Raw genomic sequence first — 72,089 nt, forward strand, 5'->3', positions numbered from 1 at the left:
ATATACTGCACCTCAAACAAGTGGGACTGCTTCAACTCGTTAAAACACGCAAAAACATGCATCAAATTGCACCATTTTGCAACATCAATATGCAAAAAGTTCTCACCGTGGGAGGGGGGACACCCCCCTCCCACACCCTCCCCCTCCCCCGTCGCTCGCTCCGCTCGCTCGGGTTCAGTCGCTTTCATGATATTCAGTGAAAAGAATTAATACAAGAAGATTATTCAAAATGATACCATTTTATATGCAAATTGTTCAATAATAATCTACATCAAAATATACTGCTACCTTACAGTAATGTTACTGTTTCACGTCGATAAAACGCGCAAAAACATGCATCAAATTGCATCATTTGCAACATCAAAATGCAAAAAGTTCACACCCTCCCCTCTCCCTTCGCTCGCTCCGCTTGCTCGGGTTCAGTCGCGTTCATGATATTCAGTGAAAAGAATTGATACAAGAAGTGTATTTAAATCATACCATATTATAGGCAAATTGTTTAATGATAATCTACATCAAAATATACTGCAACCTTAAACAAGTGGGACTGTTACAACTCGTTAAAACACGCAAAAACATGCATCAAGTTGCACCATTTGCAACATCAAAATACAAAAAGTTCTCACCGTGGGAGGGGGTACACCCCCTCCCACTCCCTCCCCCTCCTCCTTCGCTCGCTCCGCTCGCTCGGGTTCAGTCGCGTTCATGATATTCAGTGAAAAGAATTAATACAAGAAGATTATTTTAATGATACCATTTTTAAGGCAAATTGTTCAATAATAATCTACATCAAAATATACTGCTACCTTACACTAATGTTACTGTTTCACGTCGATGAAACGCGCAAAAACATGCATGAAATTGCACCATTTGCAACATCAAAATGCAAAAAGTTCTCACCATGGGAGGGGGGACACCCCCTCCCACACCCTCCCCTCCCCCTCGCTCGCTCCGCTTGCTCGGGTTCAGTCGCGTTCATGATATTCAGTGAGAAGAATTAATACAAGAAGTGTATTTAAATTATACCATTTTATAGGCAAATTGTTCAATAATAATCTACATCAAAATAAACTGCTACCTTAAACAAGTGGGACTGTTTCACGTCGATAAAACGCGCAAAAGCATGCACCAAATTGCACCATTTACAACATCAAAATGCAAAAAGTTCTTACCGTGGGAGGGGGGACACCCCCCTCCCACACCCTCCCCCCCCCCCCCTCGCTCGCTCCGCTCGCTCGGGCTCGGTCGCTTCGCTCCCTCGCAGACTAACCGCCCCCCCTAGGATGAAATCCTGGCTACGCCGTTGCTCCTCTATAGTAACATACCTTGAAGTTTTTTTTTCTTCTATCGTGATTCCCGTAGGTACAGTAATTCTATACTCACATCAACGATCCGTAAAGTCATATATTATATTTATTCATATCTGTGTGTGTCTTTCCTACAAGTGTATTTCTGTTGCTTGTGAATGTTATCATTACAACTCATCTATAAAAAAGGAGATCAGCGATATTTAGAAAATTGGAGACCAATTACACTGTTGAACTGCGACTACAACATAATTGCCGCAGTTTTAGCCACATGCTTGCAATCAGTGATTAGTGAAATTGTAAATGAAGATCAAACTGGTTATATAAAAAATCGATTATCCGCTTTTGATATACGAATGACAATCGATATTATTGAATATATGAAAAGAAAAGGAATAGATGGTGCAATAATGATGGCAGATTTTTCAAAAGCTTTTGATGTAATTGATTTTGATTTTGTGTTGTTGTGTTTAAACAAGTTTAATTTTGGTAATATTTTTCAGACATGGATAAAAATACTGTATACAGATATTCGCAGCTCAGTGTTAGTAAATGGCTGGATATCTGAGTCTTTCTTAATACAAAGAGGCATTAGACAAGGATGTCCACCTTCAACTTTACTCTTTGTGCTTGCAGCAGAATTTATGTCGACCCGAATAAGAAATAACAAGTGTATAAATGGTATTTATGTTTTACAAATGGAAGAAAATTTTGAAGTAAAATTACTACAATATGCAGACGACACTTTTTTTGTTTCAGATAAACAATCATTAGAAAAAGTAAGTAAAGAGTTGGAGTTATTTGGAAATGTAGCAGGACCAAAACTGAATAAAAGTAAAACATCTGTTATGTGGCTGGGAGCTGCCAAGTGAAAATGGTCACTCGATGATCTTGATTTAGTGTGGACAGACACACCCACAAAGTACTTAGGGTTTTATGTTTCACCTGATATGAATAAAGCACGAGCATTGAAGTAAGTAATTATGCGGAATCATGTATAAAGTTTCATAATAGTTTATTGGAAATTCCTAAAATAAGAATAGGAAAAAGAGAGCAGAAAAGAAGCATTCAAGATGTTTCAACCAAACAGATTTACAAACTATTGTGTACACAATGTCCCGATAGTAACAGACGTTATACTGGGAAAAAATATTCGACTCATCATTTGATTGGATGAACATAGTCAAAAGAAACTTGTGTTATTGTAAAGAAAACAAATTGAAAGAATTTAATTCTAAGATTTTGTATAATCTACTACCAGTAAAGAAGAATTTGTACAGATGGCAAATCAAAAGAGATGGAAAATGTGAGCATTGCGGTGTAGATGAAGATAATCTACATGCGTTTATTGAGTGTAAATTGAATAAGTCTTTCTTTTCGTATCTAACAGTTATAATTAAAATTGTTGATTTTAAGATAACAGGAATGCATCTGTTAAAAGCCCATAAAGAGACTGAATTAGATTTGTTTTTGACAATTGCCTTTTGGTGTATTTATAAATATATACTGTTAAGAAATAAAACCGGAAAAGAATGTCGTGAAACTAATTTGCAACATTTGTTTGGAAGAGAAATTTGTAAAAGAATAGAGGAAGATCTGAATAGTAAGAAAACATATCATAATTTACCAAAGCAAATGAAGTATATTGTGTAAATAGTTTGTGGTTTCCTTTTAATCTCAGGAACCCCTTTTGAAGCTCATTGTATTTTTTTCCCATTTCTTGTATAATGTGATATAAAATGTTGAATTATGGAGGCAATAAATACCCTGTTGGGGTAAAAAAAAAAATCATTACATTGTATAATCATCACTGAGACGGTACTGTCATCATCGCCACTATATTTATTGTCATTTATGATATCTATGAAATCATTGCGGAATAATATCGTAGTCTTATGATAATTGTACCATTACCGCTGATACCCGTACTACTTATACTTCTACTGCTGCTGCTGCTGCAATATACTTGCTGATTGTAATGAAGATACATGTGATAACATCAATGATTTAATGATATAAATAATGACATCATATTCATCTTTATTTTAGGAACTGGATCGGAATTATACATGCAGCATATGGAGCAAGCGGTTTGATACTTCGAACGAAGTGATCCAGGATTATATGGAGGCTTGTAGCGAAAGTAAGGACGAAGATAACTTTTTAAAGCAAAGCTGTTCAGGCGATGTCAATTCTTTTTTCTTCGAACATCTGTTTTGTCTGTCCTACATTTAAATCTATTCCTCGTACACTCTTAATTTAACATATTGTATACACACTGTTCGCTGAAATCCTCTTTGTCAGCGTTTTCCATAATATGTTCTAATCAAGGTTCATGATCTTGATTATGTTGAAGTGTCTTTCCAGGCACCCTTTGGATTACAATCCTTGATTTGGTCCTCCAATTGTTTTCTGGAGCGACCCAATTTCGCAAGATGATTATCTTCATTCAGTTCTTGCTAAATCCTGGAAAAAAGTTTGCAGTTAAGTATTACATGTAATACAAAACTGCATATTGAATGAACTGATGTGAGACCCTGAAAGTATTCTTCTGACTGCCCAGTGTGAATAGCAAATAATTATACTTATATAGTAACTTCTACCGTGTGTAATATCTGCTATATTCATAAATGTCATTTTAATTTTTATTCAATTTAATTTTTATTTATTTATTTTTGCTCAAATAGTCTATATTGGATCACACTTAAAAGTTGTATTTTAGTTTTTGGTATAGCTTCTGCGTCTACATCAACTATATACATGTATTTATTCTATAACGTTTTGTCTGGAATTGCCTTTACTATAGCCTCAATGTTTCCAATGCCTTTCTTTCTATTTCTTCTCGTTTGGTATAGTGTCAAAAAACTTCAAGTCAAAGATTGGAGTTCGAGCGCAACTAGATGTACGATATGGGCCAAGAGATCGGCAAAAAATGGACATATTTTCACCAAAGGATGTCAAAGAAGGTATACACATCGCGTCATGTATTTTGATTATTGAGCTGGGTTCTATAATATTTTGTTTCTGCTGTTCTATGTTGAGTGTTGTTGTAGAAAATTATGATCTAAAATGCCTTTAGTATATCTTTTGTTCTATAAAGTCCCACGACTAACGTAGAATTGCACACCCTGTGTACGGTAATTTTTGTAAATACTATATACCAATGGTGTGATTTTAATTGTATAAAAATTACCTTCCCATTATACAGAAAAATAGATTTGAAATGTGTGTGTATATATGTCCGTCTCTGTGTGTTAATAGCAATGGAACAATGTACAATTGAATATTGGAGACTTTTATTTGAAAATAACCAAGTGACTCATGTTGGATACCTTAGAGGAGCAATATGGCGGCGGGTAGAGCGACACGTGCTGTGACAGTGCTCTGAGGAAATTTCATATCATGCCCTGATTTACGCCATTTCAAGTAATTAACATATAATCATATAGTCAGACTATCATTTAGGATCCTCTTGGTTCAAACATGGACTCTGGTTCAGTCTCCAACAGCCCAGTGAAGAAAAAGTTGAAAACTGACAGTGGAAATATGGTCGGCGTGGCCGAAGGTACGGAAATCGACAATGACGCTCCCCGGTGGTTTAAGGCGTACGAGGCTAGGCAAATCGCCCGTTTTGAGCAACTTACTGCTCAGTGCGCGGATACTCATGGCGTGCTGCAACACAACATTGACGAAGTAAGTGCCAAAGTTGATAGTCTGTCGGTGGCTTTAGCCAAGGCTGAGGACCGAATTGACGATCTAGAAAATAGATCTAGGAGAAATAACATTGTGATTTACAACCTACCCGAAGGGGATAAGGAGGAGAATAACACCACGCAAGTAGTGAAGCAGTTTCTTCAGATCGCCAAAGTTGATGTCGACATTGATAGATGCACTTCAAGAGTACACCGAACGCCCACCTATCGTAGCAACAGGCATGATGCACATCAGAGACCCAGGCCAGTGCATGTTGGATTCAACCACTACAGGGATAAAGAAAGAGTGAAAAGGGAGTTGATCCGCTTCGTGTCGAGCAAAGAAGAAAGGGAGAGGAAGATCTTCATCAGTGATGATCTGTCAAAGCGTGTTTTGGAGCGAAGAAAAGCTCAGATGTCATCCTTCAAAGCGCTCAGGGAAAAGGGTCTGAAACCCTTTTTCATTTTTCCCGCTATACTGAAAGCCAAGGACTCTAGTGGACGGATCATAACACCATCAGACCCACCAGCTGTTGCAGATCAGAAGCAATCAAAATAAGATACCAACAAGAATCCTCGTTGGATTTCAAATAGCGGTGAAGAATCAAGAGTACATCATGGTTTTATTTTGTGTCCGTGATAGTGATTTTTAACAGATCATTGGATATAAATGTAAAGAAATCTGTCATCCAAATATGAACGGGATCAAACAAGAGGATCATATTGTCACAGCTTTGTACAATATTTTGGATCGTGTCATAAAATGTTATGACTATTCCATGTTTGCTTTTAAGTTTGTTTGTTTTCATAAGTATGTTTGTTTTTAAATATGCTTGTTTTAATGTCTGACTATAGTAACTGGATAAAGGGCATGAAAAAGATGTTGCCCACAAACACCAAGCCAGAGAAGTGTGCATTGTGCAGGTCCGTGGTTTGATTTGAGGCCTGCATTTTTCATCTTGCACCACATTTTGCTCAGTTTGTTCTTTCATGATTACACCAATGCTCGGTTTTAGTTCTTTTTTCTTTTATTGTTTTTTACTTAATTTTTTCTTTTTGTTTGGCAGACATTGCATAATCTATTTTCAAGGCAACCTAGGAATGTATTATATATTATATATATTTTGTTTGGCTTTGAGTATTGTACTCTTTCCTTCATGGGCTCGGCCCTTTTGTTTTGCCATATATGTTTCAATGGTATTATTAATAGATGTTTTTTAATGTATATAAAACTACATTCGTTCAATTGTCGAGGGTTGCAGGATTATGTGAAAAGGAGAAAGATTTTTCATTACTTTCGCTCTCTTAATTGTGATATTTTGTTTCTCCAAGAAACGCATTGCAGTAGAGAGGATGAAAAATTGTGGCACTCTCAATGGGGTGAACATGCCTTTTTTGCTTCATTTACCTCCAATAGCCGTGGGGTAGCAATCCTTATTAGGAATTCAATAAATCTTAAGGTGAAATCCATTTTTAGAGATCCCAATGGTAGATTTTTAATTTTGAACTCCACTCTTAATGAATTCCCCCTAACTCTTGTAAATGTATATGCTCCTAACAATGACGATTCTGAGTTTTTACTTCATTTGTTTGCTGAAATTAATAAATTTGATGTTTTTTCCCTGTTAGTAGCTGGTGATTTTAATACTGTTCTTGGCCCTCTTGATTACCAAGGTTCTAGGAATAAACATTCTAATATAAAAGCAAGTGAAATGCTTTCTGCATTGATGGACGAATTTGGTTTGTGTGATATCTGGAGACTTTTTAATCCTAATTTGAAAAAATATACAAGACACCAAAAAACACCTCAAGTCTTATCTAGGTTGGATTTTATTTTAGTCTCAGATAACTTTGTAAATAACTGTAAAGAAACTAAAATTTTGCCTGGAATTAATTCTGATCATTCAACTGTTTCTGTTTGTTTCAATGATAATCAGCCTCCCAGAGGCAGAGGATATTGGAAACTGAATACGTATTATTTATATCATGATACAGATTTTATTAATTTAATAAAGGAAAAAATTAAGGATTTTAAGATCATTCATAAAGACTCCCAATGTGATTCTAATATATTGTGGGATTCTTTAAAATGTTTCATCACTGGGGTCGCTATTGAATATTCTGCACGAAAAAAAAGGGATAGAAATAAAGAGAAAAATGAATTATTAGAAAGCATTGACAAGATTAAATCAAAACTGTCAAACAACTCTGTTTTACCTGACGACCCTTTGTACTCACAACTTGAAGAATTGGAAGATAAATTGGATAAAATTTTTGATTTTGAAACAAAAGGACTAATAATAAGATCAAGGGTGAGATGGTTAGAAGAAGGTGAAAAAAGTAACAAGTATTTTTGTAACTTGGAAAATAGATCTTGGCAAAAGAAAAATATAAATAAATTGAAAGATAATGATAATAATGTGATTACAGATTCCAAAGATATTCTGAATAATATTTATGAATTTTACAGTAAGTTATATTCAGTTCCTAATACTGATTTTGATAATGAAGCATGTGAAACATATTTGAATAATATTTCCATACCTCTCTTACATGAGGATGACAAACAGTTATTGGAGGCTCCCCTTACCAAAAATGAAATATTTAATGTGGTCAAGTCCATGAAAAAGAATAAAACCCCGGGGTTAGATGGATTGCCTATTGAGTTTTACATTGTTTTTTGGAGTGATATTGGTGATATGCTTGTAAATTCCTTTAATTTCTCTCTGCAAAATGGTTTAATGTCAGCCTCCCAAAGGAATGGTATAATAACCCTTCTTCCCAAAAAAGATAAAGACCCCCTGTTAGTAAAAAATTACAGACCTATTACTCTTTTGACCACTGATTATAAAATTCTAGCCAAATGCATAGCCAACCGATTGAAACGTTGTCTGGATTATCTCATTCATGTGGACCAATCTGGTTTCTTGCAAGGGAGAAATATTGGGCACAACATCCGTTTTATTTTAGATATTATTGAATATGCTGAAGCTTATGACATTCCTGGTTCAATTATTTTGCTTGATATTGAGAAGGCATTTGATAGTGTTTCTCATGATTTCTTATTTAAAATCCTTGAAAAATTTAATTTTGGTCATAAATTTATTGATTCTATTAAAACCTTGTATTCAGCTCGTCAAAGTTATGTAATAAATAATGGGTTTTTATCCAGTCGTATTTTTATGAAGAGAGGAATTTTTCAAGGGTGCCCAATTTCACCTTATCTCTTTCTTTTCGTAATTGAGATTATGGCATTGTCCGTACGACAAAATGACCTAATAAGAGGTATCTCATTTGTAGATGAAGAAGCCAAAATTTCTCTTTTTGCAGATGACTCTGTCTGTTTTATTGATGGGTCTAATATTTCTTTTTCTCAGTTATTTGAAACTCTATCCAATTTTGGCCAGTACTCTGGATGTAAACTTAATTTTAGTAAAACGGAGGCTATATGGATTGGCGCAAAAAAAGGATGTTTGGATTTCCCATTCACCAGTCATGGTGTATCCTGGCAAAAGTCAGAATTTAATTGTTTGGGTGTTAGATTTTCTTTGAATGTTCACCGTATGTTTGATTTAAATTTTAATAGTAAATTGAATAGAATTGAGCAAACATTAAACTGTTGGCGAATGAGGAATCTTTCTCTAATAGGTAAAGTGTGTGTTGTTAAAACTTTGGTATTACCACAATTGATATTTCTATTTTCTGTGCTTTGTATTAGAATCCCTCGTTCCTTTTTCCAAAAGTTAAATTCAATCTTTTTTAGATTCATCTGGAATGGAGGCAAGGACAGAGTCCAGAGACAGATTGTGTGTAATAATTATGCTGAAGGTGGTTTAAAAATGATCGATTCTTTATCTTTTGCCAATGCCCAAAAGTTGGTTTGGGTAAAACACCTCCTTGATGTAAATTTTGTTGCCCCTTGGAAATCTATTGAATTATCCTTTTTGCAAAAATTTAATGCTGAAATTTCATTTTTGTGGAATTCCTTTGCTCCAGAAAATATTCTTAATTCACTTGGCAGTACACAACTTGCAGAATCTCTCCGTGCATGGTATATATATCGAGAAGTAGCTACTGTAGAGTTTTATGGCCATAAATTTTCAGATTTAAGTGCATGTCAGTGTCTTTGGTTTAACCGGCTTATTCGTTCAAAATCTAAATCGTGTTTATTTTATGAATCCTGGTTCGATAATAATATTCTTACCATGTCGGATTTATTCAACCCTCCTTTAACAGGTCATAAATTATTCGAAGAATTAGTTTTAGATTTTGGTATTCCTTTGAGTGATAGAAGAAAATTTAATTTCTTGATAAAAAATATACCTGAAAAATGGATTAGGAATTTTGACAAAGATAGTTTTGGAGTTCATGAAACTATAGTTCAAAAGCTTTTAAGCACAAAGAAAGTTCCAAAGAATGCATATGATATTTTAATAGGCTCCCATGTTCCAGATAAGAGATATCAGTATTGGGTGATAAAATACCCGTGCCTGTTAACTTAGACTGGGAGAAAATACATATTTCTAATTATTTTTGTACCATTGACACAAAATTGAGATCATTTTATTTTAAAATCTTCCATAAGGCAATTGCTTTGAATCAATTTCTTTATAAAATTAATAGAAGAGATTCTCCAAAATGTTCATTGTGTGATACTGGGGACGAAACAATGATTCATTTATTTTGTGAATGTGATAAAGTCATTTTAATCTGGCAAGGGGTTTTGGATGTAATCTCACAGAAATGTGAGAATGTTTGCAATGTAACCAATTTTGAAAAATTATTTGGCATTTGTAGTGATAAATTTGTTACGTATTTGTTTTTGCTTGTAAAATACTACATTTATACTTGCAAGTTTAATAACAGTCTCCCCAATTTTACTGCATTTAAATGCTTTGTTAGGAAACAGAAAGAAGTTGAATATTTTTCTGCTAAAAAAAGAAACAAATTGCCCGTGCACTTTAAGAAATGGCGATTTGATTTATAATTTTCCCTCACTTTTTCTTTCTTTCTATCTCATCAAATTTGTATATGCGAGCCATATTTATTTTGGATGATGGGTTTTGATATATTTTACTTTGTTGTTTATTTTGAGTGATGCGATGTACATGTATGCATTACACTTTATATTGTAGTTCAATGCCTGCTCCTTTTGCTCATTTATATTCATCCCTACACTTGTACTAAATGATTTATTGCCTGTGCTGATATACTTCTGCAACCCTCGACAAAAGTGGTGCACACTGCCACTCTTCCTTTATTTTTTTCCTTGTTAAGATCTTGTTTATGCTATGTACCTGTAATACCATAATTATAAAGTATAAGTATAATGCTCAGTGTTATACTGCATATTCACATACTATAGTACCTTTAATTCATTTATACTTCCAAGGGCGAGCTCCCCGATTAATTAAGACATCTTGACTCACAAGGCCTTTGCGAGCAAATAACAATCTGCTTTTAAAATGTCCTTTGAATTCTTAACCTTCCAATGGAATAATACATCTATATACGATTGTACATGTACGTATTTTGGGATATTTGGATGGGGGAGATCGGGTGGCGGAGCGATTCCCTTTATAACAGTGATTTCGAGTGTTGTTTCGGGATGCAATGGAGGTTGAATATACATGTATGTTAAATGTGCATGGGGGTGAGAGAGAGAGGAGGGGAGAGAGAAGGGGAAGGGGGAGAGAGTTTGTTTCAGGTGGCTGCGTTAGCTAAGAAAAGTTGATCTGGTGGTGTAAACTCTATTATGTAGATCGCTCCGCTAGTCGACCTTCAGACTCCAATCGCCTTCAGTACATCAAAGGAATGCCAGCTGGTTGCGCACATCAAAGGATGTTTTGTAATTTATTGGGGTCAAATGAAGTGCAGGGCCAAAATACCAAACTGGAAGTTAAACATAAGACATAATGTGAATACCTTAGCTTCTCTTCCTGTGTTTCGGAGCTCAGCTCTTGAATAATACATGCATTTTATCTTTGTTCTGCCCTTTATTATTATTATTATTGTTATTATTTCTTCTTTTATTTTTGTGATTTGTATGCTAATCTTGTAAAATCATTTGTAAATGTGATTTTTCATTGATTTTTTGAATAAAAACAAAATTATAAAAAAAAAAAAAATGTTGGATACCTTAAGCGCGTCATGACTGAAATAGGCCTTCTGTGCTGATACGGTATATTTGTATAAAAGAAAATATTTCAACATTTTTCGGCAACTCTTCGTAAGAAAGAAGTAATCGCATTTTTTCCAGTTAGCAGCACATTCAGCAAAGCGTAATCTAAGTTTTCAACGTATGCTAAAAGGAAAAAAAAAAAGGTTTGATGCACAGTTAAAACGCTCAATGAACACACATGAAAAAGATATTTCTGTTCCTTTACACCTTTCCATCTGTAGATTGATTTGTGAAATTCACGAGAACAAAATGTACTTACAATACGACTGATACCGACAAGGAGAATGCTGTGTGTTGAAATGAAAAGACATAGTTACAGTCATAATACGCCGAGACTGACAGTTTGTCCCTGTAAAAGTTGATTTAACAGTGTGTCATGCTCCTACAGGTGGACAAAGTTGAGCACTCTTATTGCATGAAAGCTTGATTTGTGTGTGATTGCAACGTGGATCAAACTCAAGTTTACTTTTTTTATTTTTTTTTTGAATAGAAGTGTCATCTTAAGTTTGATTTTGAGAGTTGCAATCAATCTAACATTACCTTTTTTTTTCATGTAACAGACCCAAGCAAAATGATTATTCTTTCCCATTTTATTTGGTTTTTTTATATTTAAGGACGATCAAACTTTTGTGTGGGTATTAAACGCCAAAATTATGCTTTTCATCCCTTAATAAAATTGTAAGTTGTTTTTTTCTCATCACCTTGTGGGATGGGAGATGAATGATAAAGTTTGAATTGTCTTTATCATGATTTTGATTAAATCACTTTCTCTTGATGATGTCACTGACTTTTTATTCTATCAAACTTACATGAATATCTGACCAGTCACTTTCCGCATTGTTTACTGTTCTGTTAAAAAAAAAGTGTAGCACAATTACGTAGGGGCCTGCACAATGATCTTTTTCTTTGTTTTTCTTTTTTTTGTGCCCTCAGTTATAGTTAGGCAAATTAATTGCTTGATTTCTTGTTTGCTATCCCATTACGATGTCACAGACGCTCCGGTATTGCTCTTCATGCATGGTGGCTATTGGCAAGAGGAGGCTGTGACGTAAGATTTTTGTTACCCTATTTCAGCAAATAAACAGCGAACAGACAGGACAACACGATGTGTACATATTTATCGCTCATGCAAACAATTTATATAGGTGAGAATTGGATTTCGTCTTGCTGCAACTACTTGTGAAACTATACCCCATGACCCTTTTCAGACACTTATCAATTAAAAAAAAAAATGAATTGAATTTGAAAGGTCATTGGCTCCAAGTAATCTTTGCCTCCCTAAATAAAGTCTGCAGGGTAAGGGTAAGGCACTCTCCAACGTGTATTTTCCCATTGCTTCGTCATTCGGGAGGGGTTAAAAAATGTTGTATCTCTAGTGTAAAGTGAAGCTGTAACTGCTGCGACTATATCATATGCCTAAAATTTATTGATATATTTCCTCTATTAATCTTATAGGAACAAGCTACTCCACCCATAATATGGAAAAAAAAATGCTGGTAATGCTGTTTGCATGCTGTAGGTTGTGGCTATATCAGGCAAGCTGTGGAAAATCCTCGAGCAAGTTTCTAGTTGGTCAGGCGTAATGTTTGTTATACAGTCATTTTTATGAAATTCGAATAAATATGTTTATTTAGCGGTCTATTTTTGTTCTTCGCCTTGACAGCAAAGACATCCACGCCCATATTGCAGCCCCTCTTAACGAACACGGAGCGATAACTGTCACCGTGGGATACACGATGTCGCCCACTTGTGAGTTAATCCTTTCCGCAAATCTGAGAATACGTGGTATAGATGTTCTTGACTGCAATACTGGAAAAACAAGATCGGATGAATACAATAATATGAAGAGTTTAAAGAATACAAGAATTGCAAGAACAGTACAATCTGGGGCCCGTTTCATAAAACTTGTCATTAGTGACAACTGCCACATTTCTATGACAAATTTGCTCTCGGCCAATCAGATGCAAGGATTTCAGTAGCTTGTCACATCGGTTTGACAACTTGTCACTGATGACAAGTTTTATGAAACGGACCCCTGTTGGGGTGGGGGGGGGGGGGGGGGAGAGGGTGTGACCGGAATCTCGCGAAGTTATTTCCTATATAGTTGTTTGAAGATGCTGCGTGTTTTTTTTTTCATTCACTAATGTTTCTACGTGCAAGATAAGATATAAGTATAAGTTGTTTGATAATCATACAATATGCTTTGAGCACCCTGAAGAGAATATTGCATGACCCATTTCCCTTACAAAAACGCAATGAAGATCAATTTATCAGATTGATTAATCAGACATAGCCTATGAATGCACTTACTTCGATTTTTGGCAGGTTTTATACTTGGCGCCATGAAAACATCTCCCTCCAAAACTGCCAGTCATAATACTCTCGTCATTGTTGAAAACAACAACAACAGACAAGCAAACAAACAAACAAACAACAACAGCAAAATATACCGTCGATTACACATTTAAAACAAGCAAACGAAATTTGTTTTATTATTGTTAGGTCTATATAGTTTATCTCGTTCTGACCAATGTGATCATAAATGAATTAACGAGGAAAAAGTATAAAGCTAGTAAGTGTTCTTCTATTTTCTAGATTTGTACCAGTAGACCACATGACGTCCTTATCGCCAATGGCAGTTTATTTGTTCGTATTCCGGATCCCTCTGACAACGCACTTTTCCTCATGCGGTACCTTTATTTCTGTTGTACTTGTGAAACTTTTACGATATTTCAGCTAATATCTGTGATATTTTCTGATAGAGAACATATTCAGAGAAAGAAAACCCAAATGGGACAGAAATACAACATACTTTTAATTCTTCGTCTATTTTCTTCTTTTTTAGGTTCACTTTTTGACATAGTAAAGGAAATCAGGCAGGCGATTGTGTTTGTTTCGAACAGATTTCCCGACAGCAGGTAAGCTTGTTCTTTGATGTTATCCTTTTCTTTTTCTCTCAAGTTAGAAAATTCGATCGTTACGCAAGCAGAAGATGGAATCTAAATTGTGCTTGTAAACTGATTTGTTGTTCGTTATATAAACGATATCGCCAAGACAATGAGCAGAAAATCTGTAGGAATTTGATTCTCGTTTTTCAGACAACGGTATACATGTAGGTGCACACTGCTCTTTGTTTTTGTGTTTGCATGTTAGTTTCAAAGGCAGGTCGAGGGTGAAAAGGATTGCAAAGTAAATTTACAGTGCTTTGTTCTTAAAATGGGAGTGTGATGGAAAACTTAATTGAAAGTGTGATTTATAGAAATGATACGAATGGAGTCTCACGCGGTCACGTGGTTTACATTCATAATCCCAGGGGAATATACGTATCTGGCCACTGTGCCGGAGGTCATCTTTCGGTTATGATGCTTTCCACTGATTGGTCAAGTATCCTGCCGGTGAAGCCTGACGTCATTAAAGGTGAATTAATGCATGATGAAACCTCTCACTTTATTTGTATCTATACTTATACCCCTTTCCCGCTGCCCGTCTCGGTGAACCACCGAGAGGTTCCCCGGTGAATTCACCGGGGAACCTCTCGGTGAAAGTTTGAGTGCCGTCGTTTCACACTGCTCTCGGTGAAACTTTCCCCTAGACGGGTTTTCTGCTCGCAACGTGGGTGATCTTAAATGTACTTGAGTTTGTTGTGCATCTGCGATTTGGTTTTTTCGATCCCATGTTCAGCAAGTTTTCGGAGGAGGGACTCGTACGCGGCAGCGTCAGCCGACGTCCCGCTCAGTTCTTCGTTCACTGCTGCCTCGCTACGTAATTGAAGTAACAGTCTCTCTTCGCCTTTGGTCCACGCTCCAGCCATTTGCAAAATTCCCTCAAATTTCGACAGCACAAAACGCCAACGGATTTCTCCTGCACACTGTAAACCCACCACTTGACGAGAAAAGCACAAAATACGAAAAAATCAAGCAAGAGGCGCACTGATCAGACTTTACTGGAAGAGTTAAGAGCTAGACACTAGAAGAAGATGAAGAAGGAGGAAGCATCAAATCGATCAAGTACATATATGTACACTGTAAACCTATATCAGCTTTGTATACAGTACACGTCGTGCTAATTACTAGTAAACAATACAATGCACAGCACGATGCAAAACAATGCCGTCGCACTGTGAACGCCACATTGCACACGAAACGACATACTAGTACATGTACTATGTAGTGTCGTGTGTATGTTTACAAACACGAATTACTAGTACAGTACCCTGTACGTGTGGATTTGGGAGGTCGAGTGCGCGCTAGCTAGCTGAAAACGTGTGCATGACCAGAAACAAAACATGACCTTTGACATAATCTGCATATTTTCCCCGGTGTTTCACCGAGACAACCTTTCACGCTGGGCGCTCTCGGTGAACCACCGGGTGATCTCCCGTTGAACTATCGGTGTTCACCCAGGACGCTTCTCGGGTAAAAATTGCCCAAAATTTCATCGGTGTTTCACCTAGGCTTCCCCTAGGTTTCAACCGAGTGACCTTTCACACTGCGGGGTTCCCCGGGTGCCCCCAGGTGCCCCCGGGGAAGATTTTCTTCAGCGGGAAAGGGGTATTAGAGCTGTATATTTTCGTGACTTATACCCTTGCTTCAAAAGCAAAATAGAACTCGATTTTTGTTGATGTACTATCGCAGGAATCGTCGGGGAAAAATGTGATCAGAAAGGTACGATACTTAGAATAAAGGGCATGACAACAACAACAACAACAACAACAACACAAGAAGAATGGGAAACATGCATATCCGCACTGAAAGCTTGCAGTTTGACGTGATAACATTTTAGATCACCAGCCAAACTTTCGTGTGCTATTTAATCCCGTAATCTTCACGGATTGATAAATTGTGAGCCGTCTTTGCTTTTTTTTTTGCTTTTTTTTTAACAAGGGGCCTATATTTCAATTGACGATAATTTCAAATGTTTCTTTGCATGACAGTCCCAAAATTTCTTTCTTTCTTTATTTCAGATTGGATTTAACTGCTTCTCTTAGTCACGTCCTGCAATCCATTCATTTTTGCTATTGTAGATAAAATTGGAATATGTAGTTACTGTTTTCAAAATGGCTTCAGCATTTTCAATGACATATTATAACGGCTGGGAACAATTCTCTGTTCAGGTATATGTGCAATATCTGGCATATTTGACCTTCAACCTTTGGTGCGGACACACATCAACGACAAACTTTTGTTCACAACGTGAGTACGAAAATACCTTGTCTGTCCAATTGTTCAATATAAGGCTGAACATGTGTAATATCGTGTATTTTGTCGTGGTACATAACTGAGATTTAAATACAATCGAGTCGTTCAAGAGACTACGTTGCAAAATTCATTTTGTGAGTTGAATATTAGATCAGATCATCTAAAACTGATACTTTTATAATGTTCTGTTGCACACGTCAGAGGCTACTATCTTGTTTTCAAAATTTCATTCATGCTGCCACCTCCCTCGTCGTCACAAGGACGGATGGCCGAAATCGTGCAACTTTAGTGAATTATTCATATTGGTCAATAACCATGGCACTTTGCATGTTTAAAAAGATACTTGTAACTTTGACCACATCGGTGAATGTCCAAACTTATACAGGATTGCAAACAAAGATCCATTTGCTGTTATCATTATCATTATTATCATTATTATTATTGTCAGCTCTAAGATCTGTATTTATCTACGACTGACAATAAGTCTGGTTCTGCTATGAGATACACTGTAAATAATACGCTTCAACACTCCGTGAGTTTACTGAAAAAAAAATGCCGCTCTTATGCTATGTATTTTTCCAACAAAAATCCAATCACCAAAACTATATGTTTACAATAATTTCCCCCCAAAACCTAATACAATTTCGTTCATATTTACACCCAAAATATTGACATATTCAGAAGCAGTTCAATGAAATAATAACGTTCAGGAGCAAATCAATAAGATACTAGTAAATCCTAGGCTCATATAAACACCTCCTAGACTAATCTTATAAACACATCCTAGACCCGGGTTGAATCAAGTACTTGTGGTTCAATACTGTACTTTACTGTGCGCACGTGTGGTTTTACTTTATATTATCCAACGGGGATGGGGTGAAGCAGGTGGTGAAATAGTCCGTACGGTAATGCAGACGTTGCTAAGATAATCGCGATATCGAGGATGTCGTCCGGCTGGCGAGAATTGTCGTCGTGTCGACCGAGATGCCACCACGTGCACCGGAGGACTACCAAGGTACGGGAATTCTGTCCGGGTAGCGGGAATTGCCCTCACGCTAACCGAGATGCCGTTGAGATAACGGTGATGTCGTCTAGATAATGGTGATTCCGTCGAGCCCAGCTCGTCGTTGTCGATCTGTATGGGGATATCATAACCACCTCTCATAACATTGTATATTCACAGGGTAATATCAATCATGAACCGCAGTTCAATACTTCCTTATACTTAACCAATAATGCTCCTGTATAACACCATCACCACAAACCTATATCTACATACTACAGGAATAAACCATCGCCATGTATATAATCATAACTCACTTAATATATAAACATGACAGATCATCTCATATAAACTATCTCACAATCAAAAACCAGCTAAACTGTATTCTCTTGACATATTTTCCATTTCTCAATTATAACTGTAACATTTAAATCATTCAACAACCTTATCTCCCTTCTACTTATCATTTACCAAAATTCTAACTTCATTCACTTTAACTATGAACAACAGAACCTGGATTGTATTTTCCTGATACAACCATAGAAAACCAAAATACACTGTATCCACAAATATTGCAGTAAATTTAACCATTCCACCTGTAACATTCACCTGCTGACTTGGCCTGTCTTTGTGCCAAACTAAAACAAAATTCTATTTTACTCTTATACAACATGTCCAATCTGACATACATTATAATTTATACCCTCACATAATTAATCCACATTATCGTGAACCAGCGAACATAACATAAATCTCTATATACAATGTACAAGAAAAATATCACAATAATGACAAACTCAGAATATTACAAAAACACATTAATACAGCTACATAACTACTTACGTCTGATTTGGTGTTCAGACCCTGAAGTAATGGTGAGGAGGAGACTTCAGCTGTTGTCAGTGCCTGCAGCATGTCTTGCGCGTGCCCTGCCCTTATGCGTGGGGCTGCTGTGCCATGACTCTCCTGCCTGAAATGCAGCGCTGCGTTGTAGGCCGATCAGCTATCTCTCTACTCCTATCACCAGTGAGTTAAAAGAGCATGTCTTGCTCTGACAGATGTTCAGATCCAACTCCAAATTTACTTTCCTTGTCGCCTCTAATATAACTCCACCCTCTACTGTGCTTAAACTGGTTCCAACTAGCTCTCCCCTTTTTATTACATGTCCCTTTTCTTTCCAAATACTTCTCCCTTTTTGCTTTAAACCTATCTAGCCCAACTATCTCCCCCTAGCAAAATACCTATTCTTTCCTACCAACTCTCCCTTTCTAAATTTGCCATTCTACCCTGACTCCACTGAGCCTCCCTCTTTCTTCCACACTGTCCTTTCTCCCTAACCACTTCTCTCCACCTGGCTTGCCCGATTCTGAATTTCTATGCTGTTTACGCCTGCTGTCCCCATTTCCCACCTGATTGCTTGCCTGAACAAAGGAGTCTCACACATTCCACACTCGCACTCTCAGTCACATCGTGACAATTGTTATTATTATTATTATTATTTTTATCATTATTGTCATTATTATTACTGTTATCATTATTGTTTTAATCATCATGACATATTGCTAAAGCGATCATTACATTGTATTACTATTCATTTTCATATGCAGAGCGCCACGTGCGATAAAACAAAATGAAGACAGTTCGCTCAGTTTTCCTTCAAAGAAAAGTACGTCGGCATCGATTGCATTGCATTGCGCTGAGGGTAAAAAAAAAAAACCCAAAAAATTCTAAATACTTTAATAACGCACACTTCCCTTCAGAACAAGCACACGATCATTGTTGTAGTGTTCTCGTTTTACATGAACCAAAATCAAAATACCCGTCCAATTCTACTAGTTATGATTTATTCATATGTCATATGTACACTTACTGATATATTTTGAGTGTGCATATTTTTCATTTTCTTCAATTCCATAATATCGTATATGCATAGCTATTGATATCTCGCCTTTGTGTGTGTATCTTTTATATTCGCAATGAATACTCACGTTATAGCCATTCTTATTTTCTGCATAATGCTTCTCTAAACCCTATACTCGAAAGATCGTCTGCCTTCGCGTTAAGCCCGATGTTCATGGTGGATGCCATACCTGAAGCCAACCTCCGCATCAAAGTTCATCTCACAGTGGCTGAGTTTGATCCACCGGTATTCAACAAGCAGACAGAGGACTATTGCAAGGTGCTTATCATTATCCTGTCAGGCTGATAAATAAATGAAACGGTCAAGTTGGACATTAAAGTTGAAAAGGTTACGGTATTTTAGATAGCAAGAAAAAAATATTATTGTAACTGATTGATAAATTGCCCTAGGTATTGACGTAAATGTATGTCGATGAAGGGCAATTAATTATGTACGTCGATGTAGAGCAACGTGACAAACAGTTGCAATAAAACAACTAGGCGGAAAATTTCATGAATTTGAAAAAAAGTATTAGTTAGAAATATCGATCCTGTGAGTAAACATGGTAAAGGGTGAAAAGTGAAAATGTTCCACTAGAAAAGAGAAATATGAAATAGGAGATGAAAGTACGTACACACTTCTGGAGAAAACAGTGTTGAGAGGTATTGTCACGGAAAAGCTGTGACGTTCTGGTTATGAAAACGAGCTGCTGAATGGGAACCCAACTCACAAGCCTTGGCTGTTATGGTTTTAATACTAGTAGTCCAGCGTGCTTCTTGTCTCGTTTTCTATTATTTACCAGGAGCCTGCTCCACTAAGCTCTCAAATTCATTCCCATTTGCAATTGAATTGATCTTGAGGACAATTTTGGGATCAGTCAGTCAACAGAAGTTAGGAACTGTTTCGCTAAGTCATTTGGGAACAATATCTTGCATCCACCTTGCCACAGTCTAGAATACATCTCGATGTCAACGTATCCTTCCCAACTAGATCTTATATACCTGGATGTGTCCCAACTTTGGATTTATTGTTTGGCTCGATATAGTTCGTTTGTTTGTGAAACAGAGTTCTGTACTAGTTCGATTCTTTTTTCTTCAAGTGTAACACATTACGTTACATTAATATTTTCTTATTTTGATTTTCATTGTGCGTTTTGATTCGTATCCATTGTAAAGTGTGGAAGCAATACATCGCTTACGGTTAAATGTAATCACGTGAATCAAGCTTATAGGCCTACTTTGACAACAGCATAACCGTAATAACCGTGGCTTCGTACCGGGTCCCTGTGGCATTAAAGGCAAATTTTAACCGAACCCAATCATCATTTAAGAGTCACTGTGTCGATGCATGACAAATTCAAACATTGCCCCTGTGAAGGACAATTGTGAAGAACGCTACGCAACTCCATCATTGCTTTTGTTTTGTTTTAAAGTAAAGAAATTGTATCTTTGCAAATATCTATATTGGTCTAAGGGCATTATGATTATACATTACAGAATACATAAAATTACTCCACGTATATTTCAGCAGCAAATTTATTAAGACAGCAGCAGCAAATTTCAGCAGCAAATTTATTAAGACAGACAAGGCAGACCGGCAGACCAGTACAATTCTCATATTCAAAGAATTACTGGAGAAACGTGCTTATGAAATGTCAAATGAATCACAATGAGACCTAAAGATAAATGGTACAGAATCATGCCCCACTGAAATATACGGAATCTTATACACAGGATATAAGTGTAATACGGAGAAGACGAGATTATTCCTCGATTCCCGATGTTTTCAGATTCAAGAAAGCGAGAAGGCGAGATTCGAGATTTTGTCTTCTCGACTTTTCGGGTCCAAGAAGGCAGAAAAGCGAGATGTGAGATCTCTCCTCTTCTCGACCTCTTGGTGTCCGAGAAGGCGAGATCTTGTCATCTCGACCACTCGAAAGCGAGGCATGACTATCAGATCCCGCCTTTTCGTTCCAACAATAAATCTTAATACATGTATATATGTGTGTGTGTGTATATATATATATGTGGGCCGTGACGCGAGAAAAGGGCCCTTAGGGCATTAAATACCGAAAATGAGGTTTTACCTCCACATTGTAGAAGAAACTCTGACGCATTTAGATATGCAAACCTTTTTCTGAAATTCCAATCCTAAATGACCCCATTACGACATTAAAAAAAGCATTTTTTGCCCAAATCCTGTCACTTTTTGATACGTCTATGCGTGTGCGCGTAGTTATAGCCAGTTGATCTTTTTTGCGCGTATTGCTTTGTCAAACTTCCGCGCGGTTTTCTGGCGTTTGCGCGCAGCGGTGCTATCGCGTCATGGCCCATATATATATATATATATATATATATATATATATGTAAATATATATGTATCAAACGTTTAAGTGTGACGCATGTGATTAAGTTATATATTTTCGGATTGAAGGATTCGTTGAAATGTGGGATAATTAAAAACTAGAAGTATTTGATACGTAGTACACGTCGTTTGTTGCGGATGAAATGTGTTCTATCGACTTTGAAATCTGCGTTTCTCGTCAGTTACTGACTGCCAGGGGGATAGATGCAGTGGCAACCTTTCTTCCCAACAGAGATCACTTCGACAAGATCAAGGAGATGCACGAGGCAGATTGCCCAGTCCAACAGGTGAGTTGCATTCATACCGTGCTTTTATTCTGGGTATCTTATTCTTTTATGGCAAAGTTTTAACTTCCAGGGAGTTAGATTGTGGATTACACTTTGTCCTTCACTTTGTTTGTGGATGTGTCATTTTGGGGGCTGGGTTCTCATCTCAGATGCGTTTGAGATTTCGATCTTCTACGGCTCGCTGGAGGTACCTTTGTTTCCTTTTTGATTTGAATATTTTGAAAAACAAAGTCAGAACGGTAATTAAACCAACAAATGTCGCTGTTGGATATTCCTACAGGAGTCTACTTCATGCTTGTGCTAATTGAAGTCAACACTTGGTTTTTAAACCAGACCAAGGATGTATCAAGATAATTTATTATTATTTTTTCTTTACATTGGTGACTAAGATCTCATCCGTTCTCTTCTTATTTTGTTTTTGTTTTTGTTTTTGTCTTAGGTTTTGCTGAGACTGATGAACCTTCGCTAAGCCGCTTCATTTATGTCGACAGCGGGAGAATAAAGGCATCCATGCTGGAAGTCTTTTTTTAAATACTTTAAATAGGTGATTTTTCTCACCTGCGGGTCACAACAAAGTGTATAGTATATATTTACCGTTATGATACTGTACGACTCTGATAATCGAAGACAACAATACATTACAGTTTATGCAGTCCACTGGAATAAAGGTTGTGCTGGATGTTTTTAGCGTATAATAGGTATAAGGACGTTGCCCATTGTTTATACGATGCACTTCCTAACCTGACAAAGAATCGATGATCATGCGTAGAAGTGAAATATGCCATGTCAAATGATCAGATTGATCGGTCACACTAATCTGTAATGAGGCTTATTCGACAAGTTTTGTTAGAGTTGGAAAATTTCGTCGTGCGATTCGTGATTAAACTCGGTGACGGTGACATTTTTTTTTTTCTCGCATATCTTGATCCTCAGCAACATTTTCTTCGAAAGTCAATAATATATGGCTGCAACAATGTACGACGAGTTTATCGATTCAATTTGCCTCATTCAGACGTCATGTTGACTATGTTCATCTTTGTAGATTAACAATCATCATACCTAAAGATGCTTTACTCTGCGATATCAACCCTCATTATCATTTCCATTCTTATATGCTGCTTGCTTGAAGTATAACAAAGCAAATCCTCAGGTAGAATAAAACAATAATGATATCGACAATGATATGAACGCTTTGAAATTTTATATGTTCTTACTTTTGTTTTTGTTATAATGGCCGCAGCAACAAAACCAAATTATAAGAGGCTTTGATAAAATCACATAAACAAGTCGATTTTAGAGAAAACTACGATTTTGTCGTCTGGTTATATAACTCAATCTATTGAAGGAAATTCTAACATGCTTCAATTATACTTTAAAGTCCTCGACGAATAAAACGAAAACTTAATTTGTTGAAATTTGCAAGATCTGCTTGAAAGTGTGCTTGTTCGGTCCTGCTACATCTCTATCTCTTTGTTTGTACTTCCCTCATGCTGTATGCGCGTCAATATCATTTGCTGCACTTTGAGTATTTCATTAGTGGAATTGTCGCATATCAGTTCTTATGATTAATCGCTATGTATACGATTTGACGATTTGAATAACAGGTTTAGTGAGAAAAATGTGTATTAAAGGTCCAGTTTACCTTTGGGAGCAGTGATTTTAAAAATGTTCAAGACATCACATATGATGCATATGTCACAGGTCTGTTGTATCACAAAACATCCTACCATGTAAGATTTTCCCAATAAAGCCTAAAATATTAGGAGATATCAGTGTTTTCTCAATAAACCGTAACTGTAGACGGTTTAGTCTGGAAACATTTTTATCATAACTAACCGTTCACATTTTGTGCATATAACAACACTTAACATCGATTCGCGGATTCAAATTTTTACAGTGGTTGTTTCTATCCCTAACTCACATTTTAGAACTATTTTAAAGCACGAATGCTGGGTTTTTTGTTTCATCTGCAAATGGTAAATTATGCCTGTGTTTCCGAAAAGTTTTGTCAGAGTGATTTGAAAACTGTCTTAACAGTATACAGTGCACTCCCATCATATCGAACACGGCTATCACAACATTTCGGATACAACGAAGTAAAATTCAGGACCCCAGGTCACCATAGATATCTTTATGCACTTTATAATTATATTCGGAGATATATAGGCCCCTATAATTTACAAAAGAAAACTCCAGGTCCCAAAGACTTCGTTGTAACGGGAGTCGCCTGTAAGTCATAAATACAGTAGAGTGTCAGCACCAGGTGTGAATTCTATTACAGTACTGTGCAACAATATTTCATGAATCTGAGAAAGGATTTGCATGCATTTCTAAGGCAGTGGAAACGTACGTCGTGACACACACACACACAAACGTACACGTGATTTTATATCTTCATTAGACGTGTTATATCTGGGATCGTGTCTCCTTTTATCCCAAAGACTTAAAATATCGCGCATAATAGGAATACAGAAAACCTGGAAATACTCAGTTCATACCTTTATCATGTGTGTGCTTGCAATTAATTCTGATGAGGACTGTATGATTTTTCCCCTTATAGACGCATGTTCATAGCATTCATTTCATTGCGGAATGCCAGTGCAATGTGATGTCATCTTGTTTCCCATATGAACAAATTGGTAATAGATTATCATGTATCCATTACGCAAACAACAACAACAAACAAGGAAACAAAGCAAAACATAACACACACACGCTTCCCTTTTTCTTTAGAGATTTGCGTTGTTGAATTGATTCAGGTCTTATCCCATACAACATTGTGATGAATAACTATGGGCATATTGATATTATGTAGAGTTATTCGCACGATATCTAAAAACGTTCCCTTTGTGATAAGACATACATTGTACGTTGTTCAATAATAACTTTCACCCCACTACATTTTATTGTTCATAACTGCATCAAGAAATCTATCTGCTGCAAGTAGTATGATAATCATGACTATTGTCTGTTACAAGTATTGTAGTTGTTGAAAATTATACTTATGAGTATAATCTGATTTTTTTTTAAAAATTGTATGTTTGCATGAGTATCATGTGCATTAATGAGTTGTTGTGTTTTGATATTAAACGAATATACCATGAACTAAGAGGCAGTAGTTAAAATTTTATGGATTCCAAAGTGGCCGAAATGACACATTTTTTGCCACCAAGGTATCCATACTTCTATAGTGGCTCGAAACAGGCATGATATACATGTACTTGTTTGATATCCTTACAAGGAGCCTTAAAAAAAAATATCAAAATTCCGAGACATATCGTGATCGTAATATACTATCAACTATAGATCGGGTTTCATCCACATTCAGATCGATCGATAGCACTTTACAGATGCTATGGCAAAAACAAACAAACAAACAAACAAACAAACAAACAAACAAAACAAAACTCAAAACAACGACAGCAGAAGCAAGAACAAGAACAAGAACAAGAACAAGAGCAAGAGCAAGAACAGCAACAAAACTATAGATCACATACAGTACCTATACGATGACATTGATTTCAGACTATGACATGACCACATATTTTATTATTCCTCCATCGACATTTTGTTTTCGACATATCAACACCATAATCAACGTTAGCTTTGATCACATGGGGCTATGAAGATATTTAGATAGCCGATCGAGAGTAGCTTGCCAGTAAGAAATGTGCATATGTGGCAATGCATCTGTGTATGTGTGTGTAAATCAGAGAGAGAGAGAGAGAGAGAGAGAGAGAGAGAGAGAGAACGAAAGAAAAGGTTAATGCACGGTGATTGCATTAGTCTCGATTTTTGACGTGTTTATATAAGAATGGGTTAGTTAAATTGTATGACAGTTGGTTTCTGTATAGCCTAGTAATTGCACTTCTTCATGATATAGGTATTTCGGAGCCATGTTGTTTCGTTCCTTTCATTCTTATCTATACTTTGAACATTACAATGATCGATACGCCTACTACAATTTAGTATATCAACCTAAAGACGTTTAAAATTGTGGTCACAACTGTCGGAAACATAACAAAAAAAAACAGTGATAACGTTGATTCATTATTGATTTTGAACACATTGACTGCCATTATAATGCATCAATACATCCCATCCTGGTTGAATCAGTATTTTAATGACAATGTTAAGACATAACATGCAAATTGAAGTTTTCTTTTGTGTATGTATTTTTTTTTCAGCAAAGTCGATTTAACACAAAGCAGAATAGGAACGAAAAAAGAGAAGACGAATATATCGAACATTAAATAGGCTCGCAACATGGATGAGATTACAGAATCTGATAATAGAAAGCGAGGATGAAGCATAATTGTTATGTACACGGGAAACGGAAAAAGAGATAACATTCCCAAAATGGAACACACACCAGAGAGCATTCATTTTCTGTGCGAGTACACTGTCATACCTGGTACATGTAGTTTCACGTCACCTGATATGACCTGATGGATACACCGTACTCTAATTTATTCTTCTTCTTTTTTGCGTTCTGTTTGATAATAATCGAGTGCGATAGGCCCTATTACATGTTGAGGATATTGATTTACACCCTGATCATCAGCTTTATATACGTGATCAAATGCCTCTTGTAGTAAGTATTCATTAGATCTCTTCAGGTTGCTTGGGTACACACACAAACCTTCCAAACTTATTCTAACCTAAGTCTGCCAGTAACATCATCTGTCAAACATTGCGAAACGTATTTTATTAAAGGCATAATCTACCATTAGCAGATGAAACAAAAAACCCAGAATTATTGCTTCAAAATAGTTCTAAAATGTGAGCTAGGGATAGAAACAATGTAAAAACTTGAACCAGTATAATCGACGTTAATTTTTGTAAAATATACAAAATATGAACAATAGCTATAATGAAAATGTTTCCAGACTAAACCGTCTTTAATTATGGTTTAATGAAAAAAAGGATTGATATCTCCTTATATTTTATGCTTTATTGTTTATGGTAGGATGTTCTGTGATACAACTGACCTACGCATATGCATCAAAAGTGATATCTTAAACATTTTTAAAATCACTGCTCAAAAAAGGTTAACAGGACTTTTAACCAAAGACATCTTATTATAATGCATGCGCTCTCCCCTATGTTTTAGACAGAGTATATAACTTGCATGCTTCCCTGCAATGTCTTTTATACTATCATCTATACTATTTTACAATGATTGACAGATAAAGTCACCGACAGAATCTTGCATGCATGGGATAGAAGGTTTTTATGGATGTACCAGTATGGATGGGGGATCCAAGGAGTTTATGCGCTGGCAGGGGGAACGGGTTTGGATCAAAATAGGACCTCAATGGTTTTTGATGGCGAAGAGGTTTAGCCCAATAGGAGGAATGAGCCATGATAATAAGTTTGATGTGCGTGGCAGGACGGCTCGGTTCGAATGCCTCGTGTAACTGAACAATGTTTTGTGCATAAATCATATAGGCCTACCCATACCGTTCCATCTATAGCAAGAGGCAATTCGTTAAAACACGCTGTCCATCTGATAGGTCCAAGGATGAGAGTCACAACCCATGCACATCCCTCTTCACTCATTGCGAAGATCGAGCAGCACGATACATAACCCGGTGAAATGCTCTCGTATCAAATCCAACTGGACCCATGCAAGACCCAAGACCCCGGATGGAAGGGGGGGGGGGGTGTTTCATCAAGTTGGTCAGCGCTGATAAGTTGTCAGTCTCTGACAATCACCGTGGTAACAGTCAGTGACCAGAGTATCTTAGCCATCAATCAAAACCAAGGATTTTGCAGAAATTGTCAGCGCTGACTAAATTGATGAAACACCCCCAGTTCTATGGCATTTCCTCCTGCGACAATTGCTCCCATGAAATATCTTCTCTCCAAGCCGAACAAAAATTCTACACACTAACCCTAACTCTAATCCTCACATCAAACTAAACCTATAAAACTCTACCAAAATCCTAACTCTAACCCCAAGTCCGAGAAAAGACCGAGAAAATGAGACCCGTGCATGCAATTGTCTCAGAAGCAAATGTCATGTCACCGGAAGACCAACTGTAGTGCAGCTGAATATGGCCCATCTAAACTACAGTATATCCCAGATGGAAAATGAAACAGTGGATCGTTTTGTTGTTATTGTGGCTTGGTAATGGGCTTGTTTTCGTTAAATATAATTATATATACTTACATGTATATAAATATCCACATAGAATTGTTAGGGCCTACATTGAAGAATGAAAATGTGTGCTTCGTCAATCATGAATGCAGCTCCATATGGTTCAATCCGAAGTGCAAACGTTTGATGCTTAATTATGCAATACCCTGCTGGTGATACGAAAATTGAAATGCTGTCTTTGGTATTATTTGATTGGAGCGTATGAATAAAATATCATTGAAAAAAAAAAACATGATCATAAAATGAGTTTGTCGACTATGAAAGTGCTAGCTGTTCCCCAGATGCTGTTCACTCCAACCAAGGAGGTTCGAGAAATGGAGTCACAACAGTCTTATTCGCTTTGATCCCATGCTCGAAGCCGCCTCTCAACTATATTTGAAGTCAGCATGTGTCAAACTGGATCTGCCGCTCAGATGCGAAGACAATATTATTGACTCGTGTCTCACTGCATAATCACCAGCCACTTTCCAAGGAAGATGATATGTCTTTGTGATGGTAATTACTTTTCGCTATCCCTACTTACAAACGATGGGCGGTAGACAATGGTAAAGGCACGGGGGTGCGCGAATAGAAATTGCTCAAATATTGCTGAAATAGCTATCAAAATTACCCGACTGTACGTGTCTGTACGCTAATCTGACACATCAATTTATGAAGAACTATACTAACGAGATGATACCATAATAGTTTCATTTGGCGGAAATAAGGAGATAAGTGATAATACCGGCTTTCCATGAGGGTAAAATTTCAAACACTTTCACAAAATACAGCTCCGATTTACACTTTTGCACATATTTTCGAACGGAATTGACTTTTGTTTTATATGCTTTATCATTAGGTGAAATTTCATTGCATTTGATATATAAACGAGCAGCATATACCCGGCGATATCATCCTGAATTAGCGTTAAAAATGAATCTTCAGATTGCTCAGAAAGATGGCGGCTTCAAGCATCGAACATCAAAGGCACAAATGCACCTGTGGAATTCTTTTGTCCATCCATAGAAAACTGACAGCTGATTGAATAATTATATATATAGTCAGTTGTAACTCCATCTCTCGAACCTCATTGCTCCAACACTCCAACCAAGGAGGTACTACTCCTACTAGCTCGGCTCGCCTAGTACATAGTACATCAGGGAGGTGACCTCACCTCCCTGAGTACATGTACCTCCTTGCTCCAACGATGATGCAACGGCTGGGAAAACGAATTAAGGGCTCACACCCGTAAATACAAGGGAATGCCCCAGGCCCCTTCACAAATTCGTACCAAAGATACCAAAATAAATGAAGAAAAAAATTGATTAAAAATCAATGATGTAGTTTGGCAAAAAACTGAATAGCTGTAGATATTGAGTATGAATTCCTCTACAAATTACATTTTGGTTGGAAGATGAAAGCTTTTCTGGTGGAATTTGAGGGGACTATATTTCATTGGGTACGTGTACGGAAAATGGGTGATTTTTTGAGTGATAAGAACTCGTAGTCTGGCTTTGCGGACCCCTGGACAGAATTTGAACTGAACTATCCACCCTGAGAATTGGATGGATGAAAGGGTATATCTAACTTATCCAGGTTAGTGAAGCTGAGACACCTCATTTCTCCCAGCTGTTTTACAGAATTTTTTGAAATTTTATTTTTAACACACATCCCTATGGGGAAATATTTATGGGTGTGAGCCCTTTTAATACCTCCTTGGTACTACTGCGTACACATGGCGTGGTGTGCATCCAGGGCAGCAGTCGGCACGCGGGCCGGGCAGCTAAGAGGATCGGGATCGGGAGCGCATCTGCCGAGGGGAGGTGATACGAGGTCTAGAGAGCTGAAACTGGTAGCGGATTTGGTACCCGTCGGCATTCAAGGTATCGTGACCTTACCAGAACTCACAAATCACATGAACGAAAAGTTTCGGCCAAAGTTACGAAGATTTGTTCCAGTGATTGCCTTTATTTGCCCAAACAGTGACGTTTTAGACTGCTATGTTCTTTTTATCGCCGTGTAAGTTTATTTGTTATGTGCGTGCGTGTGCCCACTTGTTCTGTGTCGGCTGTAGATTGTAACATCAGTGTTACTAGTATGTGTGCATGGTTTAGTGCGATGCCCACATATTGGGTTTCATGTGGGCCGATTTCTCTGGCCAATTCCAGCCACCTTTCTCACGTTAAGCGGAAGTCCCATGCCTCTCAAACGGGAGGAAAACTTGTCGTCTCCCAACCCCTAAATTTACTCATAAGTGCGATGACCACTGCCGTATAATTAATACAGTTGTACTATCGGTCTGTATTTAATTCCTTGTCTGTCGTACCTACCATTCGATCGATAAGAAAAGTGGGCTGGCAGGGTGGGGGACGTCTAGCAGCTGGCGACAACAATGCAAGCTCGTCGGATCGAAGATACAAACAATGAATAGACTCTAGACTCTACTCTATTATGTAAACATGAGTAGAATCTACTACGCACCTAGAAAAGTGGGGACAAATAGACTGACCTTGAAGACGTAAGGTGTGGGCATGATTGCAATGAAGAAGACGTGTATATAGAGTCTACAGAGAGTCGAGTCTAGATGAGGTAGGAGCCTAACATTAGTTCACTTCTCTGCTGTCATGGAATTGCCACTGACTTAAGGATTGTCTCTACTTTTACTATGTACAGAAGGGACTGGGCTGTGAGTGTGATCTTGGTAGAAGTAGAGAAGTATAACTTACAAGTTTCACTGTGTTAGGATCTAGTCTAGACCTACAGCTGTATAGTATAATGTAAGACTTAAATGGCCTGAATTCACGAAGGTGGTGCAAATGAAACCATGGTTTAAACCATGGACAAAAACTGTGGAGCGCCAAGTGTCGCATGGAATATTTCGTTACAAAATTGGTCATTTCGTCCATGAAATGATTGTTTTGTAATGAAATGACAACATTTTGTAAGTAAATGAACATTTCGTCCATGAAATGATAATTTCCTAACGAAACGGTCATTTTGTCGACGAAATTTCATAACAAAATGTTCCATGCGACACTTGGTGCTCCATGGTTTTTGTCCATGGTTTTATAAACCATGGTTTCATTTGTACCACCTTCGTGAATTCGGGCCAAAGAGTTTCTACTAAGCAGGCTCCACTTTAACAAGGCGCATGATTACCAGATAAGTTTTTTACCAGTAGGTGATACTCGATTCCATTGTATTGACGAGCATTAAATTCAGGGATGCTACTCAGTAAATGTGAAGTGGTAATTGTAATCAAATGGAAATCTATGTGATGGAAGTGGTTGTTATATTTGTAAAGCAGGGCAAATTTACTTTGCAGAGATTGTACTGGGTAGTGTAAACTCTTAAAGGGGAACTCCAGTGCAGTTGAATGTTAATCTGAAAACAAAGAGTATAATTTTCTCAGCACAGCAATTAAAATTTTATCAAAATTGGATGAACATATTAAAGGAAGTTATCACAATTTTAAGTTTCACTAAATTTTTGGGGAACAGTTCCAAATTACAGTTGGTATTATTACGCAAATGGTGAAATGATAATGTCATCCTTTCACAACTTGCTACAGACTCATTCTTCATAAAATTGTGCAATTCCCCATTTTTCATTCAAATATGCAATAATGCCCCAGTCTCAAATCATAATGTGTACCAATGGTGTTATTGTTTCTAACCAGGATATAAGTTATTCAACCAGAAATAACATCATGTTTTTCATTCTACTAATGAATACATGAAATTGTTTTGATTTTTTATTAGAAGATTAATTGAAAGTTATGATGTGATGACATCATCAGCTCACTCATTTGCATTTAATTCAGGGGTACGAGAACTGTTCTGCAAAAAATAGCAAAACTTCACAATTTCATAACTTCTCTAGTTTTTATTCTATTTGGATCAAATTTTGACTATTGTACCGGTTAGATTTCACATTCTTATCTGAACTGGAATTTCTCTTTAAAGTAAAGACTTTATTATGCCCCCCCCCCCCCCCCCCCCCCGAATTTGCCATGGCACTCTACGCAGATTGAATGCACGTACTCAAATTGGGGAGGTGGTTGGATATGGGTGGGGGGGGGGATATAATTGAGGAAGTCTTGCCCTCTTGCAGAATAGTGTTTTGTTACTGATGATATACTCTAAAAACTGTTGGTAGACCTATACACTACTCATTATTTTTCTGTGTACCGCAATGTGTCCAAACTTCAAATTTGGACAGAACCAGGATAACTTCCAAAACTGTAATACCTTACCCCCAATATCAGCCGAACTCGCGTGTATTACATGTAGTGTGTACTGGAAAAATCAGTCCATTTGATATTTTATTGGTTTTGAGATGCACTGATATATGGTTGTACAGATGTTTTGCACCTTTTTACTATGAGTAATCTTGTGTTTGCAAATGATTATGTCTTTTAAACAAATACACTACTATATAGGTTACAGTTTCTCCAGTGTGTCAGATCAGGGACTCTATAGTCTGTAAATCTAGTCCAGTGTGGCAGGGCAGGTTATTTGATTATTTTAATGTTAATACTGTTAACATTGTCTCTTGCAGACTAGATTTTGATCAATAGACTTATAGTCTTTTCCCTGGCCTTGTGGAAATGATCAAATCTGCCACTGACACTGCCGTTCTTCAAGTGCTGCCGTCACACACTGAATATCTCTGGTCAAGATGCCTTTTGGTGGTCCGATTGCTGGAGAGCAGCTAGCCACGCCTGGACCCAATGCCGCAGACTGCGTGAAGGAGGTAGATAATACTGATATCCACTCCATGGTTCTTTGTTATGTACCACACTTTTGGACTTCACTAGCTTCATTTATTGTAACCATGGCACAATTATGATGTGTTTAGAAACCTGACATTTTTGTTTTTGTTGTTGTTGTTGTTGTACAATTCAGGTGCACCTAGCACTTGCATAGCATGAAGTATGATTATACTGTACTAGACCAGCAGTGGAGGAGGAGGAGGAAGAGGAAGAGGCAGAAGATGAAGAAGAAGAAGAAAGTAGAAGTAGTGCCTTCTCTGAATTATTCTAGGACAATTACCCCTTAGCCGACTTGCAATCCCGACTCTGACCCTCACCCTAATCTTTACTCTAACCCTATCACTAACTAGTTTTTACCCTGCTAAACAGAAGAAAACTGGTGAGGTGATGCCACTACACATATCTCTTCTAATGATAATTTTCTATGTTGTTGCTACTCATTGTATCACTCTTTTGTGAGAACATTGTAAAACTCTGAAATCCCATGATTTTTTAATATTTTTTTTAACAGTTTTGATGAAACCTCTGCTCTTCTGTGTGTATGATTTTTCTCTCTATGAAACTTAAGTAGACAGCTGGTGTTTAATTACACTTTTAGTTGTTTGAAATTGATTCATGTTCCCAATCAAAGTGGTAATGAAACCTGGACCGTGTTGCATAAAAAGATGCAGTCAACCATAAGTCAGAAAATCGAACACAAGAAGGTAACAGCCAATCAAAATTGAGTATTCAGAGACTTATATTTGATTTTCTGACTTCTGTTTGATCTTAACTTTTATGCAACAGGGTCCTGGTCTGGCCAAATATGCATTGTATCTTAAAGCACAACACTGTATGGCTCATGACGTGTTTGTTCAGTCCATGCGTATAATATTGTCATCCATGGCCCATCATAACCTGTATGAAATCTTTCATGTTCTCAGGACCTTGATGTACAGTATTCCCCCAGCCAGTGGTGCAGGCGTTTAGATCCACATGCAGCGCTTGTTGACTTCATTGAGTCGTCAGACAGAGGTAAGCAGTGTGCTTTTGCATTGTCTGATGAAACATTGGGGTCTTGTAATATACACACCTTTGTAGGGCTTGCAAAGAATAATTTTATGAGACTGCTCCAAATACTGACTTGGATTGTATGGTGAATCCATTAGGTTTCATAAAGAAAATGATTGTAATTCAAAGTCTTGTGACCAGGATACTGACAAATGTAATGCGCAGTGAGGTAGAGTAAGAACTTCCAAATTTTAATCAAAGCAAAATACTTGTACCCAAGAGATTGATTCTTTTCTATCACTTCCCGTTCTTTCAGTGACAGCTTCCAAGAGAGGGTTGACGTTCAGGCAGGGTCATCCTATGAACTGGACACCCACGAGTCGTACAGCCCATGAGTTTAACATTGAAAAAATATCCATGAGTCATACAGCCCATGAGTCTGACACTGGGCTAAAAAGTCGTCTCACGAGAGGGACACTGCATTAATGAGTGTCGGACTCGTGGGTCTTGTTTGCCTAGTTTCGGACTCATGGGCCTTATATTGCTTGGTGTCGAATTTGTGGACTGTATGTCTCATGGGCTGTATGACTCATGGGTGACAGACTTGTAATGTGCAACCATTCAGGCTTTCCCTTTGTGTAGAAATAACTTGTATTTTCCTTGTTCTCTTCTATTTGTCCAGAGTCAGAGAAATGTAGGTCAAGGGCTGATTTGCACTCTGATCTGAACGTGAAATATGGAACAAACGACCGACAGAAATGCGATCTGTATTATCCAGACAACCATGAAAAAGGTATTGTTTTGCATTGTTGCTTCATGCATCTTTAGTGTTTGCTGATTATTTTATTATTTTGTGTGTGTATGTGATAGTGTACAGTGCCTCATTTGTCATGACAGCCAATGAATTGCTTTGCTCTGGAGGCCACTTATATACATGTAAAAAAAAAAAAAACCCTCTTTAATGCCCTCTGATCAGGCAGGGAATCTTAACACAGATTTTCCAAAGTTAGTTATTCTTAACATAGTGAGTTGCTTTGAGGCAAACATTTTGTGTAAATTGTGTAGCCAAGAGCAGTCTTAAACACTTTTCATTTTAATACAAGCTGTCTTCACATTACCTTTGAAGTCCCAAATTTATGAAACACTACATGTTGTATATTTTCATGCTTGCTGAACTGTTACAGATGATCCAGTATTGTTGTTCCTGCACGGTGGCTATTGGCAAGAGGAATCAGTGAGGTGTGACATGTTTTGTTCTTACTCTCTTCTTTTCTTAATCTAAAAGAGGGTACAATTGTTTCAACAAATGATTTATTCATGTAATGAAGTATTGCATTCTATCTTTGTCCAACCTCCTTTGTCACTCTTCCCTATACTTTGTATAAGATATTTAATCATATGTGAAATCAAATTTTATCAAATGTGGAAGAACTTGTACTGGAGGGAAGGCTTTGCTGAGACATTACAAAAGTACATGTGGTCCCCAACAAGGCCTATTCGGCAGAGTTGTCGCTTAGTGCCAAATATATGCATTTTGTAATTTTTATTTTTATTGCCAGCTGTGGTGTACCAGGTAAGTAGTATGTCAAGAAGTGGTATCCCTATATCCACCATCAAGGGGCACTAGAGAGATTTCCACTAAGCCCGAATCATCATTACTTTATAAGCTGAGTTGGGTGTTCAAGCCTGTGGGATCTATTCCCCCCCCCATGTGTTGTTTTCCAGTGAATAGCACCCACCACATTTGTCCTATTGGTGTGTCTTTTTCAACTTCATGGAAATATTGGTAGGGCGAGGTATGACACATGTTTGATTGAAATATGAATTTGTCAGACGGCTATCATTAAAGTGTATTTCAGCCTTGTCATGTACAGCAACTCCTTTCCCTCTTGAAACATAGTGCTGATGTTATTTTCTGTCCAATTAGTATCAAAACAACAAGAATCAACCTGTAACCATGAATATTATCTCCTTTTTTTACCTTTGCCATGCAGTGTTTTGTAAGGTCATTAAAATCCTTCCACCTTAGGACATACACAAGCATTATACTGGAAAAAAAAAGGAATGAAAGAATTGTGAAATTTTGTTTTGTTATGGAGGGCATGCCCCAGATTACAATATTGGTTAAAATTTGAAACATATTTCTTTAATCTCCCTTTTCTTTTTGCCATTTCTGTAAGTAGGTACAAACCTTGTTATTTTTAGATCATCATAAATAACACCAGCATATATAAAGTGATTAAAATTTTACTCAGGGGATAACAGATGACATGAATTACCAAGTTTAATTATATCAGCTTGTGTGTCATCAAATCCAGAGTTTTCCTCTAGTTAAAAGCTTGATACAATCCCTGTAATTTCTTTTGCTGTAGAGGGAAAGCTGTATGAGCATTCAGTGATCAATACTTTTTAAAATCATAGAACTGTACGAATACTGATGAAAGATTAAAATCATGGAACTGTACAAATACTGATGAAAGATTAAAATCTTAGAACTGTATGAATAGTCATGAAAGATTAAAGCCAGTCTAGATAGATAATCTTTAAAACATTACAAATAGCAGTAAATACCACTAATTGATTGTAATACCTAATATTTGCAGGAAAGGCTCATTGACAATCATTTATATTGTTATACATTTGCTTCATTTTTTTGTGTCATAAGAGTATACAATGTATTTCATGTATGGTATCTTAGCAATCTTTACTGTATGATTAACAATTCATTATGTCTTGCAGACAGTCATCAGGGACATGTTGTAGTTTATAAACTGCTACCAATGTAATATTTTTAGGGGATACTCAAATCTTGATGAAATTAGATTCCACTGTAAATACCAGTATACATGTTTACATGTAATTATCTAATTCACATCTCCTTATGTCAGGGCAATTGGGTAATAGAGATTTAGGAAAGGCCTTTCACTAAAATGTGATGATTGCATTCTCCCCCTGGCAGGAAAGAGAACAATGCCCTGGTCATCCCTCCTCTCATCAAGCATGGAGTTGTTGTTTGTGTTATGGAGTACACACTAGCACCAAGATGTGAGTACTTTTCTTTCCTTCTCCTTTTTATGCCTCTGCCACAAAGTGGTGCCAGAGTCATTATGTTTTCGGGTTGTCCGTCCGTCCGTCCGTACATACGTCTGTACGTACTTCCGTCAGCATTCGTTTATGCGATAACTTGAGTAATATTGACTGGAATTTTACCAAACTTGGTGCAAGTATAAAGTATGATGAGGCAATTACTTGATTAGATTTTGGGTGAAATCGGCCAAAGGCCAAAGGTCAAAGGTCAAGGTCAAATCATGAAATTGTATCCGTTTATGTGATAACTCAAGACTGGATCAAGCAAATTTCACCAAACTTTGTCTGAGGATGATGTATGGTGGGACAATTACTTGATTAGTTTTTGAGTGAAATCGGACATAGGTCAAAGGTCAAAGATCAAGGTCAAATCCTAAAATTTAGCTGTTTACGCGATAACTCAAAACTAGATGAAGCAGCTTTCGCCAAACTTGGTCCAAGGATGAAGTATGATGGGGCAATTAGCTGAGTAGTTTTTTTAGTGAAATTGGCAAGAGGTCGAAGGTCAAAAGGTGAAGGTCAAATGCTAAAAATGTTGCTATTTCCCCCATATCTATGCAATGCCCAAAGGTATTTTCTTGAAACTAAGTGTAAACATGTACTACTGCGTAAAGATTCTCCAGAGAGTGTTTCATGTCATAAGGTCAAAGGTCAAAAGGTCAAAGGTCAGATGAAAATGTTACAATTTCACTTTTCTCGCAAATGGTTCAATGTATCTTCATGGAACTTGGTACATACGCATGCACTGACTGGCAGGGATTATCTAGGGAATTTAGGGTCATGGGTCAATAGTCAGGGGTCAAAGGTCAAGGTCAACGCCTCAAAATTTCATTATTTATTTTATACTGTAATTACACTTTTTCTTCATACCTTGAAAATCACTCAATGCATAAACTGTAATATAAAAGGGTCAGTCAAAAGTCAAGTAAAAATCCTCAATTCCCCAAATACATGTACCTGCACTCTTAGACAATTATAGCAAACCTAGTTCAAAGAAAGTGAACATTCAAAACATTTCTGACAAACCTGTCATTTCAATATTTTGCCAGTTATGTGAAACTGTCATCACACATTGTGAAGACATTGTACTATACACCTATTGAGAGAACCATGCATTATGGCGGAGGCATACCAGTCGCCATAGCGACATTTCTAGTTTTTTTTTTACTCTGTTTTGTTGAAGGGGAGGGGAGAGATAAAGAATTTACAATTTAATATAAGTTATTAGGTATCTCATTTGATAAATCCTTCATTCTGATTGGTTGAAAGCAGGAACATAAATTCAACAAGTGCATTCAGCCCCATGGTACCAAACTGTGCCATAGTACCCAAACTGCCTCAAATTACCAAATCACCCCAGTAGTACTAAATTGCCCTCTATTTTTTACATAGGGTGCAGGACATATATGCAGACATCTGTACATGTTATGTGTCTTGATGATTATTTATGGCTTCTTCAATAGAGCGAAAAGTGACCCTTGTCATGTAAGCTCCTATGGCAGGGCCTGGGAACTGGTTAGTGCAAACATGATCAACCAAATAAAATTTTGTTTTATTTTATTCAGTATAATTATAAAACAAATGTGGAGTGCTTTTATTTTAAGCATTGTAGATATTGCAGTCCCTCTGGATGTCAACTCCATTCTCTGCTCTGAGGATCATAGCATGGAGTTGAGATCCCTTTGGGCAAAAGTGTCAACAATGCCTGGAAAGCTGTTCATTTCTGTATGTGCTAGGTGCTTGTGTCAAGTTTGTGGGCCTTATTCGCTTTGTATCTAGCTCATAGGCCTGTTTAACTGTAGTGTCTAGCTTGTGGACTGTATGACTCATGGGTGCTGAGCTTGTGGGATGGCCCCTGTGGGAACTGGGTGCACCATGTAGTGAGTGTTATGGGAAGCTATCACATCTCAGAAGTAAAGAGTTCAATTGATTCAATAAATTTTTTTTTTAATGTTGCCGAAATTTTGATGTGCCCAGCTTTTTTTTCCTTTCTTTTTTTGAGGACATTGAGGAAATGTGCCTTGTTGCATGACATCCATATTGTACAAATGATAGGATGATATTCATCAAATAAATGTTTTGTCTGATAATCATGCATATACAGTAAAATAGCTGGATACTTTTGTCATGAACACATACAATCGCACGGTATGCACAGGTGGGTCATACACATCCATTTACGGTAAAAGTGAGAAATTTTCACGCATTTCGCGCATCTCAAAAAAGCGCGATAATAATAGCACGCAAATATTTTGTTTGCCATATGTTCCAGTAAAATCGCGCGAAACTCTTCTTACCCCGCCGAGCGCGAAAAATTAGTCGCGCGAAAATATCCACTTTTACAGTAATTTCTCGTTGGTTTACACACATCTCCAAACACACATTGACAATCATGTACCACACACACACGCGCAAACACACATACAATTTATAGATTCAGGTACAATGTACACCAGACTACACCATGTAGTGTAAAGATGTGTTCTTTCTGACAGCTTCTAGAGATCTTGTGAATCCTACCTGTATGTGCACATACCTCGCCTTACAAATCCACCCAATAGTAACAACATTTGCTCCTGCAACAATTGCTCCGGTCTATTTTCTCCAAGGACTTAGGGTTAGGGTTAGGGTTGTGATAGGGTTTAAGGTTTAGTTTCGTGCAAGGATTTACAGGATTAGGCTTAAGGTTATGTTTCAGGGTAGAATTTATGCTTGGTCTAGTGTGCAGATATTTCATTGGAGCGATTGTCGCAGGAGCAAATGTCATGGAACCCCACCCTTCACATTGCAAAGGTCATGCTCAGATGCATTTTTTTTCTGTCTTGCAGGTTCAGTGGCTGACATAGTGGCAGAAATTGAACAGGGTGTTATGTTTGCCGCCAAGAGATTTCCAGATACAAGGTGATTTTTGTTTTGTTTTGTTTATTTTACCTGTTTCATATCATCTCCTAACCTCTGTATTGGGTAATTCTATCTTTGTGAACTCTGGGAAATTTGCTGAGTTCATCAGTGAGTCACGAAAGCAATCAACTGATAAGTGCAAAAAGAATAAAATAAATGTAAAAACACTAGAAAGGGGACTGTATGTTTACAAGGGCGTCCAAGAGTGTGTTGTCTTGATGGCTACCGTGTGATAGTTTCAAAACTAAAAGTTGAAATATATTGACAGTATTCATTAATTGTACTGCTGTTTTGTTCCTGCTACAATTGTTGCACGGTACTCCAAAAGCTCACTGGTATTCTTTTATTTTGGATGGTGTGGATGCTGATTTTCATTGTAGACATTCAACTCGGCTGCGCCTCGTTGAGTTGAATGGATCATTTCATCTTTCACCTCATGAAATATTCTGTCCATTGCACTCATAAACATTCATTATTTGTATACTCTACTTCATTCAGTGATTAGCAAGCATACTGGAATGCTGTCTTCGTTGATTAGCTCAGATGTCTGGACGCTTGAATAATATTACATTGACATTGACAGTATTATTAGCTGTAGTTCTATTCTTATCATTATTGTGTCACCACGGAGGCACATTACTTCACCGGAGTGGGCTTGCTGGTCTACCACCAGGTGAAATTTTGATTGCTCTTAAAGCCAGAGACATTCTTGACCTGAAACTTTTGCGATTGGAGCCGACAGCCTGTTTAGTGGCGTGAAACATTCACAAATTCACATTCAATGCATAATGTTGACAGACACTGTCGCATGCATTCTGCTTTTGTGAATCTAGGCTCCTTGCAAATTTCGCAAAAGTTTTGTGTACACAAACATTTCTTGTTTAGCCGCACTGTATGCTGATGAAAAAAGCTTGGCAGATTAAGCTACTAGCTGCATGGGCACTTTAATACGAAAGGATAAGATGTATTGCATGTTAAATACAATGTGCCTTTGCAAATCAATATTGTGTGTTTGGATTTTATGTGGCTAGGTAGGAAGCACTTAAGTGCTTGTACAGTATGTCCCAAAAAAAATTACAACGGAACCCCCTGCAATGATATCTTTAATAATAGTGAATCAATCTAAATACAAATTCAGGGTATGAAACTATCTAAACTCATTGCCCACATCTTACAGAAAACCCCAATTTGCTTCAGTCTTCAAAGAGAAATGAGGAATTTTGTAGAGGATGTCGGGAATCTCTTTTGTCCAAGTTCTGTCTATTATTCACGCACTAGAGCATTGAATTGCTAAAATTGGAAAATTAGACTCATGACATGCTTTACAACAATCTACATTTCTCTGTGACCGCTTAACCAAATTGAATGAGGTTTTCTGCAAAATAGAGCTAAGATGTTATATTTTAAGGCCCTGAAGTAGCACTTAGACAGGTCGATCATTTTGGATGTTATCAATTCGAAAATTTGATTTTAATTTTTGAGGGACATACTGCATGTCCCACAAAAATTACAATCAGATTTTCGCATTGATAACATCCAATATGATTATTCTTTTTCAATGCTACTTCAGGGTCTTAAAATATAACATCTTAGCTCTATTTTGCAGAAATCCCCATTTGATTTGGTTAAGCGGTCGCAGAAAAATGGGGATTGTAATAAAGCATGTCATGAGTCTGATTCTTCGAAGTTTAGCACTTCGATGATTTTATGTGTGAACAATAGACAGAACTTGGACAAAAGAGATTCCCGACATCCTCTACAAAATTCCTCATTTCTCTTTGACCACTGAAGCAAATCAAATGGGGTTTTCTGTAAGATGTGGGCAATGAGTTATAGTTTCATACCCTGAATTTGTATTTAGATTGATGCAATATTTTAAAAGATATCATTGCGTAGGGCCCCGTTGTAATTTTTTTTGGGACATACGGTATAGCAAATTTCCTACATTGAAATGTATTTGCTGTGCTCTCATTATGGCCATTACATTCTTTGGTTTCAGGGGACTATACTTAGCTGGTCACTCTGCTGGTGGTCACCTCTCAGCCATGATGCTCTCAGTCGATTGGTCCTGTCAATTACAGGAAAGAGCCAATGTCATCAAAGGTGATTTGAATATGGCAGCAGGGTTCTTGGTCCTGTACCACCAGTACTGCCTATGATACACTGACTTACATTGTAATATGGTGCAGCTATCAGGCAATAGTTACAAAAGTAGTTCTTTTTAAGTTTGTAATCTTTGCTACCAGTACTGCCTATGGTACACTGACTTACATTGTTACCTGGTTCAGCAAGTAGTCAATAGTCACAAAAGTATGTGTAGTTCTCTTTAGTTTGTTTTTGTTTTGTTGTGTGTGTGTTTTTTTTTTTTATGTTTGCCACCATTACTGCATGTGACACTCTGATTTACATTTGTAACCTGATCTCAAAGGTCGTTCTTGCCAAGTTAAATACATGTTATGAAATTTAGGAGGGTCAGTGATCGGTGTATCCCATCAATTCCTGGCAGAGTATTGCTTCATAAATTATCATTTTGTCATCATTAAGTCGGCAGCACATGATATTACTGCATATCTTATATTGCAGAAAAATTATAATTTTTTATGCACATAGTTTAATTTATTAAATTGTAAATACATGTAGGTCAGAAAAAAAATATATGAGTATATGCTAATCAAGAGCAGAACAGGGATTTTAATCTTTTAATCCAACTCCAGTTTTACATGAATTTGGTCATCAGAAGGCTCTTAAAAACTTTAAAAACAGATTGTGTAGTGCTGTGGTTTATTGGAGCTGAACACATTGCTGTTAGCACTAATATCTGAATGCCATATCAAGTTTTGACATCTAGTGAGAAAATACCAATTGATGTACCATTACATGACTTGTATATGTGCATGTCTGTTGTATTTGTCTTGAGAAGGAATCATGTCATATCATGGTTTTGGCATATAGGTCTGTGAAATTTCACTCTTCCCTTCACAGTTGACAACACTCACAGAACAGTGAAGGTCTTCACACTTGTTCAATTAGATGTGTGGGCAATTGCCTCATATTCAGTTTTTGTGTTCAAGCAAGCGGATCACAGGGCTACATATATTTTTATTGCCTTGGGCAAAGTGGCTTGTAGCTAAGATATACTCATACTGGACGAGAGTTAATATGTTGGCTATTTGAGGTGGGCGAAAGTGCGCAGTGATGTGGTGAAATGCAAAACATTTGTACATGTATCAAATACAGATCCTTTTTACAGTAATACACTATTCTTTCTTCAGGTATTTGCCCGATGTCGGGGCTGTATGACCTTCGACCTCTGGTTGAGACTGAAATCAATGACCCTCTGTCTCTTACACTGTAAGTACCATGCACACAAAGTCTTATCAATAGTTTTTGCTTAGATTTTGGGTGCAACTTTCTGTCTGATACAATACTTTTAAAAGTACAACACATGTTTTCTGGATGTAGGCAAGAATTTGTGTCTGTGTGTTCTGTTATGATGAGCAAAAGTACTTGTTGTGCTTGTGGTTGTCAGTTTTTTTTCAATAGATATTTTATGAAGAGCTTTTTGTCTTTCAAACAAGAAAAGAGAGCAAATCTTCTGTAGATGTGTGTTGTGAAACAGCCAAACAAGAATGTTGATTCTTCTCTCCTCAAAATGGGATAACTCATTTCTCAAAAGTGAAAGCGAGCTGTCATTCCATGATTGGGAAAAAATAAGGGATGTGACTATTAACCTGTTGAGGACGAGTCCCAAGTATACTCGGCCAAGCGTCTATGGGAAATGCATGTTGTAGCAAAATCAGTCCGCCCTCAACGGGTTTTAAACTGTGAAGTGTTTGTCGTCACCTGTGGTGGTAAAATCCACCTTCTATGCACTGCGTTTTGCTAAGACAATTTTCTAGGGTTGTTCAGAAACGGAGTGAAGCGGCAACGGTCTTCCACCATCTGTTGACTGTCGGTCAGTCATTTATCACCTCTGTCGTTTTACAGAGTAACAGGGGAAGTCCTGTGGTCTTAATTGATTCAAGAGTTCAACATCATCTGGAGTCGTTGATTTTAGTTTTTCATACCACATAATGTAAACCCCCATACATGCACATGCAGGGAAAACACTGTAATTTGTTTGATGTTTCATTTGTATCCAAAAGGTCTTCTGCTTCTGCTGTTAGTCCTGCCCTCCTGGTTGATGCTATACCACAGGCCAACATTGGCATCAAGGTTCATCTGCCAGTAGCAGAGTTTGATCCGCCAGCCTTCCAGAGACAGGCTAAAGACTACTGTGAGGTGAAACATCATTGCTCGCACAATTATCAACATTTTCATGATGTAGTTATCGTTATGATGGTATGATAATAATGATAATAATGATAATGATAATAATGGTAATAATGATAATAATAATAATAATAATAATAATAATAATAATAATAATAATAATAATAATAATAATAATAATATTAAGGTCTTCTTTATCCAGGGTAGCCTCTTCAGTGTTGCCACTACTCTACCAGAGGGCCCTGGCATTATTCATACCCTAGTGTTGCCAGGCACCTATTTATACATCTGGGTCGAGAGGGACATTAGGGGTAAAAACATCTTGTTCAAGGATGTATGCACTGGGCGGGAATCGAACTCAGGTCCTCCAATTGGGAGTCAGGAGTCTTATCTACAATGTCACAGCTCTCCCCCCCCCCCCCCCCCATAATTATCATGATCATAATCATAATCATCGGCATCATCACCATCATCACCATCTTCACCTTCATCACCATCATCATCACCATCATCATCACCATCATCATCACCATCATCATCATCATCACCATCACCATGAGTATCAATGGCACCACTAGACTCTAGCTGAGCAGTGCTACAGTACGTGTGTAATCATACCGTCCTCTCAGTTAGAGGCAGAAAAACTCCTTCCCTCAGTTATGCTGTTAGATGGAGGAACCAAGTTGTGAGGGAGTCCTGACACATGCTCGTAAAACATCCCACTTTACTTTCTCACTGAGAGCAGGATGCTCATTGGGTAAAGTGGTCCACCTGATGTACCCACATCGGAAAACAAGCAAATAATGCCGACCCCTCACGGTTCACCCACTAGACAACTGGCAGTAGTCAGCAAACTACTAATCAGGCGTATTGTGTCAAACAAAGAAGAAGATATGACTATAATAGGAACAATATTCTGTTCTCTTCCCAGTTGCTAACTGCGAGAGGAATGGATGCGGTTACCATGGTAGTGCCTGGCAGGGATCACTTTGATGAGATTACAGAGATGCACCAGGAGGAGAGCTATCTGCAGCAGGTGAGGCAGTGTGTAGTTATTATGTTTGAAAATGTGTCCATCCATGAAGCATACAAAAATTTGTACCTGATGTATAACTGATTAAAGGACAAGTTCACCTTTGTAGACATGTGGGTTGAGTGAATGCAGTAATATTGTATAACACATCAGTGAGAGTTTGAGGGAAATCGGACATTCCGTTCAAAAGTTATGAATTTTTTTAAGTTTCTGCTCTGTCACGGCTGGGAAGACTACTATTGCTTGTGATGTCACATGTGTACAACAATATAAAGAAAGTATAAAGAAAATTCAACATATTTTCACTTTTCTCGCATAACAAAAGGTCACTCCACTTCTCTCTTTTAGAAGGCAAGGGGAATAATATTACCCTTAACATATGTCAGTAACAAGTTGAAGAAATATTCACTTTATTCAAAAAGTAAAGTTTTGTGAAATTCAATGTATTTTCCTTATATCATTGTATGCATTTGACATCATACACTGAAGTAGTCTTCTCATCCAGCAGTGAATCTGCAGACACTTTAAAAAATCATAACTTTTGAACAGATTGTGAGATTTTCCCCAAACTTTCATTGATGTGTTCTACTAAGGCAAAAAAAAAAAAAAAATGTTGTATTGGCATTAACATGAGATTTTCAAATAGGGTCGGGCGGGCGGATTTTTTATTTTTTAATTTTTTGTGGCTACCTGTATTTTACGTGTAAAACTCATATTTAACAAAACCCCATTCGATAGAGTGGGTCTGTTGCATCCAAAGTTTGTTATATCACCGGTTTAAAAGCCGTCACGACATACCGGTCAGAATACGAACGAACAAATTCCTGGGCTAAATCACCCAGCGCCACAAACAAATCGATTCTCCGAATAATATTAAATAAGATCTTCGAACCGGACTTGCCGTTCGCCGACACGCTGTACTGCGGTGCCTTTTTCCGACACCAGCTGATGTTGTTGTTGTTGTTTTTGATAATTCGCAAAATCGTATTGCACCCTCTCTTGGTAAAAACGATGTATTTCCTTTTTTTTTGTGTGGAAAAGTTCAGGGTCAGGTTTTTTTTTAGGGTGGGGCGGGTTACGCCAATACAACAATTTTTTTTTTTTGCCTAATATTGCTGTATTCACTCAACCCACATGTCTATGAAGGTGAACTTGTCCTTTAAGCTTTTTTTTTGGTTGCTTGTTCATACAAAAAATTGTCGTCTCACATGGGCAACACAAGAACTGTCAACCAATTGGGAGAATAGTGCGATATGGCAATAATGCGACATGCCTCTGTCACAAAGTATTGACCGAGGCATTATGTTTTCAGGCTGTCTGTCTGTCAGTCCGTCTGTCCTCAAAGTGGGTCAAAGTATTGTCATGCAAATTGATATATAATTACCAGCTAGTGAATTTTTGTCGATGCTTCTTAATGCCTTAATATTTCATAATAAAATTCCATGACTTTTTTACTGTGATCCTTCCCGCATGTTGTAATACCGATTTCCTGGTAATTGAACCTACGTTGCAGGTGTCAAATTATGTTAAGTGAACGCATGCCGCTGAAGTTTGCTATTTCTACATCTAACTGTGTGTAAACCTGTAGACAAAATCAGAAACTTTGCAGAATTATGTAAATACTTTCTAGATAGTATCACAACTTTCTCAAATAGTGTAAAACAAATACCACACACACACACACACACACACACACACTCTCTTTCACACACACAAGCAAAAAAAGGTTGAAAAAATCAAGGAAATGCTGAAGAAAATTGGGAAACAGTAAGATACACGAGAAATGAAAATTACACCTTATTATTTTCTGCTCTTTCAGTGTAGTGCATGAAAATGCTGATTTATGCAAATTTTTGCATGGACAGTAGTGTGCTAACAGTTCTGCTCCGACAGAGATTCTTAACCCTGAGAATAAGCTAACCTCAAGGACAAGCCGTATTGGGCGCCAATTGTTGCACTGTCAATTCCGTAGATGAATTGGCCATTTCAGCACAAAATCAGTCATTTTGTCAACGAAATTACCAATTTCATGATAAAATGACCATTTCATCAACAAAATGACTAATTTTGTAATGAAATTGACTTCGCGACACTTGGCGCGCCATAGAGCTTACTCTCGAAGTGCCATAGAGCTGTACCCTCGAGGTTAGCTTAAGTTGTTGAGGACGAGTCCTGAGTATACTCAGGCAGGTGTCTATGGGAAATGCGTGTTGTAGCAAAATCAGCCTGTCCGCAACAGTTAAATCCTTGAGGTGAAGTATCACCATCTGAATGTAACTCCTGCCACATGATGTAACAAATTTTCATATGGATGATGTCAACTTGTCACTTACTGTTTCACTTTCTCTTGGAAAATTAGAAGGATCCATATTGTATTCACAATGATTTCTATCATTTTTGTTCTAGGTACTGCTTGGAATTATGAACCTGAAGTCTCCACATTCCAGTCAACTGTAGTGAAGAAGTGAGATTCTGCACCATAAACTGTTGTGGGGGCGTATTTCTTCTTTCTTTTCATTTATTCATGTTTTGCATTGGAGGAACAAAAAGGTCACAGATGTTGATCATTTTGAGTCGTCATTCTTCAAATGACATTCAACTGAAAGCAAGTGTCATGAAAATGTTGTGTTCTGCAAAACCCCGGTAAGTGTGCAATTATTGGTAAAGAAACAACACCTCTAGAGAAACTGTATAAATCTTGTTCTGAATGGCTGATAATGCAGTGTCCCATATATTCCCGATCATGTTAGCACCAAAGGAATCCTAAAACTGCCAATGCAGCTGTGGGACAAGTAATCATGAAACAAACATTTTGCCGAAAAATTATCTTGTTTGTGTAGAATGACCAAATTTTAGCCTCAAGATGGCTTTCTAGTTGAAAGTTCTGTCCATATAAAAGATACAGGTTTTTTTTTTTTTTGTGTGTGTGTGTCTTCTGTGCTGTTTTTGTAAGATGAAAGAAGAGTGAGGCAGTGAGAGATAGAAATTTCAATATATTTTTGAGGTGAAGTATACATACCTTTGCATTAGTACTGAAAAATGTTAAGGATGATTACTAGTATGTTCCCCTTGCCTTCTGAAAGTGGTATTTAAGTCAAGTGCTTAGTCTTAATGCTAGATAAAGGAATATTTGTGTTCAAGGATCAAAGTGACACTTTGCACTGATACAATCTCTTGTTAAAATCAAAGGATGCTGTTGTACACAATGAATATTCAGCCGTCAGAGCAAAGCTTAAACTACAATATTGCATTCATTGGGTATGATCCAACAGAGAAGCTTTACCTACTGGGGTGCTGTGATCACATAAAGTTGATGTAATAATGCAGGTGCAGCTGCTATCGAATTGCGAGAAGTGAATCCAAGGCAAATGAAATTTATAGTTATCTACAGGTTTTTTTTTTCTTCACTCTTGACATCAACTCATACCAAATAGCTCAGAATGTAAGCAGTGATAGATGGAGTGGGAGTATATATTGTATATCCTTTCATTTTGTAAAAATGAGGAACATCTTTATATTGATTCTATCAGTGTAAACTTTTTACACTATAATTTTCTAGAAAGAATATTTCTTTATTGGGTGCTTTGTTTGCTAAGGAATGCTGAAATTAATTAATGGTACAATACATTGTACATATACTAAGTACTTTATGCAATAGCTGTCCAGATATGTCTTAAAATGGAGGGATATATTCATGGTGTAATTTATGTCTTGGTAAGAAATTTGTTTGGATTGCGGTGGCATATGATGCGTATTGGTTGGCCTACTCTGTAGTACATACACTACATGTATTGTAAGTGTGTGTATGTGTGTGTGTGTGTGTGTGTATGAGGGCAGTTGAAGTTTTACAATTTAGAGTGAAAACCCAGAGTGAAAAGCAAGACCTGTACATTGCAGTTCTTGGATTGTCTAATACAATTACAATTGTATGTTCAACTTTTCCAGCAACTATGCTAAATCATCAGCAGCCAAACACAAAACCTTTATAAAGAAAAAGCAAGCAAGCAATCAGTAGAAGTGAAAATGGATAAAATGCCATTGTGAGATGGAAGAACAAGGGCATCAGGTGTCACGTCTTCCAACATAACTTTGTATTGGGGAAGCTTGATTTGATGATTCATGATTTAAAAACTTGCCTTGTCATATCAGGTTCCTAACTATCAATATCAGGGTACAAAAAGAAAGAAATGCAAAAAGTTGGGACCCCGTAAAATCACCTTGTTGTGAAAGGCTTTTAGTATATCTAAATATTCAACTTTTTATTTTTATTTTAATGAGGTTTCACTGTACAGGGTCGGTAGGTTTAAGAATCCTTTGACTATGGTAACCCAGTGTATCATGCAGTTGATGTGCTACTAGTACTGTAAAAGTGGATATTTTCGTGCGACATATTTTTTTTTTTTTGCGCTCGGCGTGGTAAGAAGGGTTTCGCCTGTCTTTAATTCCGTGGAATCGAGATATCAACAACTAGAACATATGACAAGCAAAAATGCTTTTATTTTTGCGCTGGTTTCTGGTTGCGTGAAATGCACCACAATTTCAACACTGCGAAAATTTCTACTTTTACAGTACTAGTAACTGTTTATCAAGAGTAATGCCTCATGTCTTGTGGGTATTCATGCCCTAGATATTTTATTGTGTATTTTGTATGTGTTTATCTGTTTGTTTGTCTATTTATTTGTGCTAATGTGTGGGAGGGAATGATGAAGGTGATTTAATCAACAGGTTTCTGATTAATGAGTTTTAAAATCGGATAATTTTTTTTATTTTCATGCAGTAAATGCTTGCATGTAAAATGGTATAATATCATTTGTTAAATATACATTTGTACATGTACATGCAATCACTGTTTGCATTCAAATGTGAATTCTTTGTGCTGTATGTATGACTTTTAATAAATGCCTACAGTGTATTTTAAACAGGCAAAACAGCTGTTCCACTGTGTGCATGTACATTGTTGGTGCAGGGAGGTGGGTCAATTTGATGGGAAATGCAGAGGCAGTGGTGTAATTATGTAAACAATCCTCGTAATACATTGTCAGATAAGGGAACCACTGCCTTCATGTGAAATTATTTGTATTTAAATGCTTGATATGTTCAAATTAGTCACTGCAAGTTTGAGGCAAATTGGGCAAGGAATAAGGAAATCCCAGCTTTGCAAGTCAGTAGAGGGCAGCAGACAGCTTGTGACGTATTGACATGTCTCCAAGGTTTTATACTCATAGAATTTCACATTTTTTAAAAACTTTTCTCAACAATTTAGCGTAACTCCTCTGAAATCCAAATATGGCACGAAGGAGTGCATTTTGCAAGCGCATATTTTGAAGTTTAACCATGTTTATAGATGTGAATCAAGAGAGAACTCTAAAATACTGAAATTTTGTGTAGAAAATGAATGGAGAGTTGCCCACAATTTCCACCCTGAGTTAATTTGTCGCCCTGTACGGTTCATTCATTCATTCATTCATTCATTCATTCATTCATTCATTCATTCATTCATTCATTCATTCATTCATTCATTCATTCATTCATTCATTCATTCATTCATTCATTCATTCATTCATTCATTCATTCATTCATTCATTCATTCATTCATTCATTCATTCATTCATTCATTCATTCATTCATTCATTCATTCATTCATTCATTCATTCATTCATTCATTCATTCATTCATTCATTCTCAAATTTCCCTAGCTCAAATTTGCAATGAATAGATCAGATGTCAAGCATTTGAATAAGAGCTTCTCTTGAAAGACCTAGTAGCGCGATGTTGGGATACCATGGATACCATCCCAGTTTAGCCTCATGGGCAGGCAGCTATCGGAATTATCTTAAAGGTTCAAGGGTAGGTCTGGCCAGATATACATTGTATTCGAGAATCCCCATTTATCCCGGTGGGCAACCAATGAAGATTGATTTTATCTGACCACCCATGTTTTCCCCTCGCTATGATACCGGGTCTTTTAAGGGGAATCATACCATGCCAGTTACAAATTAGTCTGAGAAGAAAGAGAAAAATGTTTACAAGCACAACAGAGAAATTTTGATCAAAATTGGATTAAAGGTAGGGAAGTTATGAAATCGTAAATATTCACTGATTTTTGCAAAACAGTTCTGAACCTTGTTTTATGAAGAGATATAATTGATTATATAATTGATTTCTATGATAAGTTTAAGGCAGCCTGTGTAGCAAGGACATTTATAAACGATAACATCTTCATAAAACGGGGCCCTGGAACAGTTTATATGAATATGCAAATGACAGAACTTATGATGTCATCACCTCGCCTATTTTCCATTGAATGTGCATAATGGAATGATGAACATTCAATTTTCTGCCATAAATAATACATTAAGTTTGAAATAGTATGGTACTCCTGTCTGAATACATGTATACTTGTAACTTCAAAGTAAAGATCAGTCAGATATATTGTGAATGGAGACTGTAGCCTATTAAAAAAGAAGAAAATGAAAATTATATCACGATTTTATGAACAAATTATATTGGAAGTTGTGAAGCGATAACATCAACTCACTCTTTGCATATTCATATGGACTGTTCAAGAACTGTTTTCATGAAAAAAAGTGATATCATAACTTCTCCAATTTTGGTAGTATCCGATTTTGATCAAATTTTCACTGTTTTGCTTGTAAAATTTTACTCTTTTGCCAGAATGAATTTTCACAAGGTGTGGAGTTCCCCCCTACCTTCCGCAAAATTATCGTGCAAATGTATGTTGGCCCAAGTGTATATTTACTGAACATCCAGCGGGAAATGTATACACCATTGTGGCAAGACACATGTACATAAACACAATCGCACTTATGCGCGCGCGTACACACACACACACACACACACACACATGCACACGCACAAACACACACACACACATTCACACACACACACGTACATACACACAGAAGATACAAGAACAAACACGAAAGTCTCGATGTGCGTGAAACTAAGTCAAATATAGTTTTACTAGTCAGTCAACGTCAAAACAAGCTGTTGCATTTACAGATAATAAAGGCAAACGTACGTATGTATGTTTCCCTCAAACAAACATACCGTATTCAACCATCGATTTTCATATATCAGCATAATAGTGACAGTGATAGTTTCTGAAGGCCACGGTGGTGTTGCCATTCTGAAGGCAATAGAAGGATATACAGTGTATATATTTTTATTGCGGTACGTGACGGACGAACGCTTTTTTTGATATATATATATATTTTTTTTTTAGTTACATGCTACACGTTGACGCCGTATGACACCTTAAAATCAACACTTCCTAATCACAGTAGTTTCAGACAATCGCATCGAGTGCATAAACGCATTAACTCACAATTTCTTGGTATTGACCCAAACATTGATTCTTCAAACAATATACAGTGTATAAGCCATAACATTTACAGGAAATCAAGGTTACACTTGCCGCACGTGCCTCATGGACGTAACGTAAATATCACACTGAATCACTCCACTCGAAGTCAAAAATCACCGATAGCCTAGATGCCATGAATGTTTGAAAATACAGCGTATTCACGATTATAGTTAACCAGCTTTACGTGATTCTCACTTCTCGTCTAAGATTGTGGAATGCCATTATTTTGTCGCGTCATTACTTCCCATGTAAGACAGAGACTCCAACCCCAGGCACCTTCTGATCCGGAGATTCTCCCGCCCGAAACCCCTAGCAAACGCGAGACTCCAAGTTGATGTGTGCGAAGCGCGAAGTTCCTAGGATTCTAGATGTTCTCTGGTGCTATCTAAGGCTTATTTTTTCAACATACGAAAGAAACAAGTAAGAAATGCTTTCCACCGGGAGACACAGAGCCAGGGCGGGAGAAATCAAATCTCAAACGGGAGAACGGGAGATTGTGCAAAAATGGGCTTTCGGCGGGAGATCTCCCGTCGAAAACGGGAGAGTTGGAGTCTCTGGTAAGATAATATACTACAAGTATACTGTATATAGGCCTGTATACATATACTAAGTAGAACACAAAGTGTACGACTCTGCTTAATTTGCTACATTACGCTCGTACTACATGTAGGCCTATCCTTTAATCACTTAACGTTTTCATCTTCAGAGACAAATGGGAAAACGGGCAGGAGGTTCCAGCTCCTCGTGGTCCGCCCCAGGGTGGCGTTTCATCAACAAGTTCGTCTGAGGTTTTTACCGACAAACGATGTTTTCACCTACGATTTTACTTTCACCGACAAATTTGCATTTCATAGAAATTCGTCGGTGAAAACCAGCGACGAATATCTTGAAGTCACCGACGAATTTTCAGTAAATTCGTCAGTGGGTAAAACCTATTGACGAAGATGATTTTCACTGACGAAATAATTGTCCCTGAGCCTTGACAACCAAAATGGCTGCAATCATCAATGCCCGTGGGGAAGCTGCCATGCGCAGAGAGCGCATTTTTAGAGATAGCACGAAAACCTTTGACATGTACGACGACACCGAAATGCTTTAAAAGTATCGCTTCAGCAGAGAGGGGGTTGGTTTCATCGTTCTGTGAGTCTTGCAAGCAAACAGATGTAGTCGGGAAACGGTAATCAACCATACACAATGTGCCATACGGAGAAAGAGATCACAATCAATTCATTTCAGTTATTCGTTTCAAGATATTCTGTCGTAGGTCCAGGAGCATCTTCCTCTCCAACAGCCCCATCCATAGCCTCGTGCTTATTAGCTGCAGCCTGAGCCGCAGCTAGCCTATTTTTCCTCTTTGCTTGCAGAATCTCTTCGACGCACTTTCTGCGTCGCTCTATCTTCTTCCGAATGTCGTCGAGTTCTGCAAAGTGCCCACTCCTGAGGGCGCTGATCTTTAGCTTCTTGGCCAAAGTGTTCACCAAGAATTGCTTGCGGATATTTTCGATGTCGGTCCCCGTGGCGTATGGGTCGAGCGCGTTACGGCTGGCCTCCTCAAACTCGAGCATGAACTTTGTGTTGAGCATCGACTCCTGTGTCGCCACGCCATTTTCACTCTCGTCTGCAGCGCCAGGGTGTTTTTTCTGTCGCGACTCTTGCCGACTTTTGCGGTTGCCTCCGGATGTCTTCACTTTTGTTTGCGCTATTTGCGGAGGGATCCGGGTCCTTCTGCGCATGCGCATCCCGCGCACAGACTCTCCGAGATCGGGGACGTCACTGACGTAGATTGTCGAGTTTTTGCTCGACGGACTGTCCGCGCGGAAATGCGACTCGGGGATCTTAAAGCGGCTGATGGGGCTAAGCCGCTTTCGGTAGACGGGAGCAGAGACGTTGAGCTGCACTTTGCGAGGAGGACTGGGTGATGCACTTGTAATCGATGCCTCTTCTGGACTGCCTGTCCTCGGAGATGGCTGCTCGATATGGTTTTCTACGTGGGCACTTTCTTGTGTCATCTCTCCGAATTCAGACGGACTCGTCACCACGGGCCTCGGGGAGTTTGGACGGCTGGAGTACTTGAGGGCAGACTCCTCGGACAGACTTGGGGTGTAGATAATCGGCAAGAGGGAATCCCGATGCATAAGGAGTCCCTTCTTGTTAAGTTGAGCAACCGCAGTTATCTCAGAATTGTCGTCCCCTTTCCCATTCTCAGATGTAGTAACGGTGTAAGTCTCCTGATCTTCGAACTGCGTGTCGCACTGACTATCGTCTGCATCCACACTATCGACTTCTTGGTTCTCATTCGACGGTTCCATATCCACCACCTGCGCCTTTCGCTCGGCGACGATATCGCACTGCCTCTGGAAGATATCCACGAAACTGTTGAGGAACGTGACTTGGTCGCGATCCAATTCTCTCTCTCGGTAAGCGCGCGAGCGCTCCAGTAGACGCAGCTCGCGTTCGAGTTGCTGATTCGTCCTCCGTTCGTCGCGACGCGCTTCCCAAATAGTGCGCTGGTGGCGCTTATTGCAAAACGCTCGCGCGTCACGACGTAGGAGCGATTCTGATTTCCCGACTGACATCCTGTGATCAATCTCTCGCACCCTTGATTTCTTCAGAAGCAAAAATGCGATGATATGTTCCGACACGTTTTCAAAAGGTTGAGCGATGTATCTGTGGAGAGAAAAAAATCGTACGACGGTCAGTTCATATTAGCAGTATGCATACAGCGTGTTTCCATAATCTATCTATATTAATCTATCTATCTATCTATCTATCTATCTATCTATCTATCTATCTAAATCTATATGCAAAATACACTATCCTTGTCGTTATGCAAAATGACCATATCAAGATCTGCGTATAAATCAGACACATGCATCATGAAACTCATCATGACTTAACCCACCAGAAGTCGCAGGCACCATTTTAAGTTGAGAAATACGTAATGAGAGATGATTCGGTTCAATAAAAAGATACGAAATAATATCTCATGCATTATCAAGTCAGAATAAACTGGATAATTTTATGTTTAAATGTATAATTTTCTGTACTTCATCTGACTTTCGTGGTCGTTTGCCCGAAGAGTGAGGCACACTTATTGTCATGGAAAGCTGAAAATCTAAAGAATGTTCGAAAGCCAGAAGCTTGGAATCGATGTTCGGCAAATTAATCAGGCTTCCGTGGTGTTGGGTCACACACACACACACACACACACACACACACACACACACACACAATGTGTCTGTTTTGACGGCACCCTGCTAATCTCATCTGGCTGATTCATCACCTAGACCATTATTTCGAGGCTATTTCTAATTTGGTCGCGTAGCATAAATTTGATGTTAGAACAGGTTATCCTTGAATTAAAATGGTGACTTGGGACCGAGAAATAACCACCACTCTGTTATTTCCTAGTTATTTTGCCCATGCTGAGAAACATCCCTGCTGTATATTATGTATCTTTATATAACGCCTGGAGAGATCTTTGTCATTTGATTGGTTGTGTGACATTGATCATTCGGCCCATTTCACTATGACATCATCATCCGTGCAATTGTGGCTCCATTTACCGTGCAATTTTGGATCCATACGACTTGGTCCATTGCACGCTCGCTAGGAGCCCGGCACATACGCGTGTAAAACGCTTGCGTTTGCATGCAGTGTGTGTATGCGACATTAGACAGTGCGCTAGCGTCTAAAGCGCTCAGTGAGCACTCTCGCGATATTGATAGATTCTCTCTTTGTTTCTAAATTAATAAAACATCAAATGACAAGGATCTATTTTAGGCGTTATATAAAACAAATAATAAATGTTTTTCATTCGTGCGGTGGACATTGCACTCATAAACATTCATTATTTGTATACTATATGTGACGTTTCTGTCACATCCCCTCGCGTGGAATGATGCGACTTTAAGACATATTCAGCCCCCCTTGCATCAGTCATAACAATGCAACAAAAAAAAAAAAAAAATGAGAGAAATGATATATATCTGCCGTCAAATATACCTCATACATATTTGTCACACTGCAATAGATCATGATATGACAAGAATGACACAAAGACAGAGAAAATACACAGCGCTCCGAGAGCTCTTTTTAGAGGGGCCCTATACCCATTGGCGTATCTAGGGAAAACGGCGCCCGGGGCAAGCGCGAAAATTGCGCCCCTAATTACTGAAAAAGTGTTCAACCCAACCCGATCCCGGTAGGGACTTTAAAAAAAGGTCTGCATGATATGCTTTTTCAAGCACCTAAGAGGGGTCTTTTGAGGGTGATTTAAATGAAATAAATTTTGATAAATTTTGGCGAGCGAGCCGAAAATTTTTGTATTTCAGCTTAAAAAACATGGAATTCATGTCATTTTTTCTTATTAAATCTTACAATTCTAATCTAGATATAGTGACGGCCTTGTAGATAACGATTTATACCAACAAACTAAGGACTTGAAAAAATACTCTAAATAAGTATGTGTGAGTCAGCCGAAATTTTTATACTTCTGCGTCATCATTACGTTTTGTTCTTATCTTCTTCTTTTTTTGATAAATTTAGGCGAGCGAGCACAGCGAGCGAGCCGAAAATTTTTGTATTTCAGCTTACAAAACATGGAATTCATGTCATTTTTTCTTATTAAATCTTTCAATTCTAATCTAGATATAGTGACGGCCTTATAGATAACGATTTATACCAACAAACTAAGGACTTGAAAAAATACTCTAAATTAGTATATATGCGCGAGTCAGCCGAAATTTGTATATATCTGCGTCATCATTACGTTTTGTTCTTATCTTTGTTTTTTTGATAAATTTTGGCGAGCGAGCGCAGCGAGCGAGCCGAAAACTTGTGTATTTCAGCTTACAAAACATGGAATTCTTGTTGCTTTTTGCTTATTAAATCTTACAATTCTAATCAAGATATAGTGACGGCTTTAGAGATAACGATTTATACAACAAACTAAGGACTTGAAAAAATACTCTAAATTAGTATATATGCGCGAGTCAGCCGAAATTTGTATATTTCTGCGTCATCATTACGTTTTGTTCTTATCTTTTTTTTTTGGATAAATTTTGGCGAGCGAGCCGAAAACTTGTGTATTTCAGCTTACAAAACATGGAATTCTTGTCTTTTTTGCTTATTAAATCTTACAATTCTAATCAAGATATAGTGACGGCCTTATACATAACGATTCATACCAACAAACCGAGGACTTGAAAAATACTCTAAATTTGTATGCACGAGTAATGAGTCGACATTTGTATATTTCTGCGTCATCATCACGTTTTGTTTTTTTTTTGGTTAATTTTTGGCGAGCGAGCGCAGCGAGCGAGCCGAAAATTTTTGTATTTCAGCTTACAAAACATGGAATTCGGAATTCTTGTGTGAACACAATAACACAATAAACATTGTTATTTGTCCGCGTCATCATCATGTTTTGTTTTTATCTTGTTTGATTTGGTTTTCTGCCCCCTTTTCCCTCCCCCCCCTCCTCCTCCCCCGTCGGGGCGAGTTTTGTTTTGTTTTGTTTTTTTCCCTCTTCTTCTTCTTTTTTTTTCCTTCTTCTCCTTTTTTTTTTTTCGTTTTTTCGTTTTTTTGCGCCCCCAAGGAGTGGCGCCCGGGGCACGTGCCCCCCTTGCCCCCCCCCCCCCTAGATACGCCACTGCCTATACCACAAACTACAGTTGATTCAGGTAATGGACTGTGTGCAGTTTTCATGCCAGCGACTGACTCTTGATTATTCGTTGGGTCGCCCAACACAGTGCTGACTCTAAATGCAGCATAATCCAAATACTTAGCAGGGTGCGGTCATGCGCCTTATCACTATCAATCAGGAAATACAGGTAAATTGGAAACTGGGAGGGGGAATATCGAGGTATCACAATGAGCGTCGAGTGTTAAAAATGTTTATCGCCATTGAAACGATTCAACGTACAGACGTAGAAGCATTCACCTTTTGCCCAATCTTTATTTCCCAGGATGCTAAAATTACCATTTTCCCCTTTATACGAGAAATGAAAGAAGAAGAAGAAGATCGAAGAAGAAGGAAACAAGTGAATGGTTTTATTTGAAACCAGTGCAATCTCGTAATTTGCAAGTTAACGAATTACGCTGCGAAATATAGTATTTTAAAGCTAGGTTATGATTTTAAACACCGGAAAATGATTTCAATGCGCTCGAAAGAAGTTTTAATTTTCCTGACATCAGGCTGTAGGTTTATAACTACTGCGGTATTTTATCATTCATAAACGATGATAGATGGAGAGGGAGAGAGAGAGACAGAGAGAGAGAGAGAGAGAGAGAGGGAGAAAGAAAAAGAATTGTGACGAAACAGATCGGTGTATGGGATGAATTCAACGACGGTTTAACGACCTCGCCCCTTTATGTGCACTCGGATGAACAAACGCGTTGTCCATGAATCCACAACATTGTCTCCATGGTTACACGACGCTGTATCATGCATCTATAGCGATGTAAGTGCCTGCATAGATGAGGGCAATTTTGTTTAATGGATGAAGGAGAGAATTAAAAATACCCCGGCTCTCTTTCAACGCCCGGACAGGACATTTCCGATGACTTGAAGCGCAGCTGTTGCGGACGTGGAGCTCATTGTTAGCGCTGGTAGGCGTGTTGCTCACTTGTGATATATATCGATATTAAACAGAAGGATGCAGGATCATAATAGCATATCATGCACGCTGAAACAGCATTGGGATACCTGCGGGGTAACTCTCCTCTTTATTTCTTTTTTTTTACATCAATATAGTATACGTAAAAAAACAACAGACAAGCAAAAAATATTTGAAATAAAGATGTTGCTAACAGTTTAGTATGAAATAATTTTCATTTCGTTCGAAATGCAATGCTTCTCACTTGTGATGCATCCTGTAGAACGCATACAGCGAAAATCACTTTAAAGGACATGTTCACCCACATAGTGTGTATTGCAGAATTATTGTGTGCGATTATTTCCAGAGGATGTTGGATGATCTCATTGCAATGCGTTATCACTAATTTCGTCAATGTTGTTACCATGAAATGAAGGCAGAAGTGCCGTGCACGTCGACGTCTAAAAACTGCATTCATCGGTATATCAGCCGTACTATTTCTTTCGCTTTAAGATTCCTGAAGAGCTGTACGGAACTGCAAACTGTATCACTACACACGATTCTCATGCACATTTTCCTTTAATTCTCTTTGCTTGCAGACTTTTTACGTAAAAAGTGCAAAACAGAACAGTTCTATCAAACTATGTTAGTAAAATCTATACGTAAATGTTTGTGCCTGGGTGACATAGGTAATTTTGAATACACTCGCAAAGAAAAGTGAGTAAATGAAAATGCCATATGACAACCTGTAAATTGCGTTGATATAATTTCAGTGTCTAAGAGAAGGTGAACATATAGTGTGTTTTTGTTACGCTAAATTTATGGCACCGATTCTTCCGTAGATTCTTTTCTGGCTGTCGTAGGAGGAGGTAGTTCCATGACATTTTCTCCTACGACAATGGCTCCCATGAAATATCTGCACTCGAAAGGTGGCCTCACACTATGCGGTTTTTTCGATCGCAGTGCTTGCGATCTGTTGCGGTTGCCAGATCGCAATCATCGAGTCGCATAGTGTGAGCGCAACGACCGCAAGGCTTGCGAAATTTCAGCCGGTCGCAAGGGATCGCAGAGGCAACCGCAGACGATCGCAAGGTTTTGAACATGTTCAAAATTTGACAGCAGTCGCAAGGAGGTCGCAAGGCTTGCGGACGCCTCCAAGTCGCGAGAAGTCGCATGCGGTCGAGAACCGCGTGCGACTTCTCGAAACCGCAAGCAGTCGCAAGAAAAAACCGCATGTGTGAGGCCACCTTTAGACAAACACAAATTCCACTCACAAACATAACCGTAACCCTAATCCTAATCCTCATATCAAAATAAACCCAAAACCTTATCACAACACTAACCCTATTTAAACCCTAACTTCTTGGAGAAAATAAGACCGGGGCAATAGTGTCGCAGGAGCAAATATCGTGTCATGAATATAAGTATAGAGGGATATGCATTCGGGGATATTAATATTGATTTCACCTGTGCAGTTTATAATGATAATGGTAATAATAATAGTAATAATAATGATGATAATAATGGTAATAATAATAATAACAATGGTAATGATAATGATGATAACAATGTATATATATATATATATATATATACATATATATATATGTATATAAGAGGCGGAAACAGGGGAGAGACATTCTTATATAAGATACTTATAAAACACTCTACCTGACTGTGTTTTAGTAGTTACCAACTTTCAGAATAGCTAGTAGTTGCGGTTAATATCAGTTACTAGTGCTCGTTTAATAGTCTTATTTTTTTCTGAGGGACATTTCCTCGCTTTCCTCTGTGTGTGTGTGTGTGTGTGTTTTAATGATCTTTACCTTATGATTGTGGTATGTATGTTCACTATTTGTACTCAGGAAAAAGAAGACAATAAAGTTCAAGTTCGAATTCACGATTACTTACTTAGCAACATGCATGTCACCATTTTTACTCACCGTCAACAGGTCAACGTTTTTTCGACTTCTTCCGAACTTGCCTTTACTTCTCGATCCGCGAAGGCGAAGCGGAGTATTAAGATGTTGAAGAAATCACGTCTCAGGATCCGGTCTACGCAATCTTTCCATTGCAAAGCACTCGCCGATTTTTAAGTGTTGTAGGATGATGAAGGGACCCGGAGATCAGTTCACATTTCTTAGTCAGTCTAGGCTTCAGGGGTACAACCAGAATGACCCAGTTCTTCAGTCGTATCAAAGGCATTTGCAATACAGCAAAAATCAGTGATCTTCAGAGGGCCCCGTTCTGTGTCCTTTTCTCGTTAGCTGCAATATTTGCAGAAACGTGAACTTGTATGTACGACTGTGGTTACTGGCAGGAATCTTTATTTTAATTTTCATTTTACTTTCCATCAATACTGCGTGCGTTTGGCGCTGGTGTTCCTTCCACGTTACTGGGAATCGGACGCTGGGTTTAGGCCATCTGGAAGCGAACCGGACTCCTAAAACAAGCAAACTTTCAGCCAGTGTTTGCACAAGCGTGTAATGACACGACGTATATAATTCTCACACTGAACAATGAATGATTAGTTTCGAGAGGTATGGACGGAGGAATATAATCCGAGGCGAGTTAAAACAGTCGAATCATATTTCAAAACAAAACAAGTCGATCGTCCAGGCACTGAACGTTCATGTGGTACGTCTCATAGCACGCTAGATCCTGGTTTGTGTATAGAGAAATTCGTATTATGATAATTTGGCGCAAAACAAGCTTTTGACCCCGAATAACAGCAACGCAGACAATAAAGAAGAGTGCCAGTACATACTGTAGTAGTTACACCGTTCCGTTCACCATTCTTTCCTCGGTTGCAAAAGGGGTCCTGCCTTTCTCATTCGATGAGTGGTAGACAATATCTATATCCCATTATTGAAGGGGAAATTCATCCGAATGGGTATCGCTGTAAGCTACCAGTCGATTACAATACTGCTCGCGAGTCAATAAACGGGCACGAATTTATCCATCCCACCAATACACAGAATTGATTGATCGACTACAAATGATGCAGCGCACAGCCTTGGTAGCCAGCATCACCCGGTTGCCATGGTGACCACTTTCATTCACTCTCAGCCGAGTACCTATAGACTTTCTATGGGCGGCATACCAACAAGTAGCCGAAATGAAATCTGCATTAATCGCTACGTGATGACATTTATATGATTTGGTACATCTGGTGGCGTTTCCCAAAGCTCCAAGATATTAAGTGCTGTTGTAAATGCTGATAGAATACGCTGTTAAAGCATGCACTCTGCCGACTGTGAAGAAAACGCGAGATTTCAATCATTACAGCCTCTTAAAACATTGGTATGAAGATATTTGGCACATTTTTTGTTGTTGATACAAACATATTTCATTATTCATGTACCAACTAAATGTGTCTCCTGTGGCATCCACACAATCCTGCAATCATGTAAATTACGTGTTCAGACCTCAAAGAGCGCAATAATCAATGATCTTGACACCGTCGTCATACCGACTTAAAATAGTTAAATACGCAACGTCAGTTTTGTTCTTGTTTTTTTTAAATTTGTTTGCTTGGCAACACTTAAACATACACGTTGTAATTGTTATATAAAAGCACAGGTGACTAGGATACAAACTCTGGCTGTTTGTGAGAAATGCAAGGAGGAAACAAAAAATAATGGCAACATTATCGTTAATATAACTAGTTCCCATATTCGGCACCGCAGCGTTTAGTCTCTTTAGAACTTCACACAGACCCTGAAAATTAAGGGCTTTAAGTACTAGTATGCGCTTTTGTGTAAATTGGCGTTATTTTGGAGGTGTTTTGCACACAACGCTTAACCCATGCGTCAAAGAATGACTATAGATTGATATATTATTAGAAATAGTTTTACAGTATACAACCGTGCACTTGACTTTCGTCATACCAAACCTCAGGAATAACGAACCCTCGTAATAACGTCACTACTCTTTTCAATCCCTTTTTCATTTTCAGATTAAGGAACATGAAGGTTGTATAGAGAACTTGTGTGTTTTCAAAATAATGAAACTTCGGAACCTTACTTTATTTCTGGATCAAGGTACCTTCGGAATAGGAAACATCTACCGTTCTTAAGCGCGAAGAGGTCAGATGGAGCTACGGATTGACAAAAAGAAGTTGCATGAAGGAAATCTCAAATGATTTATATTGCACGTAAAGTAGCTGTATATGAAGCGATTCTTTGGTGTAATTACAACACGTATTAATTCATTGCGTATTCAAATCGTTTGTATGAGGGTGCACATAAGTATTTCAAGTAGGCCGACATTGTACCTCGTACAATGGTTTGTGTGAGGGTATGCGTGTGTAGGGGGAGGGGATGGAGGGGAGGGTAGGGGAATGCACTAGCCAATGGGTCTTGACTCTATCCTGATATAAAGATGATGGTTGAAATTTACGCTGTCTTCTCGTTAAGCCCAGAGGTTCCGTCTGTATCGTCAGAACAAGATTTTGTTTTCCATTTCCTCCGGAATGAGATTTGCCAAGTTTTGTTACAATCAGATCATGGGTGACAAAGAGGAACTGAATTGCCAATATAAAACGAAGCCGGCTGCACAGTAAATGATAGGAGTATATCAATCAATTCAAGCCGTAATTCTAATTACATGTCGGACTTTCACGTGATTACACTTTCAGTGCGTATCTCGTACACAGCAAGATGAAGATGCTCTCAGGCCAATTTCCTATACCACTTAGCATGCCGCCTTAGCTACCCATCATTGACACAGAAACGAAGAATCAAATATCTCTGTACCATACGACTTACCCGTCCTACTTAAGATCCATAAAAAAGTAGTAAAATCAAGATTTAAACAGCGGACGCAAAATTTTCAAATGGTGAACTCGGAAATTTCATTTGGCTTCCTTGCCCAATGCCTGTCATGTTCAGAGTAAATGCAATTCTTAGTATCATTCAATTAAAGAATAAAGAATTAAGAATAATATAAAAGAAAATAATGGAAGATATTTGATATGATTTGATATTCACAAAATACATGTAAATGATGTGTATATTATGGAATAGTCTTCTGTTTAACTTTTGCTATATGTCACATACATTATCAGTGGATCGTCATCAAAGCTTGACTGGGATCGACGTCCAGTATGGATAAGTTATACATCTATGTATACATAAACAATGATACAATAAATCATTGTAGAATTCACTGTCAGCAATTTTCAAGCTTAGGGGAATGATATAAGGAGAGAGGGAGAGAGAGAGAGAGAGAGAGAGAGAGAGAGAAAGATAGAGAGAGAGAGAGAAAGATAGAGAGAGAGAGAGAGTACAATTAAGAGAGGGGTTCTTTGCATCATGATATTAAAAAGCATACGTATTGTGAGAGCGCTGTGGCATAGTGGATAAGACTCCTGACTTTCAATTGGAAGACCCGAGTTCGAATCCAGCCCACTGCTTACATCCTTGGACAAGATGTTTTCATCCACCATGCCCCTCTCGACCCAGGTGTATAAATGGGTACCTGGCAACGCTATATAGGGTAATAATAATGGCAGGGCCCTCTGGTAGAGCAGTGCGAACACTGAATAGGCTACCCTGGATAAAGACAATATTATCATTATTATTATTATTATTATTATTATTATTATTATTGTTATTATTATTATTATTATTGTTATTATTTTTATTATTATTGTCATTATTATTATTATTATTATTATTCATTACAAATTTATAATCCTGGTACATGGATATCGTGGAAAGAGTTGTTACCATGTCCACGGGAATTCTCTGTTCGCATGACAAATTTAACTTGTGAACCTTTGGAGTACAGGCGAGAAGTAGGCATGGAATATAAAAAAGTGACATATTTCTTTAGCACGATTTTGGTTTTGTTTTGGTTTTTTGGTATCTTTCACAGACCATAATTTCAATTCAACACGAGCCTCCGACAAAACTGCAGGAATGAATTTGAATAGACAGCCACTAAAGACCTGAACATTACCCCTCAATACCGTACAAATTCACTTACATACCACACACTTCATGAAATTAGTGCGTGATGCTACTGACATGTATATGTGCAGATGTGTATATTAGAATTTTCAAAGCATTTTTTTTTTTTGGGGGGGGGGGGGGGGAGGGGGACTTTTTTGCCTTTACAAATAAATTTGGTTATTATAGTGATTATTTCTATTACTCATGCACAGATCATAGCTACGGTTTTACAGCATCACTTATTCATCCCCTTATTCATTGTTTCAAGTTCCAACGGGAAAAGAGGAAAATATTTCTTGAATTCCCCTCTTTTAAAAGGAATGTATATTAGCACTCGGTGATGAAAGTTTACGGTCGATGACAGTTTCGCGACAGAGGGCAATTTTCCATAAGTATATAATGTGCATAAAGTAATTACTAATCAAATCTTCCTTCCATGCGTATGTGTGTGTGGAAGGATTTTCCGCTTTCGCAGTATCAAACTTCATCAATAAAACCTTACACAAGTTCATAGGTGTATGTTCTAGGTGTGATTACAGTTTGAGCGTTGTCAAGCATAAAATTCTTGATTGAACTTTGTATAATTTCATTGCTGATAAGTTTGTTTCGTTTTCAATGTTGAGAGATGGCCTATACTATTAAATCAAAGTGCATTAAAATGACACTTCTGGTTGGAATAAGTCCTTCATGTGTCTGGGTGAGACGAATGATAAACTAAATAAAAGATAACAAGGTTAAAATGTGTCATAAAAATGTTACATCGAACTTTGCTGATTTGTATAGCATCTATTTGCTTTCGGGCATTTTCCACTCGAGCTTCGCTTGAGTTGACCTTAAAGTTTTTATGCCTAGGAGCATCGGAGATACACAGCTTAATAAACATGATAGATAAGACAACTAGACGAACATTAACCAGCATATAGGCCATGACACTTCTGCGTAAGATACTCTTCTGTATATGATTTATTGCACGAACTGCACGATCGAAGTCTGGGCAAGCAAAACAAATATTACCTTCAGAACCTTTGATCGTACAAACATGATTTTATAGACATGGTTGCAGAGGCCTGATTAACACTCACCTTTCATGACATCGGAATCATGTGTTTGCTTGGAAGTGCAGTGTTCGGTCACTTCGTCTATATCATCGTGCGAAGAGAACATTCCTTGTATTAATTTTGCAGAAATATTCTTTGGACCACAAAGGTAACTTGCTCTCATTTATTCTGTGATAAAAATCATCTCACAAAATGTTTCAGATAGCATGCATCTTTATTCCAATAGAATGTGATTATTCAAAGTCTGTTGAAAGAAATCAAAGGTAGGCACGAAGATATGAAGTTCGAATAGCTTTGAAAACACGCCTGTTATTCTTGTTATAGCGGTGCAGTCTCAACACAGCCTATATAGTTAATACCTTCCCCCTTTTTTTTTATTTCTCTTCGATGTTAATCAAGTTAACAGGCTCAGATAGTGCCATGTAGATGAACATAAACTGTCAAAAGATTATTCATAAACTTGTCAACTTGAAATGGAATAAACTAGTACCGTGGATACGCGGTGGTAATACATAGAAGTAAAGAATGAAACACTGTGTTCCATTAGATACTTGACTCTCATTTCTTAGATTTTATTCATAACTCTCCCACTTAGGGAAGTCAATACATGTGTTCCAACGATGGCTGAAGACGCTCGGAGTAAACCTGGGATTTTCTTTGAACACTGCTACGAAGGCATCTGGTACCCGAACATCGTTCTCGACTCCAGCATCGAAGCCCTTCGCTCATTTGAAGTCCGGAGCGATGACGTATGGGTTGTGACCTTCCCGAAATCGGGTAAGTATTCTGTTATTGAATTAATGAGCTGCATACTGTTAATTGTTGAAGATGTCCCAATGTGTTGTACAACAGTATTTACAACATGTGAATGTCCAATGAGAACATTATACAGTATACATATCCATACATGTATTGGGTTTTCTTGAAAAATAAAGGAAAGAAAAATGAGTAATGGCAAAAGTAATTTTTCCAAACAGTTTGCTCTGCATTGGTATTTCAATGAAATTGACTTAAAACACAACTGAATGTGAAAAAAAAAATGTATCGAATCCAAGCAAAAAGCAATGTTAACACTGATAGACAGGGCAGAGCCAGGCAAAAACTGCCTTTTTTTCCAGTCGAGGTTTTCTCACTTGATTCTGGTACTTTAGACCATACTTAACAAAATAAGCTTCTGCGCCATCTTGAAATCTGTCCCGAATCGAAGATGGCCGCCAAAAATCCAAAATGGCCGCCAGAGGACATAAAAAGTGCCTTCTGTGGTTAAGATTTGTCTGGGGATGTTCTTTTTTTTACTCTATTTGATGATAAATGGTAAGAGAAATACGATTCAGTGCATTAAAATTAGAATCAGTTTCTTTTTTATTGCGAAAATCCAACATGGCCGCCAGACGCAGCTCCCGAAATTAATAAATGTCATAATAACCGGAGGGCCAAACCCTAAAAACTCGCTTACTTAACGAGTGAGTTCCACTCTCTCTACAAACTAAGTAGACCATGCTTATTTTCAAATTACTATTGTAACAAACAACATACCACTGGTCTACCTCAAAAAATTTGTTGCGAAAGCCTCCAAATCCAAAATGGCGTCCAAGATGGCCGCCATATTTACTGAATTTGCTATTTGAAAGATATAATTTGATAGAAACATCAGATTTAAACAAATGTGATGTCATATGAAAGAGAATAAAATTTCCTACAAGTTGATACCATTTTTGTGGGAGATTGTGATAACTGAATTGAGATTTTAAGGAAAAATACTCATTTTTTGATATTTTTCTGAAAAAAGGAATATCATGATTCAGCATAAATCAGAAAAAGACTGTAGGATTATCTTGAAACGTTTTTAAGAATTTTGTTTAACATATAATTAATATTTGGAGAAAATTAGGGGTCAGTACCATATGCGGTTCAGGAGTTATAATGTCTCAAACTTGAAAACTCACTATGTAAAAATGTCCACTTTAGCTGTGACAAGACCAGCTAAGACCTTGTTGGTCGTAAAGAGAGTCTGCACGCGCAAAGACTACTACAAGCACCACTGGCACTGACGCTTGTAGCAGTGCCAGTGGTGCGTGTAGTAGTCTTATTGTGATCAGACTTTTTTGACAAACAAGAGTGTGCCTGCAAACTAACTTTTCATACGTAGCTCAGGTGACGCCGATCGCTATCATTTCAAAGTAGATTGTTCTGGAGCAGATGAGATGAAACAACAAATGTCTTTCAAATAGAGGTAGAAGCTTGAAACAACCATGCTATAGAAAGTTTAAAACAAAATTGGGATCAATCACTCAAAAACTTCAAGATTGCAGGCCATCAAAGCTGACATAGTTTATTGCACCAAATTAAATGTATTATTTTAATTTTGGTATAATTTTGTCTGTTGTGCTATCTATTTTTAGTTTTTATATATTTTGAACATTGTAGTGCTATTTCAAACCGTCATGGGTTTTTATGGAGATATTTTTAAAACCAGTGATATTCTACTCCGAAAAAAGAAAAAAAAATCGAGTGGAAGTTTAATTTTTGAAGGAGTTGATAACGGAAATCAGTAAATTTAAAGTAAAATTGGAGTGAATTTTGAGTGAAAATTTTTATTTTCACTCATTTTAGAGTGACCTTAGGGATCACTCGTCACTCTTGGAGTGATCCGTGAGATCACTCTAAAAGGAATGAAAATGAACATTTCCATTCTCGAGTGATCCTGATATCTAAAATGTGAAAGCATCTACCAATGGCATTAGTTCAATTCAATTTTGACACTATAACCCACATGAAATCAGCCTAAAACGATGTATGAAAAATCTATTCACAGTGAACACACTTCCAGCATGCTTATTTGTAAATTCAATTCAATTCAATTCAATGTTTTATTTCATTTTTCGACAAGAACATATAAACATCACTTCTTCTTTTTTGGTAACAGAAAATCAGGTGCTGAAAACTATGTAGGATGAAAAGAATACAATAATTGTAGCACCTTACAATCATTACAGATTATCATAAAACTCGAGTGATTTGAAGTAAGTAAACATTGTGGATAATTCGAAAAATGGAGGGACCCACTAAAAAGACAAGTCTTGTAGAATGTGGGCCCCTCAGAAATGTGAATATACAGCATGAATAGTCATTTTGGACAGTGTTATTTGAATAATATACTGAAAAGTAATTTCGTACAACACATTTAAAAGCAACTTTGAGAAATTGCTGCCATGTCGGATTTTTCGGGGGGGGGGGGGTGCTCGGATCAGAAGGGCTTTCAAGGACATGTACGGATCAGATATTATTACACATATGCCACCACCATTCACGTTTCTACAACAGCACAGTAACATACAAGTACAAAAGCATATCTTTGATACAGAAGCATTTCTTTTTTAAATCAAAGATTGGGCCTTACCCAAACACTAAAATGAGCTCCACCCCCCCCCCCCTCCCCCCAAAAAAAATTAAATAAATAAACCCTCAATATGGTTTAAACAAGGACAATATATATGATAGACAGCAATACAAGAAATTCTAAAAATATATCAAATTATTAATCAAGGTTTGACTCTGACGCAACACACTAAAGGTATCGTTTACCATTGGAAGAGATATCACATTCGATGTATATGTGCAGGTTAGTTGTATCACAAAGCATTCTACCATGTATATATATATATATATATATATATATATATATACATAATGAAGCCTATATACGGAGATATCACCATTTCTTTTCAAGAAACCATAACATTGATAACTGTTGACAGCTTAGTATAAAAAAAAACTAGAAATGTCGCTACGGCGACTGGTATGCCTCCGCCATACTGCATGGTTCTCCCAATAGGTCTATAGTACAATGTCTTGACAATGTGTGATGACAGTTTCACACAACTGGCAAAATATTAAAATGACAGGTTTGCCACAAATCAATGTCTTGACAATGCGTGATGAAAGTTTCACACAATTGGCAAGATATTAAAATGACAGGTTTGCCACAAATGTGCTGAATGTTCACTTTCTTAGAACTAGGTTCAATTGGATGAATGATTAAAATGTCAGAGTGCAGGTATTCGGGGAACTGATGATTTTTACTTGACTTTTGACCCTTTTATAAGTTTATGCATTGAGTAATTCTCAAGGTATTGAGAAAAAGTATAATTTCAGTATCAAATGGTCAAATAGCATTATCTAAACCTGGCCTTTGACCTTTGACTTCACAGTTCCAAAGAGAATCACTGTCAGGTAGAACATGCATAAATATGTAAGTTTCATGATGAAACCTTGAGTTACTTTCGAGATATGGAGGAAAAAGTGCAATTTAGGACTTTCACTTGACCTTCGACCTTTTGACTTTTGACCTTTTGGCAAAAACTTCCCAAAGAATGTATATTTGGTAATACATGCATACATCAAGTTAAAAAAAAACCTTCAGGCATTGCATAAATATAAGTAGTGATATTTTGAGGAGTTGACCTTGACCTTTGACCCCCCTGAACTTTGACCTATGACCCCCAATTTTCCTAGATAATCACTGCCCATCGGTACAAGCATATATATACTAAGTTCCATGAAGATACCTTTAACCATTTGCGAGATATGGAGAAAAACATGAAATTTCAACCTTTTTTCACAAAATAACCTGTGACCTTTGACCTTTGACCCCATGACCCTAAAATCCAAACAAAGTATTATCCCCCAGGATATACCCTCATACCAAGTTTGATGTAAAACCGCCACACGGTTCTTGAGATATCGACAAAAACAAAACGGTACGGACGTCCGGATGTACGGACGGACGGACGGACGGACGACCCGAAAACATAATGCCTCCGGCCACTTCGTTGGCGGAGGCATAAAAACATATCAGAACAATCTACTTTGAAATAATAATGATCAGCGTCACCTGAGCTACCACTTGGTATGAAAAGTTAGTTTGCAGGCACAAACTCTTGTTTGTCAAAAAAGTCTGCGCGCACCAAGACTACTACACGCACCACTGGCACTGCTACAAGCGTCAGTGCCAGTGGTGCTTGTAGTAGTCTTTGCGCGTGCAGACTCTCTTTACGACCAACAAGGTCTTGTCACAGCTAAAGTGGACATTTTTACATAGTGAGTTTTCAAGTTTGAGACATTATAACTCCTGAACCGGAAATGGTACTGACCCCTAATTTTCTCCAAATATTAATTATATGTTAAGCAAAATTCTCAAAAACTTTTCAAGATAATCCTTCAGTATTTTTCTGATTTATGCTGAATCAAGCATTTTCATGATTTTCCTTTTTTCAGAAAAATATCAAAAAATTAGTGTTTTTCCTTTATATCTCAATTCACTTATCACAATCGCTCACAAAAATGGTATCAACTTGTAGGAAATTTTATTTTCTTTCATATGACATCACATTTGTTGAAATCTGATGTTTTTATCAAATTCTATCTTTCAAATAGCAAATTCAGTAAATATGGCGGCCATCTTGGACGCCATTTTGGATTTGGAGGCTTTCGCAACAAATTTTTTGAGGTAGACCAGTGGAATGTTGTTTGTTACAATAAAAATTTGAAAATAAGCATGGTCTACTTAGTTTGTAGAGAGAGTGGAACTCACTTGTTAAGTTAGCAAGTTTTTAGGGTTTGGCCCTCCGGTTATTATGACATTTATTAATTTCGGGAGCTGCGTCTGGCGGCCATGTTGGATTTTCGCAATAAAAAAGAAACTGATTTTGATTTTAATTCACTGAATCTTATTCCTCTTACCATTTATCATCAAATAGAGTGAAAAAAACCCATCCCCAGACAAATCTTAACCACAGAAGGCACTTTTTAGGTCCTCTGGCGGCCATTTTGGATATTTGGCGGCCATCTTGGATTTGGGACAGATTTCATGATGGCGCAGAAGCTTATTTTGTTAAGTATGGTCTAAAGTACCAGAATCAAGTGAGAAAACCTTGACTGGAAAAAAAGGCAGTTTT

General features: G+C 37.7%; 3 protein-coding genes across 3 annotated transcripts; 2 read left to right on the plus strand and 1 right to left on the minus strand.

Annotated features, from left to right (window-relative positions):
* The first annotated feature begins 29,936 nt into the window (after positions 1-29,936).
* Positions 29,937-39,830, plus strand: LOC139713557 (kynurenine formamidase-like). Its single transcript, XM_071625282.1, has 7 exons — positions 29,937-30,093; positions 32,635-32,829; positions 33,772-33,862; positions 34,521-34,631; positions 35,023-35,077; positions 36,798-36,883; positions 39,754-39,830. Exons 2-7 carry the CDS (start codon positions 32,755-32,757, stop codon positions 39,828-39,830), a joined length of 495 nt encoding a protein of 164 aa, XP_071481383.1. The 5' UTR covers positions 29,937-30,093; positions 32,635-32,754.
* A 2,038-nt stretch (positions 39,831-41,868) lies between these two features.
* Positions 41,869-48,453, plus strand: LOC139713758 (kynurenine formamidase-like). The gene is made up of 5 exons (XM_071625463.1): positions 41,869-41,929; positions 43,099-43,177; positions 43,972-44,107; positions 45,030-45,134; positions 47,538-48,453. The coding sequence occupies exons 1-5, from the start codon at positions 41,872-41,874 to the stop codon at positions 47,586-47,588; spliced, it is 429 nt and encodes a 142-aa protein (XP_071481564.1). The 5' UTR covers positions 41,869-41,871; the 3' UTR covers positions 47,589-48,453.
* A 5,297-nt stretch (positions 48,454-53,750) lies between these two features.
* Positions 53,751-55,094, minus strand: LOC139713568 (uncharacterized). The gene has a single exon (XM_071625286.1). The coding sequence runs from the start codon at positions 55,092-55,094 to the stop codon at positions 53,751-53,753; it is 1,344 nt and encodes a 447-aa protein (XP_071481387.1).
* Positions 55,095-72,089: the final 16,995 nt, after the last annotated feature.

This window comes from Diadema antillarum, unplaced genomic scaffold (genome assembly GCF_040938485.1).
Source record: "Diadema antillarum isolate AM-2024a unplaced genomic scaffold, OU_Dant_1.0 scf00000044, whole genome shotgun sequence".
NCBI classification, from domain to species: Eukaryota; Metazoa; Echinodermata; class Echinoidea; order Diadematoida; family Diadematidae; genus Diadema; species Diadema antillarum.

What these genes read in the sequence shown, in the direction of transcription:
- LOC139713557 (XM_071625282.1), top strand. Translation starts at nt 32,755, where the DNA reads ATGCCTTTTGGTGGTCCGATTGCTGGAGAGCAGCTAGCCACGCCTGGA. An exon ending in CATTGAGTCGTCAGACAGAG is followed by an intron (nt 33,863 to 34,520) that starts GTAAGCAGTGTG and finishes CTATTTGTCCAG; the next exon opens with AGTCAGAGAAATGTAGGTCA. An exon ending in GTACACACTAGCACCAAGAT is followed by an intron (nt 36,884 to 39,753) that starts GTGAGTACTTTT and finishes TCTGTCTTGCAG; the next exon opens with GTTCAGTGGCTGACATAGTG.
- LOC139713758 (XM_071625463.1), top strand. Translation starts at nt 41,872, where the DNA reads ATGATGCTCTCAGTCGATTGGTCCTGTCAATTACAGGAAAGAGCCAAT. An exon ending in GACCCTCTGTCTCTTACACT is followed by an intron (nt 43,178 to 43,971) that starts GTAAGTACCATG and finishes TGTATCCAAAAG; the next exon opens with GTCTTCTGCTTCTGCTGTTA. An exon ending in AGGCTAAAGACTACTGTGAG is followed by an intron (nt 44,108 to 45,029) that starts GTGAAACATCAT and finishes TTCTCTTCCCAG; the next exon opens with TTGCTAACTGCGAGAGGAAT.
- LOC139713568 (XM_071625286.1), bottom strand. Translation starts at nt 55,094, where the DNA reads ATGTCAGTCGGGAAATCAGAATCGCTCCTACGTCGTGACGCGCGAGCG.